This window comes from Eulemur rufifrons, chromosome 7, assembly GCF_041146395.1.
Source record: "Eulemur rufifrons isolate Redbay chromosome 7, OSU_ERuf_1, whole genome shotgun sequence".
In the NCBI taxonomy this organism is placed as follows: Eukaryota; Metazoa; Chordata; class Mammalia; order Primates; family Lemuridae; genus Eulemur; species Eulemur rufifrons.
The window spans coordinates 219655712-219727800 of record NC_090989.1 but is presented as its reverse complement, the minus strand read 5'-3'; the positions used below and the strand labels follow the sequence as shown (position 1 = coordinate 219727800).

At 37.3% G+C, this 72089-nt stretch overlaps 1 protein-coding gene across 3 annotated transcripts; it reads left to right on the top strand.

Moving 5' to 3' along the window:
• Window positions 1-18582: 18582 nt before the first annotated feature.
• On the top strand, window positions 18583-57197 carry LOC138388354 (aldehyde dehydrogenase 1A1-like). 3 transcript variants are annotated; one of them, XM_069476384.1, is made up of 13 exons: window positions 18583-18678; window positions 24207-24311; window positions 29623-29763; window positions 31666-31792; window positions 33489-33550; window positions 36121-36249; window positions 37508-37621; window positions 42068-42170; window positions 43798-43982; window positions 48644-48808; window positions 50972-51129; window positions 52674-52748; window positions 56606-57197. In XM_069476384.1, exons 1-13 carry the CDS (start codon window positions 18613-18615, stop codon window positions 56676-56678), a joined length of 1503 nt encoding a protein of 500 aa, XP_069332485.1. In that variant the 5' UTR covers window positions 18583-18612; the 3' UTR covers window positions 56679-57197. The 3 variants fall into 3 exon arrangements, with proteins under 3 accessions (XP_069332485.1, XP_069332486.1, XP_069332487.1); XM_069476385.1 differs by lacking the exon at window positions 37508-37621; XM_069476386.1 differs by lacking the exons at window positions 31666-31792; window positions 33489-33550; window positions 36121-36249.
• Window positions 57198-72089: the final 14892 nt, after the last annotated feature.

The following is a 72089-nucleotide window of genomic DNA, read 5'->3' as shown; positions in this document are numbered from 1 at the left end:
TAAGAAAAAGAGAACAAAGTAGAAGATCTCATACTTCTTGCTTTCACAAACTATTCCAAAAATTAATAGTAATCAAAACAATATGATATTGGCATAGTACAGACATTTAGAGCAATGGAATAGAACAGAGATTCCAGAAATAAACCCTTGCATATACAGTCAAATGATTTTATACAAGGGTGTCAAGACCATTCAATGGGGAAGGGACAGTCTTTCAACACATAGTGCTGGGAAAACTGGATATCCACATGCAAAAGAATGATGTTGGACCCTTACCTTACACTGTATACAAAAAAAGTAACTCAAAAAGGATCAAAGAAGGTAAATTTAAGAGATAAAACTATAAAATTCTTAGAAGAAAACTTAGGGGGAAAATCTCACGAGACTAGATTTGGCAATGATTTTTAGCATAAGACACCAAAATCTCAGAATACAAAGGAAAACATACATAATTTGGACTATATTAATGTTAACAACTTCTGTGCATCAAAGGAGATCATCAACAGAGTAAAAATGTAACCTAAAAAATGGGAGAAAATATTTGCCAATCATGTATCTGATAAGCAGTTAATATCCAGAATACATAAAGAGCTCCTACAAATTAACAACAAAAACCTAAACAACCCAGTTAAAAAGGGGGCAGAAGACTTGGAATATGCATTTCTCCAAAGAAGATATACAAGTGGCCAATAAGCACATGAAAAAATGCTCAACATCACTAATAATTATGGAAATGCAGATCAAAACCACAATGAGATACCACCTAAAACACTTTCATCTCTCATGCGAACTATGGCTCATTGCCTCATCATTGCTCTGGACGCTGTTCAATGATTTCGCCATATTATAGCCAAAAGCGTCTTTTGCACATCATTGATGGCATTCCATTACTCTTACAATGAAGACAAAATTTCTAATATAGCCTAAAACAGAGGTTAGCACACATAGTCTCTGAAGATGGCCAATATGTTAGGGTATTTGAGCCATATGGTCTCTGCTGGAACTGTTCAATACAGCTATGGTAATAAAAAAGCAGCCATAGGCACGATGTAAACAAATAAGTGACTCTGTTCTAATAAAACTTTATAGACAAATGCCTGTGATGGGCCAGCTTTGACTTATGGGCTGTAGTTCGGTGACCCATATCCTATGATACTCTGCATGTCATAGCCTTGCTTACTTTTCCATAGTCTTCTACAGAATATCCCCACTGCCACTGCCAATGCCATTCCTGACTCCTACTTCATGCTTTTCTAATCATCTTATTCTTTCCCACCATAGGAAGGGGCGTCACAGATGGTCTTCTCTCTGATGCTCTTCATTTGTCTCATTACTCCCTTGTCGTCTTATGGACATTTCCTTCAGAGCATCAGTCACAGTGGCAATTCTTAATTCTGCAGTTATTTGATTAAATTTCATTCCTTCCACCTGCTACCATTAAACTGTAGCACTGTGAAGGAAAGAATAGTATTTTTCTTTTGTTTCTCATTGCCTCCCCAGTACTCAGTGTCCAGCACCTAGCTGGCACTCTAAATTCCTGTTGACACACTGAATACACAAGTGAATACATGGGTAATTATGCCACTCCCACCACCACCAGCCCCCCACATCCCATTAAGGCCTGGGACTGTTAAGTCCTCTCTTTATAAATTGTTTCTGATGATGTTTCTCTCTTCCTTTTTCATATCACTCTTCCTTTGTGTGCTTGGAGGAATTTTTATTACTGGTAGCTAAGTCACCCATTTGTCTTTTGCAAATGTCTGTTTTTTCTGAGGAGTGTTCTTCTTGCTTTCCTTTGGATCCCAAATGCTCGTGGCATAGATTTGTCAAATTTCTCCTGTCAAGATCTCCAGGAACAAGGAACACCCTTGTAGTAGAACATAATTGCTTTTATTGACTTGTTGCAGTGAGGGAGACCATGCGCTATGGGAATCCCTGAGGGCATACTAAGAGAGGAGTGTACAAAAAAGAACTTAGAGGTTGTAGATTTATGTTTGGTAAGTTGGAGTTTCAGCTGATGGGGTCTCTTTACTGCTGGGTTGATCTAAATTTTCATCTCTGAAGGACCTGAATCCTCAGTAGCCTGTCAGTTTCTGGGTGCTGTAGTTTTCTACTACCACTTGTTATTGGACATGGAAGTATTTATACGTGCTTAGAGGACCCAGGCAGTGTGTTCCCAGCCTTTCTCACTATTTCAAAGCTACTCAAGTCACCTTTGATAATCAGCATAAATTGCCCCAGTCCACACAGCAACGTCCTTCAGTGCAATAAGACGCCCTAAGTGGCCAGGCAACTGTTCTAACTTGCAGTTTGATGAAACTTTCGGTTCCCGTGGACACATTCCGTCCTTGGGATAAGCATCCGTAAACCAAGCTCAAGGTTTACTTCCTTAGTCATAAGGAACTCCCTTGGATTGAATGAGAGGAGACAATGAAGATGGTGCAGATGTCAAGGGAGGACACTGAAAGACAAATCAATGCAAGACCCCATCTGTACAAAAAATAGAAAAATTAGCCAGGTGTGGTGGCATGTGCCTGTAGCCCCAGCTACTTGGGAGGCTGGGTCAGGAGGACAGCTTGAGCCCAGGAATTTAAGATTGCACTAAGCTACAATGATGCCACTGCAGTCTAGTTTGGACAACAGAGAGAGGCCCTGAGAATAAAAGAAAGAAAAAGAAGAAAGAGAGAAAGAGAAAGAGAAAGAGAGAAAGAGAAAGAGAAAGAGAGAGAGAGAGAGAGGAAGGAAGGAAGGAAGGGAGGAAGGGAAGGAGAAAGGAAGGGTTGAAGGAAGGAAATATAATAATGCAAAGCCATGTACGTAATTTCAAATTTTCTAGTAGCCATTTAAAAAAATTAAAATATGCAAATTTTTAAAATTTCAATAACATTTAATTAATCCCACATATCCAAAATATTAATCGAAAAAGTAAACAATATAAAATAACTGATACTATTTCCCTTTTTTTCTGTAACTAAAGTTTTATCTTATGTTTATCCAGTGTGTACCTTACACATAAAGCATATCTCAATCCAAAGAGTAAATTTTATGAGAGATACTTCATCTTTATTTATATTTCATAAAATTTACAGTTGAGAAAGTTGTTCCAAGTATATTTAATATTTTTTAAAAGTTAAAATTAAAAAATCAGTTCTTCAGCCACACTTTCCATATTTCACGTATTCAGTAGCTGCTCTAATGGACAGTATGGTTAGATTGTATAGCTACTATAGAAACTTTCAAGGATGTATTTATTAATTATCAGATGTGCTTTTGGATTTTTTAAAGGTATGTCACTCAAAAATGTAACAAACTTTTAAAAATTATATTCAGATAAAGAAGTTATTTATCAAATACAGAAAAGTCATATCTCAGCAAAAATATATTAGTTAATATAAAACATTTTGTAGAGTAATTGATGACTACCTTGTTGAAATATTAATTTCCTGTATTTGCTTATTAGCTGATTCTGCCAACTGTCATTTTTTTGTCATGAAATGACTTTGATATCTATAATAGTCACATTAATAATTTTCTGTTTAAAATATTAATAACTCAAATGTTGTCTCAGTAAAAAAAACATGTGTCTTCACATCTAACTTGATTGAACTTTGTATGTTTTTATTTCAAAGAAAGAAGAGGATACTCAGTTTATTTCTTTGATAGTAAGAGTGGCTTTTTTATGCAGAGGAATTATTTGGAGAAGAAAAGTTTGATCCTTTATATTATTTTTTTAGTTGCAACTTGGGATATAAAATTATGAACACAATTCTAAATATTCACACCACCACTCACTCACCTAACCCTTGGAACAATAGAAGAATCACAAAGATATATCAAGCATTAAAAAAAAAGAAATCAATGTTTATTACAAGTTATATTACACTATTTTCTCTATTTTTATATCCTGCTCTTATGTATCAGGAAGGACTATGTCTACTCGTATGAAAATTTAAAAATATACTGGTTAAAGAACAATAATTCTTCACATTCTATTTGAAAAATGCATGAACCCTTATTCTTCTCTGAACATAAATCGATGAGAATTGTCACTTTGTATGTAAGGAAAGACCTTGATATTTCTACCACCATAATAAATGCAGGTCAACTTTGCCCCTTTACATTTATGTAAAATTTTTGATTTTGAGCTCCAGGATATACTATGGGTAAGGACAGAGCTAGAACATGCCCTTGGAATATTCTAGCACATTCTTCAGTCTTCCCTAGACTACTTGGGTTTTATTTATTTATTTATTTACTTATTGAACTTACATTGTAATTCATTTCCCATCTTTTTTTTTTTTTGCTGCAATAAACTGAGAATATTGATATTTGAGTCCAAATAGGTGTCTCTTCCTCCATCTTTTCCTGATTCCATTCCCATAAAAGCACACTTACTCCCACGTTGTCGTCTAAAGACTATAACACATTCTGTCATCCTATTGGATCCTGTTGTAACCTTTCTGTTTCCCTCATCAGTAAAATGGGCACATTGGGAGATGTATGTATCATCTTGGTTCCTACAATAGGTCTCATAGCAGGAGTATTAACAATACCTGGGACTCATTAAGCAATCCAAATTTTGGGGCCCCCCTCTAATCTACTAAATTAGAAACTCTGAGAACAAGAGGCAGCAATTTATAGTTGAACAAATTCTCCAGGTGATTGTGAGTGTAAGAATCAATAGCATAGTGGAAGGCAATGCAGAATTGCTTAAAGTCATATAGCCAGAGGTAGAACCACCCTGGAACACATGTGCCCAGACTCTCAGCTCAGAGTTAATTGCCTGAGACCATACATTTGTGTGAAGATCAGGCTCCTCTTGCACCTATATACAAGGCTTATTTGGGTAACACTTGAAACAGAACTTCTCCAGGACTTGACTTAACTTGAAGAAATGAATGACAGCATAGATAGTCATATTTTAACAATATAATAAACAAATGAGCCTATAAGGAATAATGACTAATTTTCATTAAATAGTTCTTACCTTTGAAGATCAGATTGGCATTAATGGTTTATATTTAGTAATACTAAGCAGTACTTAGGGAGTTTTTTAAAGAATAACTTTGATGTTATCTATGAACTTTAGCATCAAACTAATTTAACCCCAATGGTTAAACAATGACTTAGCACTTTGGGCATGGCCTTTCTCAATGATATTCTTTCTCAATGATACAAAAAAAAAGTTGTTCACCACTAAGCACTTATTTCTTATTGGGACAATGGATTATGCTTACTAATTTCCATTTCTAGAAACAGGCTTCTACAAACGGAAACATCTAAATGTCTAAAAGTGTTCATCAAAATCTTTGTGAAGTCAGCTTTAACACTTCTATTTGAGAATTGAAAAGTTTCTCATAGGACAATATTGATGTACTAAATTATACTGATGTAATCAGATGCTATTGTTACTTTTCTTCATCTTGGTTCAAAAAGTCTTCTGAAGCACACCAGTGAAATGGTATTCAGTTCTCTTCGCACCTGCATTGTTATGTACTCTGTTTTTTATTAGCCTATAATTTTGTACAAACACAAATGAACTATGGGCACCATCATAATTGTTTTGTTGTTTGGAGCCAATATTTACATTGTATCTTTCTACTGAGAGCATAACTTCTTTCTCAATTTACTTTCTGGTAATTTCCATGTATATTCGTTTGATGCATTTTTTTAAAATTAACATGGTAGCCTCTTTGATCCTTAAAGATATTTAGAGAGCTAACAAATTCCATCATTTTGAAAAAAAAATGAATCATATTTCCTCTAAAAGTCAATGTTTCACAAATGTTCACAGGGATAGCTTGTCATGAATGTGAAGTTTTCAAAGGTGGCTGCCACTGGAAATATTTCATTGCAATAAATAAGTTTTTAAATACCCTATATGAGCATGCAAATCTGAAGTCAAAAGTTGTTGAAAGAAGACAAGTTTTCAAGAGTAATTATGCTTAACAAGCTTGATTTCCCTACACTTCAGGTATCCCCTTCCATCCCCCAGTATCTCCAGGGAGATTTTGTGCTAAATACAATGAAATTATCATCCCTTTGGGGCTTTTCCGGCCAGACATAATCCAGGTAAAACACATTTGTATGAGGCAGCCAAGCATATGACTTTAGTGTACTCATAATGGGACTCCTTTTGGTCTATAAATTGATAGGCACAGCCAGAGGGATTATGTAAATAACCAAGAGAATGAAATGCAATGCAGAGGGTGTAACTCCATCCCCCTGCAGTGCAAAGCAAGAGACAGCAGGTACCTGACACCAAGCTGAACCAAAGTGAGGTGCCTAAAAATGGAAACAGGGTTACTTTAAATAGTTGTGTTCCTTCTGGGGACTTATTCTACATAGTCATATTAAACAATGTCCTCCAATGCTATAGCCAGAGAGTTTTTAAATTATTCTGTGTTTTGCTTCCCAGACCTCCCTTGGAACAAACTTTAGGTTTTGAATTGTGGGGATTAACTATGTAGTATGCTCTGTCTTCATAACAAATGTTTGAAAATCTGTTATGAACCTAGTACACCAAGGGTTTGTTTTCTGTTATCACCCCCTAGGACCAGGATAGGTGTTATTTATATATTTAATAATCATTTATTGAATACACCTACTTTAAGCCACTGCTATGTTAGTATCTGGGGATATGGTGCTAACAAGACACAGTCCCGTCACAGGAAAGTGGATATGGCAAATTCATGAACACCGTATCATCCGAGTGCAATAGGGAGCCACTGAGTAGCCTGTAGCATTAGTAGTGAGGTGACAGCTAGATTTGTGTTATACAAGGATTGGTCTGACTCTGTGGAGAAACGATTAGAAGGGCCAAGATTGGCAGGATACTTAGTGATCTATTCCAGCATGTTCTTGACCTTGTAAGTAATTCTAAAGCACAGTGCCTGGAACATGTAGATGCTCAGTAAATATCTGATGAAATATTACTTAAAATAATTTCCTCTTATACCATACAGTCTAGTATGAATATAAAAAAAACAGTAGAAATCCTTCTAGAAAGAGAAATATTGTTCACTTTTTCTTAAGACTAAAAAGCTTTAGTTAGGTAACTCAATCATATCAATAGTATACTGTCACCAAGCATTAAATTGGGGGGGAGGGAGTTTTTTAATGAATAACTTTTATCTTATCTGTGAACTTAGCATCAAAATGATATAACCCCAAACTTTAAACAATGACTTAGCACTTTGGGCATGGCCTTTCTCAATGATACAAAGCTGAAAGTTTTTCCCCGTTAAGCAGTTATCTCTTATCTTATATTACTACCTTTATGTAATCAGTCCTGCTCCCAACTTCTCCAAAATGCAGTGTCATTAAGGTGATGACTAATTGCAAAGCTATTTCTCTACAGATTTACTACCCACATGTCCAACATGTGAAAATCAAGCAACTGTCTGAATTTTGACTTTGAAATAGATCGCTTCTGAGGAAGCTGGAAGCTACTTTACCCCAACTGTTTTTACCAATGCAGGCTGAGAAGGAATGACTTTATCTGCAACCCAGTGGGGAGATGAGGTTCTATTTATCTATTCATATTATATGTAATAGAGAAAACAGAAGTCAATGATTCCTTAAATACTTGCAGGTAAAATAATTTAATATTTATGGTAGAAAAACCCTGTTAATGTTTAATATGCTCTTGCTAGTTATATAATTTGAGTCAGATCACTATCATCAGGGACAAATCAGTAACATAAGGAGCAGCTTGAGAACATACAGTGCAACTGAATCACGCAGGGCACAGCTTGCCAGGCAGCCCCAGCTAGTCCACAGCATCCTTTCCCCGTTGGGAACACAGAGGACTGGAGGGTCAGGGTGCCTCCCCTTGACTGTGTTCACCTTGCTGACTTTTGTGGGGCTGAAACTGGGACCCTGACTCCTGACTGAACTCAGGTCTCTCTCTGCTTGATCCAATATCTTAATTTTATGTTAGAGTTTTCCAAATTGGAGCTATTACTAGATTATAAAAAATCACTTGTAAGCAATATCTTTACATTTTGTACTGATTTTTATACCTATTGCAGTCACTGATCTCTACGAAGGATATTTTAGTTTAGTCCCACTCTTTGCTTCCCATCGCCAGTATTTAGCTTAAATTTCACAAATGCTTGTGAATTTTACATATAAGTTTGTGTTTCCTAGTAAGTACATGAATTCAAGTGAATTCTTTTGGAACAGTTTTGAGGATAATTCTAAATCATTGACTAATTTTCAAGGAGGCATTATTCGATCAGTCAGTAACTCCTGTGATATATTAATCAAAGTTTTCAATTAAATCATTTTCTAACCCATGAAGATATCTAAATTAGGGATGATTTCTTTTCCTCTCAAAGCCTTTTTATTAATAGACTGACTTGTTCACAAAAGGCTCAGGAAAAAATAGTTTCACAGTGTCCTAAAATACAGAGCAACATGTAGACTTTTTGACATCATAGAGGAATCCGGGGGAAAGATATCTAAAGGCAGATCCTCTACAACACCAAGATGGGGCTTCCCATAGTAGGTGGAGTGAAGAATGGAAAAGGGCTTGTGGTTCTGAAGCTGGGACTATTCCTAAGACAGCCCAATACTGGTAAGAGTTCTCTTCAGTGAGTGCTCTCTCTGTAAGCCTGGCGGCCAAATGGATCGTTATCCAGCCATGGCCACCACAGCCAGATTTGGAAAGACACCCGGGTTGAGTGCCCTGCTGATCACAGAGACCTGTCATTCCTCCTCAGAAGCCTGTTCCTTTGCCTGGGTCATGCTGCCTCCTGGAGTCTGTTTACTGTATGTGCCTCTTCATGAATGGGTCTCCCGCATCTTCCCTTTATACTGGTGTTTATGTGCATATTTGAATAAGCTTCTTATAGGTTACACATTTATACTATTAATAGATAATATATAATTTGATTTAAGAACTAGCATTTATTTTAAGCCCTCGCCTAGCCTGGATGTTCATTTCATTATAAGGGACAAATCACCCCAGATCGATCTTCAAGTTTTGAATAGAGACAATGGAACCCTTTTCTAGCTGCATTTTGGCACAGATATGGCATCATCTCTCTGAAACCACTATCACTTTTACCTCTGGGAACCGGAGATTGAATTACTACTCTGCTTGGTGTTACCTGCAAAGACTGGCTTCAAAGATGAGGGTTTAAGGTTTTATCCCATTCACAGCAGTGGTGGACATGAGGACAATGAGTAATCCTAATCCTTCTTGGGCAGCCAGTGTAGCTGGCACTTCACATCTGATAGTGCTCAGCTTTTAGATGAAGGAACATCAAGTGCTACATTCGATAATTACACCAAGCTTGGAACCAGACTCCTGTGGTACCTGGAAAGAGATGCACACAGAGCCTCTACTTCTTCCCATTGCCTATTCACTAGGTGCATAAAGGTTTCCTTGGACTGAACCCCAAGGAGAACTAAAGAATATCCTGCTTCTCTACTCACTCACGTTAGTTAAGAATGTGGCCCTTTCACTCGTCTAGGTGTTACGGTGGGAAGTATTTTGTAGATGACACCTGTGTCTCTTCAGTCTCCCTCTCCCCCTTCTCACACATCTAAGGAGCCTTGCTTATTCAGGATTCATACATTTCGGACATATCCTCTCTTCTTTAGTGCCATTACCGTCACTCATCCAGATTACCTTCATTCCTCTTAGCACAGCTCTCTGCCTCCATTCTTACCTGACTTTGACTCTCATTATTAGTGAGAATATTTTCAACTATAAATACAGGAACTCAAAATATGTTAACAAAACAAAACTAAACAGAGAGAATTTATTGAATCAAAAAATGGTAGTAAGAACAGAGTTGGCTCTGAGCACAGCTGGATACAGGGGTTCGAATTATGCCATCAGGATTCTGTCTCTATCGCCATCCTCGGCTCTGCTTTCTTCAGCATTGGCCTGGCAATCTTGCTTATAATCTTAAGCATGCTGTTTTGTAATTCTGATTATGTGTCTGACTTTGAGCAACTTGAAGACAGAAATCATTTCTTAATTGTCGTTACCTTCTCCACTACACCCTGCACTGAAGCCCCTAGCTAATGCCTGAATAAACACATGTTGACTGGCTGAATGAATGCATGAAATGAGATCTCAGACTTTTGTGTTGAAAGGTTATCAAAAATATGATGTTTCCAACCAAATGAATCTAGTTTCTCAAGAATTAATTTGTGCTGAGGGACCTCCTCTAATAATAATATGGCTCAACAGGGTGGCAGAAACATGTCGGCACGGTAATTATTTGCAATGCTGAAGACATTCTGTGGTTTGGAAGCATTTCCAAATAGTGGAGCGAAATGTTATATAACAATCCAAAGGATTAGAGGCCTGAATAATGCAGTATATTAAAAATATTTCCTCCTGGGACTTGGAACCTCTGGCTCCCATCCAGTACTCTGTATTTCTACCTACATATATGTGAGCAGTTGCTTTAAGACTTGCACTGGTTAGATAAAGTAGGGTGTATTATATGTTCATGAAATGATAGACTTGAAATAACATTCTAATTTCTTTCATGATATTTCCCTTTATGAATATCCATAGAATGGTTATTAGAGAATATGACCCAACCATTTTAGCAAGACTTTTATCTGTCATGATCAAACACATCCAAATATTTTTACTATATGGCCTCTCTCTCAGAGCAAGGCCCCCACTGACCCCTGAAGACCTTACCTAAGAGATGATTATTTTCACCAAGACTAGGGCGCAAGAGATGCAGAATTCTAGGAGACACTAGTCACATGGAACACAGTGTAATCACATGGAACTTGTCTTTAATTTAAATGTCTTTTGATTTATTTAAACAATGATTGGAAACTATTTAAGTCAGCACAAGATAATACCAAAAAGAGGATAATAGTTTTTTAAAAGATCAAATAAAGCTCTTGAAAAAGAGTCATTGAAATTAAAAACTCAATACATGGTCTACATGGTCTAAACAGCAGACTAAAAGCAGCTGAATAGAGAATAAGTATTACAACCTCTATGAAAGGTAATATGGAGATTCCTCAAAGAACTAAAACTAGACGTACTATTTGATTCAGCAATCCCACCACTGGGTATTTACCCAAAAGAAAAACAGACATTTTATGAAAAGGACACTTGCACTCGAATATTTATAGCAGCACAATTCACAATTGCAAAGTTGTGGAAACAACTCAAGTGCCTATCAATACATGAATGGATCAAGAAAATGTGGTGTATGTATACCATGGAGTACTACTTAGCCATAAAAAGGTGAACTAATAACTTTTGTTAGAACCTGGATAGAACTGGAGACCATCGTCCTAAAAGAAGTATCACAGAATGCAAGAATGAAAACCATGTCTACTCATTACTACATTGAAACTTATAGACCAACACTCATGTGCACATATGGTAGTAAAATTCAATGGAAATCAAGCAGGTGGGGGCAGGAGAACAGGATGGGTACAATGCATACTAACAGCTACAATGCATACTATATGGGTGATGGACATACTTGCAACTTTGACTCAAACTGCACAAAAGCAATTCATGTACCCCTGTAATATTCTAAATTAAACCAAAAAATATCCTGATAGTTTTTTCTCAGTTGCTACTGGTAGACTCCATGAGTACTTCCTGTTTCATTTTAATTTATGACAGCATTCCCCTTTATTACAATTTAATTTAAAATATTTTGAATTAAAAATTTTAAAATATAAAAAAGAGAATAAGTAAACTAGAATATAAATTTGAGGAATTTCTCTAGTATGCAGCAGAGGGATATGAAGATATGGAAATTTTGAAATAGATTCAAGAACACTGAGGTTAGAGTGAGAAGGTCCAGTATGTGTCTCATAAAAATAGAGGCTAAGAAATCTCCAAAATGAATGAAGGCCGTGAAACCTAGATCTATGGATCAAAATGAATTCCCAATAGAATAAAAATAAAGCATACATTTAGACATATCATTGTAAAAATAAGAACACCATAAAAAGGCAAAAGAGACACCTGCTACATTCAATTATCATTTAACCCAAATTTTTAATCAAGAAAATTTCAGTAAAAAAAAAAGGAAAGTTTTCTCAATTTCTGGTTCTATTAAGAGTAATGACAAAACAAATAATTTGGACTGAAGCCTCCATTGAAGAACAACTAGAATATCTGCATAAAATGTGGATATAGACTAATCCCTTAAAGGTATAAAATTTCTAACCAGATAGTGAAGCACTCTTAGGCCAGGGCACTCAGATTGAAAAGGAAAAAGTAAAATATTCTTTGTTTGCAGATGACATGTTCATTCATGTAGAAAATCGGAATCTACCAAAAAAAAAACCCCAAAGATAATAGGACTAATAAGTGAGTTTGGCAATGTTTCAGCATATAAGATCAATATACAAAAATCAGTTGCCTTACACATCCTAGCAACAAATATTAGAAAATTAAAATTGAGTAGTCCATTCACAATAGCATAAAAACTATGAAATACTTAGGTGCAGATCTGACAAAAGATTAGGTACAAGACCTGTACAGTGAAAACTACAAAGTGATACTTAGAATTACCATATGATCCAGCAATCCTACTTCTGAGTATACAGGGGATCCTCCAATTACATGGTTTCATTCAACATGGTTTCATTATATCATTAATGAAAAAAAAAATTGACTCCTGTCCAGGACCACTCTCTGTCTACACTTTGCACATTCCCCATGTGTGCATGGGTTTCCTCCCACATCCCAAAGCCGTGCACCTTAGGTGAATCAGTGTGTTTACAGGGTCCCGGTGTGAGTGAGGGAGGGAGTCTGTGTGATGTGCTCTGCCCTGGGAAGGCTTGTGGTCCAGGGGCGGTTGCTGCCTTTCAGCCTGAGCCTTTGGGATAAGCTCCCACCACTGGCGATCCTGAACTGGAATAAGGGGGTAAAGAATCATCTTACTTGTTTGTATTAATCTTTCTTAAACATATATGAGGCTCACATTTGTTACAATGTTTAATATTAGAAGTGTTTGTTTTGGTCTTTATTTATAAGTCTGGTGATGCTTGTGACCAGGAATATGCTATAGGACCTTAACTCTTATTTCTATCAATTAGCCTATGGTAAAGTTGGTTTCATTATGCATTTTTTTGTTTAAAGTCCCTGTTTCCAAGAACCTATAGATGACATTAATTGAAGACTTACTGTATATCCAAAGGAAATAAAATCAGTATCTTGAAAACATATCAGCACCCCTGTTTATTTGAGCATCATTCATAATAGCCATGTTATGGTAACAATCTAAAGTGTCCATGGATGGATGAGTAGACAAAGACAATGTGCATATATACACAATAGAATATTATGCAGCCTTTATAAAGAAGAAAATCCTTCTATTTGTGACAACATGGATGAATCTGAGTGAAATAAGTCAGACACAAAGAGATAAATACTGCATGATCTCACTTATATGTGGAATCTAAAAGAGTGGAACTCATAAAAGCAGAGAGAAGAACGTTGGTCACCAGGTGCTGGGAAGTGAGGGAAATGGGGACACGTTGGTCAAAGGGTACAAAGATTTAGTTATATGGGATGAATAAGTTCTGGAAACTTAATGCACAGAACGGTAGCTATAGTTAATAAGACTGTATTGCATACTTGAAATTTGCTGATAGAGTTGGTTTTAAGTGTTCTTATCACAAAAAAGAGGTGAAATATATGTGGAGTGAAAAAAAGAATATCCAATAATACCAATATACACTCAAATGTTTAAGTAAATACCCAAGAAAAGTGACATGTATGCTGGGAGAGACGAAAATGTTCTCATGTACTTGGATTTGCTGAGGAAGAAAGTAAGAATACTAATTAATGTTAGACTTTGATAAGTAAAAAAAATTCATGTAATTTCTAGAATAACCATTAAAAGAATAGTACAGACAATATATAATTTTCAAGCTAATGGAACAATGAATTAACATCATAATTATGTGAGATGATACACATTTAATTAGTTTATACTAGGAATTAATCTACAATGTATACACACATCAATATGTAATATTGTACACCTTAAATATACACAATTTTTATTTGTCAAGTATATCTCAATAAGTCTGGAAAAAAGATACAAATCAAGTATATCACTTATATTAAATATAAAAATACAAAAAAATATTATTGAGAAAAATTAGAGAAGAAATAAATGGGATCTGCATATGCCACATTAATGCATATATGCTCATTCTAAATTTGCAAGCACATCAAAAGAGCCTTACTACAGTAAGCCACAAATATTTTGAAGTTGTTTATTGCTAGTCAATAGAAAAATTTAAATTTAATGAAAATAATCCATGAACCAAGGAAGAAATCAGAATGGAAATCAGAAAGTATTTTGAATTGAGTGGAAAAGACAATACTATGTCCCAGCTTCTAGATGCTGCTAAAGACATGCTTAGGAAGAGATTTAGAGCTTTAAATGAGACAAAAAGTTGAAAATCAATGTCTTTAACTTTAGGTTAAAAAAGGGAAAAATATGTAGAAATCTCAAAATAGTCTACATTTTAGATTGCCTCATTGATGTTCTTAGTGTCTTTAATTTCTCTCTCTACTTTAAGGAAACAAACTGAAAGCTGTAGACCAGTAGTCCCCAACTTTTTTGGCACCAGGGACTGGTTTCACAGAAGACAATTTTTCCATGAACTGGGAAATTGGGGAGTGGGGGAGTAGGGGTGATGGTGCAGAGTTCAGGCTGTGATGTGGAGCCAGTTGCCTAACAGGCCACAGAATGGTACAGGGTCATGGACCAGGGGTTGGGGACCACACCTGTAGACAACACACTATGAGCACCATTTATGCAAGATTATTTCACATTCCAAGCAGCAGACCTAGTTCCAACAAATGGCCTTGACCCAGAGCTTTAGCAAACATCTGTTCAAAATAATTATCTTACAGAGGCCTTTAATCTACAGTTTCTTTTAGTGACCTTACCAGTCAGTGTTCCTGATTGTATCAGATAAGAGGGGCATCTACCACATCTCAGAAAAACAAGACAGAGAAAAGCAATATGAGGAGCAGGAGAAATCAGAGGTGAAGAGATTTTGCTAATGGGAGAAGAATGGCAGGTGAACAGAAATTAGCACACAAACACACATGTTCATATACTCAAATTCTGCCTTCCATTTCCATTTTGAACACCAACGTGCCAACCAAGCACAGATTCTCTAAGCATATACAAGATCCACTTTTTCCAAATTATTAAAGTCCACATAGGCATAAGAGTGATGTGGTATCTGCTAACATTGTAGTGATCCAAAGCATAGAGATAGATCCATGGCTGGGTTGACCAACAGGCAGACTCATAAAGCCATGCTGAAGGCAAGAGTGGATGGTCAGGGAGGGCTGTCATGACTGGAGCAGAACAAGTTTAGCTTCAATTAATGGATCTAAGTTTCTGAAATCAGGAAATATAAAAAGAAGTGGCCTTAGTTCATTCAGGCTTCTATTAAAAAATACCATAGACTGGGGGGTACATAAACAACAGGCATTTATTTCTCACAGTTCTAGAGGCTGGGAGTTTGAGATCAGGGTTCCAGGGTGGACAGATTATGGTGAGAGCCCTCTTTGTGGCAAGAGATTGCTGACATTTTTTGTCTCCTCACATGGAGGAACACAGCAAGAGACCTTCCTGGTGTCTCTTTCACAAGGACACTAATTCCATTCATGAGGATTGTACCCTTTTGAGCAAATTACCTCCCCAAACCCCAAGCCCTAACAGCATCACATTGAGAGGCTAGGCTTGGAACATATGCATCTTGAGGGGACATAAACATTCAGCCCATTGTAGCTATTTATTTTATTGCACCACACAATTAACTTTGGTTAATGACTTTGAATTATTTTCATTTTAATTACTTATGTGGGTGGAAGGTTAGGCTGTTTTGATCTTTTCAGTGGCTAGACTTGAATGGAGTTCTGGAGAGGCTCGCTGTAAATTGAGAGAGGAGTTTTTAATAACGGTTGAAGTCATAGTGTGTACGTTTCATGGTATAATGCCAGCTCTCACAAAGGTCTGGAAGAAGTCATATTCAAGAAGTGAATGAACTGTTATATTTCTTATCTCTCTCTCTCTCTCTTTCTCTCTGTGTGTTTGTAATTTAGCTTGTCCCTAAGAAGGAAAAGATTAAACATCCTTCATCTATTTCCCTCAAGGTAAAGTACCTGACTCTCTTCTGTTGCATAACAGAATAAAATTTGTCAATTTTTATTGGAAAACAATAAAAATGCACGACCCTGGGTCCAGTCCTGACGTGCGCCTCCTTGGCCTCCATGTTCTCACCAAGGCCATTTTTCCCTCTGTAAAACAGAGAAGTGGTTTGATAAAACCTTGCACCCGTGTAACCATTGCCAGTAATAGCCTATTCTACAAGATAAGTTCTCCGGGCAGGGAGATATTTACCTCAAAAATGTAGATCTCAGGTCCTGCGGTTTCTGGGCAGGAAAAAATATGGCCTTCAAGTGAGATTAGGTTGGAGAATTACCGATGCATAAATGATACTAAGTAAATATTTGTTGAAATTAAATGGGCAGATGTAGTCACCTATCTCTAAAGCTGCTCCTTTGCCACATTCAGTAATGACTGGTATAAATGGACTATTCTTATATAATTATGAAATAAAGCACAATGAAAGCTGAACCTGTAAGGAGTAAGATGACATGGCAAGTGTGTAACGAAGCCTTGAGCTTTCACTGTTTGGCATCAAATAATCCAGTGTTTGAATCCACAAACAATTGCGAAACTGGGAGCACAAGAAAGCAGCAAAACACAGATACCTGGGCATCACGGAAGCCCCACATCGAAAGTTAGGTAACAGCTGTTGTGTAATTGTGCATTTAACTGAAAACACATTTTTGAAACAGCAAAGAATGATTTTCTAGAAAGGAAGAAATTGAGAAAGAGAAAGATAAATGCTGAAGGAACACAGAGGTTTCTCTCTGGTCCTCAAGTGCAAGGTGAGGGGAGTCAAGGATGTTGGCGATGATATTGCCTTAGCATCTGGGGGGTTGGCCCGTGTTCCAAATCTGGACTGCCTTTTGTTTTTTTGTAAATGAAATTTCACTGGAAAACACCTACACCCATTAATTTAACTGTTTTCTATAGTTTCTTCTAAGTGGAGTCAAGTAAGTTACAATAAAAACCATCTGGCTCAGGAAGCTGAAAAAATTTATTGTCTGTTCCTTTGCAGAAAAAGTTTGCCAACCCCTGTCTTAGGTGAATAGAAAGTTGTGCTTAAGTGCTTGTCAGGATGACCGTGCTTAGAGAAGCAGTTTATCCCTGAACCCATCTGGGAATCCCCTTGTGGAGAACAGGGCAGAGAGACTCAACAGGAATAAGAGCCCAGGTTTTGGAGTCAGACTGGCCTGAAATGAAATTCTGGCCTTGCGCTTATTAGATCTGTGACCATAAGCAAGCCAATCGCCCTCTCTATGTCTATAAAATATATAATTAAAGTAAAGATAGAGAAAGTAAGGCTCCTGCACCTGATTTGGACAAACTATCCAATCATTCTTAGTTTCTCTATCTAAATCCCATCTTCAGGAGAAATGGCAATTTTCACTGGAACAAAATTGTTGTTAGTTCTTAACAATCAGAGCATCCAAAGTATTCTATCTTGTTCCTACTGTAACTTTTGCTAGGGCTACATTACAATGAAGTATTGTACTAAAAATGAGAGTAGTACAATTAAAAATGGTCCAGTTTGAATGTTCCCAGCTTGAAACATTAACTTAAGAATCTGAATTATTTGGGAGTCCTGCTTCTATTTATTCTTTATACAACTGCCTATATTGATAAGTGCAGATAACTTCCAAAACCAAAGGTTATTTTCAGTTTAAATGAGTTTTAACAGAGGATATTTCCCTATTGCTAATCGTGGTGCCCCTGTGTGACACAGTAAATGCTGAGTTCCCTAAAAGTCCTACTGACTTTACTGTTCACATAAAGAAATTAAAAATAATTTAGGTCTTCTGAAAGCACGGTAGGTAGGTCTACTTACCTAGCTCTCAAAATGCACTTGATATGATATTTTAAAGCTAACCTAGGTTACAGTCTAGATAGAGAGCTTTTCTTTCCCAAACAGCACTCTGATTTTTCTGGAAGATGGACTATTTTCCTGACAGCCTTGTCCTGAAGACACCTGGCCAGGGTTCTCTCCTCATCAGCTTCTACGGAGAACATGTGCCATTTTAGACTTTTTCAATCCTCAAATTCTCTAAGTCCATCAGAGAACAAAAAGTTATATAGTGGCATATAAACTATGAAAAGTTAAAAAAATAATAACTGGACTTAGTGGCCAGAGCAGCTGGGCTGCACACTCTCATCACAGCTTTTGGCTTTGTAAGTTAATTCATCTGCACATAGTACAGTGTCTCCAGATGCAACTTCAATGCTGGAGAGCTGGTTTCTTAAGGATTCAAGGTTAAAGTCAAAGGCTTCCTGCTCTAGGTGCTACAAATAAGTAGTGTAGTTTTCTTGTTTTGCTCTGAGTTTGTTCATCCAATCACATCCCAGTATGCAAATAAACTTTAGCCCTTGCAGATAAAAAGGAACAAATAAAGCCAAGTGCTCTATCAGAACCAAATTGCCTGTCACCTGTGTTCCAGGAGCTGAACCAGAAATGTCATCCTCAGGCAAGCCAGACATACCTGCCCCACTCACCAATTTGAAGATTCAGTATACCAAGGTTAGTACAATTTGTATTTGCTGCTTTGACTCGGGTTTGTAAAAACTACATTCATTTAAAGCATCAAAGGTCAATTTAAGTAAACTTGTGAAAGAGCCCTTTGCAAATAGAAAAATAAAAGGCTTGCAGAATGCAGGCCTGGGTTTAGTGTCCTGATCAAACAGTGAACTCTAAATCACATCTTTTCTTAAAAGATTTGCAAATGAAATGAATTCTGTTCTGTGTGAAAGGTTCTTGTTCCAGGAATCAGTGGACTTTACCAAGCAGTTCTATTAACTTCAGTATAACCTGAATGAATCATAAGAGAAGCAGATACTCACTAGAAAAACTTGCTGGAAAGAGCCAAACAAGTGGGAAATAATAGAAAACAAGAAAGGAGAAACAGAGCATACCGCAATAGTATCATTTTTTTTATATGCTTAGTAAAATGAGTGTTTACATATGAGGACTTAAGTCTGATAATTAGAGGAGAAAGCTCCTCTTTCAAAAAACTTCAAGTGGACTTACATTATTTCTCATATCTGGGGGAAGCAAGCATTCTTATTTACGTCTCCAGCCAGGTTTCTTCACATTGGAAAAGGTGTATAATTATTAATTGATAAATAATTAGAGACACAAGAGCAGGAGGCAGGTCCAGACTTCACAATCTGCAGCTAGGGAGAAAGAGGACAAGGATCCTGATTGTGCTATGTCTGAAGTTGGCCTGTTTCACACTACTGCCAAGTCTGAATGCCTGCCTCCCTGTCAGAGCCAAGAACTCCAAAACAACCTAAATAAACAAGCAAAACACAGTCTAACCAATCTAATCACTTAAAATTATCTTTAGGGTGTGATACAGAAAGTAAAGTAAGAAATGAACTATTGCAACTCAGGGGAGAGCCATTTTGCTTTCCGAATTAACCAGTGAAAAGCAGAGAGCCTTATAATTTAATGATACAATAACAGTTCCTGCTCTTTTATATTTATTTCCCTACTTGTGACCATGAATGGTTTAGCAGTCCTAAGGTCTGTTGCATTTTCATTTTCATACACACAACGCATGAGGAAGTTGTTCAGCTCATTGGCTCTTTTCCTTAGGAAAGTGTCAGCAGAGATCAGATTGTGCCTTTAACATGGCTGACCAGCAGCTATGAAGTGTATTAAGGTATAATTTCCAGAAGGCTTTATTAAAGGAAAAAATGCTTTCCATTTAATTTCATTACAAATGGGAACCTCAAAAATGTGGTGAATCCATACCCTCAATCAATTTGCATTTGGCAAAGATAGGCCCAGAAGATCTGGAGACTCTAGTCTCCCTCTCTTTCTTATTCCAGATTTGTCATTCACAGGAAATTTCAATTCAAAGTAGAGACTCACTAGAAAAACTTACTGGAAAGAGTCAAACAAGTGGCAATTATAGAAAACAAAAAGGGAGAAACAGTATACTGAAATAGCATCTCTTTTCCATATGCTTAATACATTTTTATGTCTCCTATTTTGGTTTTGGTCACTCTCTCGTTTTGTTTTCATTCCTTCGACTGCAGTTAAACAATCTTTCTCCCATTTATTATTTTTTCCTTCATTTCCTTTTACATTTTTTGACTCTGAGTCCCAACGTTTTGCTTTGCTGCCTTGGGGTTTGGGTTGAAAATAGTTGTCAGAGATCCAGCCTTGGTTTTTTTAAATTTTTAACACATCACCTGACTTTGGTTCAGTCTCTCTCCGTCATGATTCATCCCCTGTCTTGTCTTTTTCCCTCCATTTTCCACTGCCTTTGGTAATTTTTCAAGGGTCCTCAGGCTGAGTTAAAAGCTCGCACACAGCACAATCACTGCCTGCACATTGACACCACCACCCATCACTCCCAATGCTGTGACCCAGGATCTCAGGTTTGGAAATCCACACAGGTGATAGAAAACAGTCACTCTCCCCACCCTCTCTCTCTCTCCCTTGGAAAGTGCTGAAATCCTTCCTGCGTTGAAAGTGTCATCTGTTAAAATCTCTCTGCCACCTAGGAAGTATTGGCTTCTCTTACTGGATCTAGAGCTGCTGGCCCATTGCTGACTTGGAGAGACAGTATGAGTTTAGGGCACCTGATATCTTTTGGAGGGAGTCAGGGGCTCTCCTCTTTAGCCAACTGGCTTCCAAATCTCATATCAACAGATAAGGCGAATAGATCTTTATGTTGCCCAGTAGTGAAATCCAGCTTAATCCAAACCAGAAATATTTTGATAAAATTGCTTATTCATTTGGAATTGTAGCATTATACCAAATGTATTAAGACATAATAGATTTACTCTGGAAAGGAAATTGTTTTTCAAAATTATGACTTATTCTTGAACACAAAACTGCATCCAGGAAGTAGTCACTTATTTATCACAGGGAATATGATACATCTCTTAAAACTTGACATAGCTAAAATTGAAAGCGTAAAAATCAGTTTTTAAGTTGTCTCAACATTCCCATTGATTGATTTCCCACATAAAATCACTTGCAATCCAAGAGTATGCATAGGCATCTATAATTTCCAATCAGTATTGTGAACCTAAAATTGACATCTCTATATACATATTATTCAAAAGTATCCTTAGCCCAAAATTCATAATAAGAATATAATTAATTTAATGGTTAAATAGCACCCAGAAATATTTTACTTTTATAGTATCATCCCCTTTCCCCTAAACTTGCTAAGGGCAATCAACAAATGGAAAATGACATTGTTGCCATGATAGAATATTTCTACAGGCCTAAATTAGATTTTATAATTATTGTAACAAACATTCTTTAGTCTAGACTTTCTCCACATAACCATTAAATATAACTATAGAAAGGGAGAGTATGCAAAAACATTTGATCACATAGCTACAAGGCAAATGCCAAATGTAAAGCTAATAAAGTTAAGACAGAAAAAAGGTAATTAAGGTAATTCCTACCAATATATTCTCCATAGCTAAGGGAAAGAAAAGTGTGGTACAATACCCGGCCTAACAACACACAGGGGTGGAGAACCTGTGGCCTTGGAGCTACCTGTGGCCGTCTGGATCCTTGAATATGGCCTTTTGACTGAATCCAAATTTTGCAGAACAGGAATTTGTTCTGTGAAGTGTGCATTCGGTCAAGGGGACACACTTGGGGATCTGGAGGGTCACATGTGGCCTTGAGCCCATAGGGTCTGAGTTCTTTTTATATGCTGAAAGCCCTCTGTTTGTAGGAGAATATACTTAATTCATAATTTGCAAACTGTATTATGGCATCACTCTACACTAAAACCTTATGACTCCATGATTGGCTATTAAAGTAGTCTGGGTTAATCTCCTGAACTTTGGTTGCTCTACTTCAAATCAATTTTCAGTACTCTAAAATCAGTATTCATAAAACATCCATTTGATGCAGTCATTCCCTTATGTCTAGAATAAAATACAAACTTCTCACTCTGGGGATCAAGCTCCACCACAAATGCACTTTATTTTCATCATCAGACGTTATCTATAATTTGTTTTTGCTAGACCTCTCTGTTCTGTTAGGAGCTGATCTCTTTACTGTGTTACAGAACTTCCCAAGGTTGGTGCCTCCTTTGCTCGTTGTTTTTCTTTCCACCAATCCAATCCCGTCCTTCAAAGATGCGCTCTTCCAGCCTGCCTCCCTCTATACCATTTATTGACTAAAACACTGCTTTGGCCACTTTTCTCCACAACCTTCAATTCTTGACTGCTGATCTTGGTATAAACACACTCTCCTCCAAGATTATAGAACCCTGGAGAGCAGTGGTCATGGCTAACTCGTCTCACATTTCCCACAGTACCATGCAGAGTGTGTCTCAAGTATTTACTCATTATTTCACAAACACTTTTCTGATGGAACAAAAGTGACTAGCCAGGGTTATGTAAATGTAAGCACAAGTTCAAACAAAAGTTGGGTTTACAGTGTTCTTATATTAAATGTTAAAACTGAATAATACAGAACAGTTGCTGGTGATTTGGGATCTGCTAGAGCTGACCTCTTCTGTTGCCTGCAGGCTGCCAGATAAACTTGCGTTTTGACCTTAGGTTAATGCTCATTTACAAAACATTCACTGACTTTAATCTGAAGGGGGAGTTTTATGTACAGTTTAGATATAAGATTTTGATGATGAAACTAGATGGTACATACATATTGTAATGAGTCTTTCACTAAAAGAGATTATATAGATTGAAATAAGCTCTAATGTATTGAGAGTATATTGAGGACTTGAAACCACAAATTATCACACCCCTAAAGTTAAGAGACTCAGGCAAGAGCTCGAAAGTTTCAGCACAGGCCTAATAGAATGTAAGCAATTCTATATGTTTTTATTTTATTTTTTAGTGAAATCATACTGTAGAAGAGTGGAATTCTGGGTATATCACTGACAGAATGATATTGTGTTCTCTTAATTTAGAGATACAAAGTCTGAGGAGGTAATACAACCTTCAGGGAAGAGAGAAGATAGGACTAGCAAGTGGGAGTAAATCTAATACAAGTTTTGAAAGGCCCATTAAAAAATCTGGGGCAAGTACTGTAATGTATTTAGTTTTTTGTTTAGAGTTTCATGCACTGAGATATAGATATCTAACATTAACACAAAGCAGAACATATAATGGAGTTTAATAGTAGGGTACTAACAGAAATAAAGGGATGAAAAGAGAAGAAATACTAGCTTTTGTCAGAAAGAGAACACAAAAGAAGTATTTCTTAATCTCACTTTGTCAAATATTTTTCTCTACATAAAAGTGAATGAGATATCAAAGCTGGCTGCTTAATGAAATGTAAATTCAATGATGTAAAAGTTGAAACTGAGACTTTTTAAACGACATACACTTTTTAATATTTCTATTCTTCTATACTGCACACAGAACAAAATTCCGTATTTCCTAGAGTTCTGCCTTTCTTTAGATGCATGTCTTAGGTATCACTAAGAAATGTAGCGCCTGATTTCACTTGAGGACAAATAAAGTATTAGGAAATCTTTTGAAAAGGAGAATGAAACTCCTATGCTTTTAAAAAGCCAGTGGAATCATGTCACTAGCTAAATTTTTCTGAGCAAACTTCTTTTAAAATCCTTTATTTTAGCATAATTATTTTACTAGCGTTAAAACAGTCAGATAAAGGATTAGAAAGTAGTCACTTGTGATATCAAATCACCAGTAGCCAAAAATGAGGATGTTGAGAAACTGAAGTGGAAAATAGAAGCATTTTTTTAAAAGATCAAGCCCACTAAACCCTCCACTCTTGCCTCAAATTCATGGCCATTTTAGGTAAAATCTTTCATTTCTAGATTGTCTCCTCCAGTATGTAATTTCTAGGGTTGAAATGAATGTATATCTTTGTGAAACTTAAAATCACTTGGTATTCTATTTTAGAGAGAGTATGTGTGTGTGCATTCATGCACAGAATGTCTTGAACAGCCAATAAATTTTGAAGGATGAAGGGATATGCATCATTTAGGCATTGTGTAATGCTTTAAGTTTATAAAAATTTCCAACCTTTCCTGCATATTTAAATACCTTTGTACCTACTTTCCATCCCTACAGATCTTCATAAACAATGAATGGCATGGTTCAGTGAGTGGCAAGAAATTTCCTGTCCTTAATCCTGCAACTGAGGAGATAATCTGCCATGTAGAAGAAGGAGATAAGGTGAGTTTTTATATACCATTTCCATTTTTATACGAGATTTCTTAGTTTCTTGACATGCTGAGCTCCCAAACTCCATTGCAAATTCAAGAGACATGTCACGAAAATATGGCTTCTGATGCAGGCTGGGGAACTTCTTTCTACTAAAGACACTCAGTAGTCATGTCATGACGATGATGAGTCTGTGCTTCTGGGTGTCTTGGTGAGGTTTTCATACTATTTTTTCTTGCTTGATTTTAAACTGAAATAGTGTCTAGATTTATTATATAGGCTGCCTAAGAAGAGATTAATCATAGGTTTGAAAAGGAGAGAAATCCTTTATTCACATAACATTGTTCATTCTAGGTTGCTAGATAAAACTAAGAAGTTAACACAGAACTTAAAGAACAATAAATTACCAAGCTATTTCATTAAAAATCATTGAGTTAATATTAATATTTTTGATGTTTTAGTTCTGGAGCCTTGAACATTTAGCTTTGCCACTGGAATTAGTTTTATCAGTAAAACAAGTCTCTGCTCCTGAATTTCCAGTTGAAACCTTGTCAGGTAGTCTGAGGACTTTTCTTGGCAGAGTTTGCAGGATTTACCTTCTTCCTAATGTGCAGTAAGGGAAAGCTGATGCTCATACTAGTAGCCTTAGAAATCTTTGCCACTGACGTGCTCGGTGCTCATTGAGAGTTAGCACTGCTCAGACAAGCAATCAAGGATGCTCAGTAACATCTAGCAAAGCTTCACACCAGGTCACGATGCTGACTGAGGTATCTGGACATTTGATCACTGAAACTCAATTGTTCATGATACAAACTGTTCGTGGTGAGCTGCTGTTTGCTTACCAACCAGCACTCGCCTATTCTTTTTGGAATTATTCAAAACATTTGTTTCCATATAAGTATTGATGTTTTTGCAACTTTGCTGGCAAATGTATAGTAAACTCTGATAACATTGCTTAATGAAAGGTACAAATCAAGCAAATTACAGTCACAATAAACCCGATATTCTGGAACTGACTCTTTAGATAATGAGCCAAGAGGTTTTAGGGATTTAGTTTAGAAGTAGAATGGCGCTCACAATGGGCTATGTACCTCTTTTCAGTGGCATTATAAAGACAGGAGGAGGGGCCAGAACAAATGGAGGTTGCAAAGCAAAGCACAGATGTGGGTGGGAACTGTTTTCTTTTCACTTCAGTGGCTCTTTTAGGCTCTATTAACTAATCCTGAAAACTGCTTTTAATACTAAAGCATGACCCAGCAAATAATTGGTGGGGATAAAAGTGAATGTCCATTAAAGTAAGTGCCTGTGACAGGTGTAAAAGTAGAACTGGTCTGATGACTATTTTCTGCATCTCTGAGTGAATCTGGTGTGGAGATGGACCACGTGGGAGTGATTGAAGAGTTCAATTCTCCCTTAACTGTGCTCAGCAGCCATTTGATATCTCAGCAACATTTGAACTGTCTTCGTACATTCAGCCTGTGGCCCTTTCCTCTAGAAAGGAACATTCTAAATGCCATCAGCAAAAGTGTTATTAATGGTGGCAAATCTGAGTTTATGTGCCAAATTGTTTTCTGGTTAATTCAAAAATTATATCTCTGATAATGTCAGTCCTGGAATAAAAATCCAAGAAATGCTAGTTTTGGAATTATAAAAGAAAATAACCCTGATGCCTAAGTAATTAAAAAAAAAAAAAAAACAACAACAACCCTGATGCCTAAGTATTTTGAATAATGTAAAAATTTTTGTTATATAATGAAACCTATTGAAATATTTATTATATAAATATCATAGAAGATGCATCCTTATATAAAATCGGTGTAACTTGGAAACTTTTTAAGATAGGTAACAAATTATTGAATATTTATTGACTGCCTATTGTAGGCCCTGAATAGTAAGACATATCATAGCTTATAATACAGATAGTAGTAAATATTCAAAGGATTTCATTATTAAGGCAGTCTTACAGAGCTATAAGAACTAGACTTTAGAGTCAGATATAGATTAAATTTTGGTTCTACTACCTGCTGGATTTCATGTGTGAGCCATAGTCTACTCACCTGAAAACCAAAGTCAGTGATGCTTAACTATAGCAGTACTGGTGAGACTGTAAAGGACTTACCTTGTGCCTGGAGCTTAGTAGGCTCTTGATTAGTAGCTATCAACAAGCTGGATTAGTCTGGTGAGGGTTTAGGTAGATTGATATTTGAGCTGGGTGTTAAAGAATACATAAGATTTTTAAAGTAAAGTGGTGTACTGGTAGAACATTTTAGATAAGGAGAGTTACAGGAGCAAAGGTGAGAAGGAGTTGGGTCAGATAGAGTAGAAAAAATGTGAACACTAAGTTTGAGTGGGTGAGGTGAAGCCCAACAGTGTTGGACCCTGAGAACCAGGTGGAGGAGTTTGGCCTTCAGACTATAGATAAAATGGAACAGTTGTAAATGTTTGAAAGAGAAAGTGATGAGATAAAAGTACTTGAAGGTTAGCCTGGTAGCAACAGGCAAGACAATTCAGGGAGAAAAGAGAATGAACTTGGGAAGGCTATTGACAATATGAAGTGAGAAGGGCCTAAATAGTGCAGGACAGTGAAAACGGAAAGGAAGATTAGAATATACTAGAACTACCAAGAGTTATTGTTAAAGGTTGTTTTGACTGCTAGGACTACAGTAACAATTGCCACAACTTAATCAACACTTAGCATGTCTGTCACACAGAAAATGTGTTTCAAGTGTTACTTTATTTAATCTTCAATACAACCCTGTGAGGTAACCATGTCCCTATTTTAAAGATAAGAAAACTGAGCCTTAGAGAAGTCCTGCCACAACATATTTCCCCAGAATATTTTTCACAGTTTATAATAATGTATTGGGGTGATGATTTGGTTGTATGTCTCTCCCATTTGATTGAATATTTCAAAAGGGCCATTTCCTTACTTCATTTTTCTATCATTAGCAGCCTGATGCTAAGAATACTACAGAGTGGAATGTTTATCAATGAAATCTTTAGATGGATGGATGTGTAGTCAAATAGCTCAAAGCTTACATAGCTAATAAGGAGAAATCAGAATTCAAATCTGGATTGTTTTGTTCCAAAACTATATATTAACTACCATTATTCTATTTCTGCTCCTGTAAGATAAATATAAGATATAAGAAAAGGAAGGGCATGATCCAAAAGACATAAGAACAAGAATATCTTTATTTATAGCAGCATTCTCTAGGGATGTGTTTTCCATACAGCAGAGTCACTTGTCTTGAAGCCAGTTTCTCCATATTTCTTTGGGAGGCCAGGATGCCTATAATGCCCCATATTTGGCTAAAGCTGATGGCAGGACACTGAGGAGAAGATCCAAACGAAAGCTGTGTCACACAGATCTGTTTAAAAACAGAGCAGCATATATTTTGTAGGCCATGGAATCCACAGATCATACTGGCAATCTCAGATTCTTATGACATGCTTTTCTTTATTTTTTTTTAACATTCGTCTCTGAATTTAACTTGGAAAAATTTAGAACCTATGGCATGAGACAGGGTCCAAATATAAGCAATCAATGTGATTAACTGAATGCCACAAATATGCACTGTGCGTGTGTGTGTGTGTTCATGTGTGTGTGTGTGTGTGTGTGTGTATAATTTCTCAGGAAAAGCAAGCAATTAATGCATGTATTTTATTGTATATACTCATCATTCTCTCAAAGTTAGACAGTGAGTTATACCAGCTTATGATATATTATAGTGAAAGAATCTTTGCTTGTAGTCAGTAAGTATCATCACTTGATCATACCAGATTGTACTTCTAAAACATCCCTCTTGCCCCAGATCATCTTAGTTTGGTGATAAATACTATAAAAATTATATTTAATTTGTAAAGTTGTAAGTTTGGGATTTCTTGACTGAATACAGCCTAAGCCTAAGGAGGGGGATATTATTTTGAGGTCCATGATTCTCTAAGGGGGAGGTGTCATGCTTGGATGGGATTTAGCTTAATTTTGTACAACTCAAAACAGTTAGGGTAATTACCCACCACCCCTGCTTAGCTCTCAAAGGGAATTATGTCTCCTGCAAAAATTTACAAAGGGCTACTGCCCTTTGATGTGTCATGATTTATGGAGCACACATAGTTTCATGCGGTGGCCAATCCTATGTACGAAGTAATATTGAGATAATTATGCCTTTAAGGTGCTTGCAACTGACTTGATGGAGAAAAAAAGGATATATGAGGTAGTAATGAAAGAGGGAGGTGGTGATTCCTGTAGTAGGTATATTCTGTGGAGTGCAGAAGAGGTCTGAACAAAGATCTGCAGGGGACTGGAGTGGCCAGGGTGACATTTGTAACTGAGGTAGATTAGGAAAGAACCAGAGGAGATACCTAGTATAGAAAAATGCAGAATAGTAGAAAGAGCTTGCATGAAGGCAATAGGAGAGTGGAGTCAAAGAGGCTAGACCGAGTGTGGAATCACTTTACTATTTGTCTTTTGCTGGAATGAATGTCGTTTGAAGTAGTGCATTATTAATAATAAGAAAATGACTTCTTTACCTATTTAGTGTTTAAAAAGATCTCTTTGTACCCAGATGGGAAACAGGGGGGCTGCCTCCTACAGACCCTTCGAAATACCAGGTCCACTTCCTCTATGCCTTTTCCCTCTGCACAAAAGGAATGAGCACATGTTTATAACATTTACTCTTCAACAGCAAAGAAAAGTTCTTATTCAGCCTCTAATAGGCCCTTCATGAGAATGGACAGGCTGTAGAGAGTCAGTGGAGATCAAAGAAGATATTCACTACTTTGGATCTTGAGCTTAGCCCGGAACTCCTATAACCCAGTCACCAAGGGCGTGTAATGTGTGGTGAGAGCAAGCAAAGGCTCTACAGTGAGACGAGCTCTGTTTAAAACTCAGTTCTGCCCCTCTTAGTTATTGACCTTGGGTAAAGCTCCTCTCTCTTTGCTTGAATTTCTTCATCTGTAAAATGGGGAACATGTCTGTCCCATTAAATGACTGAGAATTAAATGAGTTAATATGTGTAAAGTGATTAGAACATTGCTTGAGATATGGCAAGCATGCAAATGACAGCAACTATCACTACAATATTTATATTCTAGGAAATCAAGCATCTGCAAGATGTGTGGAGCTCGTCATTTTAAGATCATTCAGCAAGTGTACCTGCAATATGGTGTAGTTGAGTGTGCACAGTGAGCTAGACTTTAGGCTATTGGAGACACAGTGCCTGCTTGTCAGGAGCTTCAGTCTATTTTGTTGTGTTATTGCCATTGGACTTGCTGATCCAGTGTGTTCAGCCTACTGAATTAAATTCCCTTTGAATCACAGGAGGATGTTGACAAAGCAGTGAAGGTCGCAAGACAAGCTTTTCAGATCGGTTCTCCATGGCGTACTATGGATGCTTCAGCAAGGGGACGACTATTATTCAAGCTGGCTGATTTAATCGAAAGAGATCGTCTCTTGCTGGCAGTGAGTATTAACCAAACTGGATAGGTAGATAGAGCTCTCAAAAGCATTCATTGTTTGCATTGGCAAGTTCTTTTGGTTTTAGTGATGACTACATGCTCTCTACAAGCAAAATGAAAAGACTTTATCTCCCAGCTCTTGTGTAGGACTCTGACCATTGAGTGTATTCTCAAATACTAATCTGTACTCCAGTTCTGGGTGATGTTAATTTCTGCTCCCATAATAGATTCTACAGTCTAAACATTGTCAAACCCCAAGTTAAACCAAATTAAAGAAATTTCTTTCCCTTACAACTTCTTCTCAAATTCTTTAACAAGTTCAGATGAAGTTTGAATCTCATGGAATGAGGTACTGAGTTTCTTAAATACTTGACTAGTGAACACTTTTAGGTGAAAACATATCATTTGTTAAAGGTGCCCAAAATATTTCTCTAAAATAAATCTCATTTCTTTTTAGAGAAATGTATATCCAATAGCCCACCAAGATATTTAATAAATGGCTAATTTTTCTCTCCCTGAAATATCTGTTCACAATTGTCATAATTAAATGATGTTCTTTTTACAGGTGAAAAAGGCAAAGATTAAAGAAAAAAAATCCAATCATTGATGTGTTAATAAAAATTGTTTTTAATTTGTTTTTTTAATTTATATTTTAGCAATTAGATAAGTCAGTGGGTGATATCATTGTGGAGGGGATTTCCTTGTTTTTGTCTTCTCAGTTGGGCATTATAATGAAGCCAGTTTAACGCAAACCAATACCAAGATCAGGTTCCATAGTACATTTTTATTACCTTTAGAATAGTAAAGTGGCAGTTACAGAGAAGCTTGCTTTAAAACAAAACAAAACAAAACAAAACATTAGCAATTATAGTTAATGAAAGAACCATTTATTACTCAATTGGTGATTCAGCATAATTCAAAATATGCAAAAACATGAAGCCAGAAGCTATGTACAATAAAACTATATAAACCAAAATATCCTGTAGGAAGAAAGCAGAATTTGCTTAAACTTGGCTTCTCTCATTCATCCGATCTGTTGACTGCCTGTCAGCATAAGGTCCTATGGGGGAAAAGGTACAGCAATACAAAAATTGTGTTTGGTTAAATTTTGAGATGGTAGACAGTGTAACACAGAGACAGGACACCTTTAACAGTTTATCACCTGGATATTCCTGCCAGATAATCACCCCAGCAGAACATTATATCCCAGAGAGCTCTTTAAAGTTCTGCTTAAGAAGAGAAGGAAAAGAGGAGATAGGTCATCCTATAATGGTTAGGGCACTAGACTAGAAAATGTTGAACTTTATAGACCATTCAAATGGTAAATATGGTAATAATGGCAAAACTGGGAGTTTCATAATTAAAAATTCTGCTGAGGAAAATTATGAATGAAAAATCCAGATATTACTTAAGTTTGTGTGAATAGAGAGCCTATATCCAAATGGAATGCAAAAATTAAAAATGATTATTGAGGCATCATTAATAGTCACTGACACTAAATTGTCACATAGAGTTGGATTACACAGTAAGTGAAATCTGGTTGAAACTCTGATCTGACTGAAACTGGATACCATTCTCACCTGCTGTGTATACATCAAATTGTGACTGATTCCTAGAAAGTTTGATAGCTGGAGGACATTCCAAATGAGATTAAAACCTCTGGTCTTTAGAAAACGGAATCTCACAACCCTTTATACCCAGATCTTGCTATGTGACCTCAAGCAAGTCATTTTAACTCTCTTTTTTTTGGTCTCCTTTTTCAAAAGAGGAGGTTAGACAAAATGACTTAAGATTTCTTCTATTTTCAAAATTTTCTAGCACATGATTATTCAAAATATTGACTATATGTATTTTTAATATAAAACTTTTATGGAATTTTAGATTTGGAATTTGATCTGTTTTTCAGACAATGGAGGCAATGAATGCTGGAAAAATATTTTCCAATGCATATCAGGATGTATCAGGCTGCATAAGAGCATTACGGTACTGTGCAGGCTGGGCTGACAAGATCCAGGGCCGTACGATACCAGCTGGTGAGTAGCTTTGGGAAACCCCTAGGGATGGGAGTAGCAGTGAGGAGATTACTATAGAGCTGAATAATTTTAAACTCTCCCTTTTAAAGATGTCAACCACATAAAGAAAAATTGTTTCCTCCTAGACTTTGAGACAACACAGCTTTGAACCTGGAAGTTCTGTTAAGATTCATCAAATGGCTTTTTTATTTTTTTTCTTTGCTGCCAAGAAGACTCAGATCCAAGAAACCTTGGATATGAGCTCTAACAAATGGCTTTTAAAGTTGTTTCAGTGTAATCATGCAGAAGATAACACTATGCATATTTTAGAAAATATTAAAATAAGAACATTCTTATGGCCACAATTACTGAATTGAGACAATTGTCTCTCTAAGGGCTCAACCAAACTTTTTGAAGCTGGCCTCAGAAGTTATTTCTTTGGGTTTTATTCCAATAGGGACATTTTTACCCTTTCTATAATGTAATTATTTATGCCTCTTTGCATGTCCAGGATGAGTCAGTTATGATCATCTGTGCCTGGTCTAACTCAATATAGTTAGACCAGACTAATTAAACAAACTAATTCACATTGATTTGTTTCAAATAGCTTCAAAGCAAGAAGGAACTGTCTTTATAGCCCAAGTTAAGTATTCGTGTGCATGAAGATGTATGTATGTAGTGGAGTATGTACAAAATTGGGTAGAAATATGAAAAACACTTTGTATAAAATATGAAAAAGCATCACTGTGTGAAACACTATTGGCAGAATTTAATTCATGTAAATGTATTGACTTGAGGAATACAACACCCCAGAAATGGCCCTGATGTGCATTTCTAATCTACTTGGAACATCCGATAGGTCAGAAGTGGTAACCAGGAAGGGAAAAGAGGAGAGTGAAACCATGGTGATGTGAAGAAATGTGACTATCTTAATGACTGTCTCACTTTATTCTGGGACAAAATGGTAAAAACCATTTAAAGCACAAATAGATCTCAATATAGAGGGTTCTTGCTGAAGTCAGGAGGTTTCTGTGGGAACGAAAACAGAACTGAGCACAAAACACAATGAAATTCTTGGAATGACATCATCAAACTTTGAAGCACATGAATCAGTCAAATCTAGATTGAAAAGCAATGTCTTTTATTTCAGGCATTTGTTTTCATGAATTAAGAGAATTTCCTTTTATTGTTTGGTAGGCAAATAGAAAACAACATTTTAGAACAGGTGAGTAGGAAAGGATTATCAATCATAGAGAGGTTTTAAAAAATTATCTGTTTTTTAATTTTACTATTTTTTAAAGTGTTATATTTTTGAAAACAAGTTACTATTAGTGATAGAAGTTTGAGCTGACAGAAACACATGTGAATGTGGTTCTTCTCTTAGCTGGAGAACTCTTCCTTTCTGGTCAGTTTTTTTAACTAAACTTTGAGAAGAAGGATGATTTGGAAATCCGCTGACTTAGATGTTGAGAGATAGAATTAATTATCTTTCATATTGTTTCCAATTTTGTGTTTTGCTTTCACCTAACTCAACTTTATGGTTCCTGTCATTCCAAATTATGATTTCAGGACTCCATTTTCATTTTCTGAACAGTTGAAGATGTGCTTTATATTTTAATTATTGTCTACACTATTCTCTCATATCAGCCCCAAATCACCATTCTGTGAATGAAAAATACATTTGTCTATATATAATTGTGTGTATTTCACTTTCTAGATGGAAACGTTTTTACTTATACAAGGCATGAACCTATTGGTGTATGTGGCCAAATCATTCCTGTAAGTTGTTCTTCTATATAATTCTAAATTTTTTTTAAAAAAAATTTTAATTTTATTAGATTTAGTAATGAAACTTCGTACAACACAAATAGATTCCTATATATTTGTTTTTATTTATTTAATTTTTAATTTCAGAATATTACGAAGGTACAAATGCTTTGGTAACATAAATTGCCTTTGCACTATCCGAGTCAGATCTATACAAGCTTGCCCATCCCCCAGACCACCCGTACCACACCTGTTAGGTGTGAATTTAGCCCTCCCCCCTCCCCACCCACCTGCCTGATCCCCAGTGAATGTTACTTTGTATGTGCACATAAATGTTGATTGATTAGTACCAATTTAATGGTGAGTACATGTGGGGTTTGTTTTTTCCATTCTTGTGATCCTTCACTTAGAAGAATAGTCTCTAGTTATAATCAGGTTAATACAGAGGTATTAGTTCACCATTTTTTATGGCTGAGTAGTACTCCATAGTATGCATATACCATATTTTATTAATCCATTCATGTATTGATGGACACTTGAGTTGTTTCCACATCTTTGCAATTGTGAATTGTGCTGCTATAAATATTCAAGTGCAGATGTCTTTTTTATAGAATGTCTTTTTTTTCCTTTGGGTAAATACCCAGTAGTGGGAATCCTACAATCAAATGGTAGTTCTACTTTTAACTCTTTGAGGTGTCTCCATATTACGTTTCATAAAGGTTGTATTAGTTTGCAGTCCCACCAGCAGTGTATGAGTGTTCCTCTCTCTCTATATTCACACCAACATTTGTTTTGGGACTTTTTGATAAAAGCCATTCTCACTGGAGTTAAGCGATATCTCACTGTGGTTTTGATTTGTCTTTCCCTGACAATGAGAGATGTTGAGCATTTTTCATGGGTTTGTTGGCCATTAGTCTCCTTATATATTTGTTAAATATAGAATAAATATAGGATTTGATGAACTTGGTCTCGCTGTGACTAAACATCTTAGATATGAATTAGGTAGTCCAAAAACCTATCTATATCCTGGCATGTCTCTTGAGAGTATTTCAGTACTATAGTATGAACAGATCTTAACCTTATACTCTATGGGTTGTTTTTTAAAATCATATTTTGTCCTGTCTTTAAGAGCCATGTTTTATAGCCTTTTAGTGAAATGTAGTAGGCTCTGTTAGTTTCCAACATTCTTCATCTCCTCACTGAGGCTTCTCATTACAGAGAATAGTACCAACCAGAGTGTTCTAATCCTGTAGAGTTGGAACCCATTCTACTAAGTGAAGTATCCCAAGAATGGAAAAATAAGCACCACATGTACTCACCATCAAATTGGTTTCACTGATCATCAGCTAAGAGCACATTTAGGAATAACATTGATCGGGTGTCGGGCAGATGTGGGTGGGGGAGGGGCGGGTGTATACATACATAATGAGTGCAATGCACACTGTCTAGGGGATGGACACATTTGAAGCTCTGACTGGGGGGGCGGCCCAAGGGCAATATACGTAACCTAAACTTTTGTACCCCCACAATATGCTGAAATAAGAATAAAAAGAAATGAAAGAAACAATACCAGAGGCATTTAGAGCACTGTATGGAATATATTGTGTCTTAAGATGAGAGGTTCTGATATTCCAAGTTCTTCTTACAGAAGATAGTATTTTTAAGTGGAATTGTGAATCTTTCCTTTTAAGCTTAACAAACAGGAGACTAACTGATGTCTTTTTAGCTGACATACTTTCAAAGGCCAAATAAAAAATAGTGAAGTATCTCAAAGTTCTTAGATGAATAAGTGGCTAATGTCTTTCGCTCCAAGTAGATTGAAATGTATCCGTATCAACATTTTTAATGAAATTCCTCATTAATTCAAACATTACAATAATAGCTATAAAAATTACATAACTTCAAATACTAATAACAGCTAATATATACTGTGTCCCTATGATGAACCAGCCACTGTGCCAAGCTCTTGGCCCACTTTCCTGATTAATCCTCAGGAGACCTTCTGAGGTGGAGAGGACCATTATCATCACTTAAAGATGATGCAGTTGTACACACAGAGCAAGTGACTTGTGTGACTTCACATGGCTGGTAGTGACTGAGCTGAGATTTGAACCCAAGCACTTGGTTTCCAGACCCAGGATATCTTTGTCTATAACAAGATATTTGTCCTAGAAATAAATGCTACTAATGATATGATTAGATAAATAATTACAATAAATCACTTGTGGGTTGGGAGGAATACTCTAACTTTTTAAACACTTGCAGATAACTTATAATATACTTAATGGTAGGCCAACCATGCAGTGATTTTTATCTTCTTGGTAGAAGAAGAACTCAAATTGACAGCACTTGATTGAATTTTTGAGACCTCTCCTACTCCCTTCCTGTATCTAGTTTATTTAGAGCATTTTAGCATTTACTAGTTGCTTTTAGCAATGAAGTTAATTAGAATATACCAGATGATTACACAAAAATACTACAATTACTTTTTAATATCTGCTGGGGATATATCATGTGAACTTAGATTAGCAAATGTGTTTTTCAGCAATACAAAGAATCTCTTGTTATATATTGCTTTCTAGTGGAATTTCCCATTGGTCACACTTATTTGGAAGATAGCACCTGCCCTGAGCTGTGGAAACACAGTAGTTGTCAAACCAGCAGAGCAAACTCCTCTCACTGCACTTCATGTGGCATCCTTAATAAAAGAGGTAAGTCTCCTAAATCAAACTATGCACAAGAACTCCCCTTCATTTGGTGCTACTGCCAACTACATTATTTACAAAAGTCTCCTGTCCAGTGTGGGGATGCATTTAGCATGGCTGCTGGCTAGGATTCCTCACAGTTAACCCAAAGGAGTCTCTGCCCAAATACAGACAGGAAGTCCAATGCAAGGTCTTGGTGTCAGTCACCTTGTGATCACTTTTTTGTTTCTTTTGTCCAACTCTCGTGAACATAAATTCATATTGAAATTGATATTGTATTCTTTCAAATTTTGAAATGTTAAGTTGGTTTGTCACTGTCACTAATGGCCTGGTGGTTTCTGCAAATTTGTTCACACTATTATAGGATATGCGAAGATCGGAGGCCTCTGTGCAAATATGCTTGTTTGTACTCTTGGGCCACATTGTTTTTAAACACATCTACCCATAAGTGGATATGTTTGTTTTCACTTTTCTATTATGGTTTCCTCTGCATTTGTCTTCCCTTTCAAAGGTGGTAAAAGAGCACATGAAAGTTATTTTTATCAACTACCTATATTCTGTTAATATTTTTTTTCTTGCAAACAATTCATTGTCCTTTTGTCTTCATATCTTACCAAAACTTAAAAAACAAGCGTTAATCACTAGAAAATTCAATTTAGGAAATCTGAACTCGTATCTTAAAGATATTCTTTATTTCAAATTCAAAACAGGCAAAAGAGATGTTAAAATGAAATATTTTAAGATTTTGATGCAATTAACAGGAAATTTTAATGTGCCCTACTCAGTTCCCACACTTTCTACCTGAATTCTTTAACTGGGGTTGAAATCAATCATGAAGTACAATCATAAAGGGGATGACCATGCTTATTTAACATTTTGCTGATTAAATAATGCCAGTGGGGACTCGCACCTCAGCTGTTATGCCCTGAGCAATTGACAACAGCTAGAAACTAATAATGTGAGATCCCTTTAGCTTCTTAGTTTTGCTGGTGGGGATAATAAACACATTGCTTTGCTTCTATGTAAGTAATTTACCAAACACTTATACTTTCTTTGTGAGTTACTATGATGAAATTTCAGACAGTCATCAGTGGAGCAATAATCCGTAGTCTTACCCTGAGGAAAAATGGGCCTTCAATAATGCAAGGCTTGAGGGTGGTCTGATAATAACTGTAACATATTGTTAATAATATATAATAACTGTAATAACAATATTAATAAAGAATAAAACCACTTAGATGAATTTTCCTTTTTTACCTCTCAGGCAGGATTTCCTCCTGGAGTAGTGAATATCGTCCCTGGCTACGGGCCTACTGCAGGAGCAGCCATTTCTTCTCACATGGATGTAGACAAAGTGGCCTTCACAGGATCAACAGAGGTAATATCACTAACTCAGCCCAGAAGTTAAGAATGTCTGCATCTCTAGCTACCAGAAGCATGTTTTATGTAACTATTTTAGAGTAACACTTCCTTAAAACAAAAGTTATTTTTAATGATTGGTTCCTTATTTCAGCACTCACATATATGTATACAACATGAGCAGATGTAGTTTGGATGAAATGAAATACTTATCACAAACTCAGAAGGACTAGAGTGAACTATTTTTAACATGTTCTCATCATTTCTAATGAGAAATATGGCTGGTGAGACCTTGTCCTATGATTAGTAAGGTTTACTCTAGAAAATAGAAATTAGGCCACAGTGATTTGTATGAATGAATGTAATGTTACCCTGTAGATTATGAAAATTAAATAGTAGAGCCTCACCCATAGCTCCTTATTTGGGGCTCTCTCCTCCTTAGACATTCAGACAGCTTCCTTCAATGACACTCTTGGCCTAGCCTAACTTTTCTGACTGTCTGGCTCAAACTTGGCCATCCAAAGGTTAAAGAACAGGACCCCAACCATGTGCACTGCAAGGAGAAACAGGAGGGAGAGAGGGAAAGACAGCATCCTGGAAGGTAGACTTCGGGAAAATGGATTCCCATTTACTGAGGCGATTTTCTATCCTAAGCAAAAGAAAGTGGTGAGCTCATACTGTGCCAAGAAAAATAAATCCTTGAGTCATTTTGTTAGATAATGTGACATTGTTAGATGCTCAATGCAGTGACTACTGTATGCCTTTCATTGGTATAAAGTATAGAGGGTGAAGAGTGAGCATCGCCCCGTCTTAGAAAGCTGCCGAGGCAGGTACGAAACAAGGCAGGATGTGATAAGTACTAAAATATTTGCAAAGTGCTGTAAGGGGGATCACAGGAAGGAATAATGATGTCCAAATGGGTGCTAGAACTTGCGGTGTGTTTTGAGGATTTGTTTCTTTTATTTAACTCCTTTTAGATTGAGAAGCAAAAACAATGTTCCAGATAGGGAGATGGGGCTAGCATGATTGTTTTATAATCCTAATTTGAGCCACTCCAATATAAAGAAATATTTACATAAAGGACAGAAATGGCAGAAAATCAAATTTTATTTCTCTTGATCTTTTTAAAATCAGGTGAATACATACATATCTTTTCTTTGTTTTTCATAGACCTAGAATAAAAAAAGTTTGCATTCTATAAATCCCTAACTGAGGCAGGGGAAAGCCAGCCCCACATTTAGGATTTACTGTGAACAAAACAAATGGGAATGTTCAAGACGTGGCAATAAATTTTAAAATGGTAAAATCATAGGTTGAAATCATAGCAGAGAAGGTAAGAGAAGAAAGGAACAAATTCCTCAGCCTGGACTTCTAGACCTTCCCCAGTAGGGAATCCATGTAGCTTTTGAGGCCTAGATCCCACACCTGCTCATTTCTCCAGGTCATCTGGACCAGGGGATGCTGTTCCCTGATGCCAACTCCAGCGTCACTGCCTGTTTGTCTTGGCTCAACCCCAAGCCTCTATTGTATCTGTGAGGGGTGGAAACGTTACCTACCAAGAACACCTCAAAACCCTGAGATTAAAAATCTAGAAAACATCTGTGTTTACATTCTGCCTCTATCCCTCCTAGCAGTGTGTCTTGCTAATTTAGTTTCTTCATTTATAAAATTGATGCAACAATATCAACCTTACCGAGTTGCACAGAATAAAACTAAGAGAGCTAATGAGTGGTGAAACACGTGGCACCCTACCCAGCATTCAGTAAATGCCATGGTTATTATATGTGTCTGGACTCATTTCCTTCTTCTCTTTCCTCTCCCGCTCTTCATTTTCTCACAATAATTTAGAAGGTGTGAGGGAAGAGCTTCCTCTCCCTATAAATTTTCGCCATCTCTGCCACCTGCCCCATCACTTCCTTATTATTCCATGCACCTTTTCATTCTCACGTGCTTTCTGTTCACACGTGGTCATAACCTGTTCCAACCTGGCTCCCCCCACATATCCCCTGGCTGGCTTTCTCCTCACCGCTGCAGTCGCAGGAGCACTCTGAATTTAACAACACCCGTCTGTGTTCCCATTGGCCGTGATGTATGACTGTAAGAACACATGCCCGTGGTCTTTTTATGAGTCTTTCTCTCCCTTGTGGAATATCCATAAAGACTCTTGTTCATTATTATCTCCTGAAACCAGTTCAGTGATTAATTCTAAATAAGTATAAAGAATTAAGTGTGAATAATATGATTGTAGAAGCCACACAGAAAAACCCATCTTAGTTCCAATGCATGGAACTTAGGTCCGTGCTCCCTGGAACCTCTTTCTGGGTTCTCTTTTAGCTTCAGGTTTGTTGCTGGGCAGATATCAGGGAACTTGGCAAATACCATGAAAAAGGCAAACAACAGATTACACATTTGGTGTCATTGTAGCAAAGATTCTCATTCTAACAACACTTTTAGTGAGGTAAGAATTTTAATGTCCCATTAGATTCGTGTAAAATAGTACCCTACACATATTTTGCAAGACATACTAAGTTATATCCTTTTCATGAACATTTGCTACTTCTGCCCCAGGTGGAAACACCACAATATCATAGCATAGACTATTTACCTGTAGTGCTTATAGTTCTTATCTTTTCTTCATTGCAAACCGCTGAGAAAAATGATGAATCTTTACTTATTTCCAAGTAAAGGAAAGAAATCACGAGACAAAAAATGGATGTTTCCTTGCTTGGGCTTAGACTTTTGGGAAAATTCAAGCAAGCCTTTTATTGGCCAGTTAAACTTGCACTAAGCAAAAGTATAACCTTTCTTCCTCATCCACACTTCTGACCATTCTTCACACTAGTCTTTTGATATCTGTAGCTTTCAGAAAAATAATTCTGATTTTACTCCCTTTCCCAAGATAAAAGTTATCTACTTTAATAGAGTTTCTCCAGTAAACCTAAGTTTAAAAACAGAAAAATAAAAAACAAAAACATGCAGAATGAAATTGGGGAACTCAAAGAGGGAAAGGCAAAGAGTGTTATCTAGAATAAAGAAAATTCTTAATCAAATGAAAATTCAACTTTTGAAAATAGTCCTTAGGAGTATGTTGTGGAAGGAAAATGAGACACAAGAAACATTTCAGCCTGGGTTCCCCAGTGAAAGTCTACTTTTAGTTCATTTTTATTAAACCACCCTTAGAGGTTTGATTTAGAACCATAAAATCTTTAAGATGAAAGTATTAGTTAACGCTTTATTCTATAATGCACAGTAGCAGTTAGTTCAGTAACTGCATAAATTTTGTACATACACTTAGCAAGCATCTACTTTTGTTCAGTTGGAATATAAATTTTTTATTAAAATCTGTCATGTGTATTAGGAAAAAATAAACCCAGAGAATAAAAGAAACAAAATGAAGTGAATTATATTTAAAACACAAAAGCAAAGATCATTTTAGTGGATTAAGTCTCCAGTAAAAATGATAAAAAATAAATAATTATGAAACAAGCCAAGTTTTAGAGATAGAAAAACAAGAACAATGATAGAAAATAATCTTGAAGGGAAATGATCCACAAAGGAAAAAAATTGAAGACAATAGAGGCAACTAGCATTAGAGAAGAAACCAGAATAGTAGGATTCCAGCTAACTGAAGTAGCAGCAGAGCACAGATCCAATTTCTTTCTTCTACTTCACTGTTCAGAGTGTGTGGGTTACGGGGGAGGAAAGAGGGAGAAGTCTATCAGTCAATCAACAGTTAAGTGAGCCCACTGTGGAGAGATGCTACTGAGGAGAGGTCTGCAGTGTTGGGGTATCGTCACTGCTACCAAGGAGGTAACAATCTGTTTGGGGAATTTATATGTATACAAATAATACAATCAGAGGCAGACTCTAAAAGAATCTTCATGAAGTTCTTTGGGAGGCCAGGAGAAAAGTGTCGTTTCTATCTAGAGTCATCAGGATTCAGAGAGAGAAGGTAAGATGTGAGCTGGATCCCAAAGAAGGGTAGAACGTGGAGGCAGCCGAGGTTGAGTGGGCATATGATGAGAAGAGAGATGAGATTCAGGAGGTGGTGAATACGCCAGTTGGGCTGGTAGAGTTCTCTGGGTGTAAGTAGAGGGATGAAAAGTCATAATAGATAAATTTTGACTGGGTCATGATACGTCTGATCAATCCATAGAGAGATGAAGTTCTGATTAAAATGAAAAATAACCTCCTATGTAGACAATCAGAATCAGCTCTCATGTTCTGTATCTCTGCTCTCTTACTTATGAGCATTTTTCTGATTCCTTGGTGTCTGCATGCTTGGAGAAGGGAGCCTTTTATATCTAAAGGTGCCAAATCTTGAAAACTGTTAGGGGTTCTTCCAAATTTAATTTAACTGTGAAGTTTAACTATCACACAAATATCATATAAACTTAAAACACTAAATAAACCTGTCTTCCGGAGAGAAGATTAAGCCTTCTCCCTTTGTAATGCTCCATTTCAGGTTGGCAAACTGATCAAAGAGGCTGCGGGGAAAAGCAATCTGAAGAGGGTGACCCTGGAGCTTGGCGGGAAGAGCCCTTGCATTGTGTTTGCTGATGCGGACTGTGAGTATGAGCCGCTTTAACTCTTCACCCTGAGTCCTTTGTGGTGTCTGATCATGCCATTCAATGAACTTAAATTTTACAAAAGGGTTTGTTTCTAACTTCAAAGTGTAGGGAATTAATCAGAGTCCAGAATTACTCTTGAATGTCTTTTAAATCATCCTAAACTTATAAAACATAGATAAGTTTAATACAAACACAATTTTTTTCTAGTTTGGAATAGATTTCAATTTCCTCACATAAATTCTGAATAACATAAACATTTGGCATTTAGGAACAATGGTACGGATAAAATTCCATACCTTTAATTATTAATGTCATATTAAGCGTAATGAGATACCCTGGAGACATGTTAGACTGAGACCAAATGGGGAGACAGCAGTTTTCCATTTGCCGTCTCCCTTCTCTCTGTGTCATAAGCTCATTAAATGAAATGTCCAGAAGAAGATCACACCTACTATTTAAATAAATTCTTTTTTTTCCCCTTAGCAATTATAGTTGAGTTTAAATACAAAATCTACAATTATGAGACTCTATAATATTCTGGGTTCATTCTGATTATATTACCAAGTAGCATCCCAAAATTACTTGGTAAATATTAGTTAATTAGCAGAAGTAGATGTTGAACTCTTTCTTTCACAGCTCCATTATTTATTTGAGGCCATAAACACAGATGCTGCATGGAATTGGCCCATGTTGCTATTGTGATCTTAGTTGAAGTTTTTTGGAACATACTACCTTATTAAACATTCTATAAACATGACAAGATTCCCAATTTTTCTAAGGTTTTCTGTAAACCACTCCCACTACAACTTAAGCAGATATGATGACTTTACAAAATGAATAAAAACAACACCCAGTTGCTATAATGTTGAGTTGAATCTTCAGTATGCAGAAAATTAAAATGCAAAGAAAACCTTATTCTTATTTAGGATCTGCTAATGAAGCAACCTAATTCTTCCTTTTAAGGTACATTCTACTATCTAAAATAAATTGATAAGAATTTATAGGCACAATATGTGAAATAATATGATACAATTTATATAGATTTTGAAAATGTCTTTGCTAGAATGAGGTCATCAGGTGGGTGAGTGATTCTGAGTATTAGTGGGTTTTTCCTGTTGTTTTTTTTAGTTGTTTTGGTTTATTTTGTTTTTTGTTTTTTTTCCCCACAAAGATCACTTTTCCTTTTGAGCAGAGTATTTAAGATCTTTTGAGATTTTTTAATGCAATAGTCATTTCAGATTTCTTTGTTATCTGGTTAAAACATGAGGCCTGAAAGAAATATTCATAGTCATCTAATTAAAAATGGAGATATTTATAAAAATCATTTGAAATGAGATTTAATCTATGATAAAATCCACATTCTTGATAATATCTATATTAAGGTTATAATAATAACAACTATTTTTGTCAGATTATACTATTTTTTGCTATTATTTCCACAGTCAATAAAGGATCAGAAATATTAATTTGTCACCAAGCTGTTAAGAGGTAGATTGTATTGAGCCCATGTCTGACTATACAACACATAACTTTTCATTATCACCATATTGCCTCTAAGAAATATACATACAATATATAATCTTTAGAAAATATCTCTTCTTCAATGTGAATGTCTTCCTTGCAGTGAACAGTGCTGTGGAATACGCACACCACGGGGTATTCTACCACCAGGGCCAGTGTTGTGTAGCCGCATCCCGGCTTTTTGTGGAAGAACCAATTTATGATGAGTTTGTTCGGAGGAGTGTAGAGCGGGCTAAGAAGTACGTTCTTGGAAATCCTCTGACTGGAGGAGTAAATCAAGGCCCTCAGGTAAGTATACAATAGAAGGGATAGCATTTTAAGAGGACAAGAACAAAGTATCTTCTTTAGGCCTAGATTTTATTGAATAAGATTACTTCCCATCTATGTGTCTTCTTAGGTAAAAATACTGTGCCAGTTTGGTGATTAAAAAAAAATCAATTCCCAATGATAAAGAAATCATTCTGTTTTTGTGTTGCCCAGTTTTCTTGCCTAGAAACCATGTAAGAACCATGCTGGAAATTAAAGACATGAGGGAAGTTAACAAACGCTATAAAACTCTTGCTCTCCTCAATCTGCACACCTCTTGATTCCTGTCTACCATTCTCTATCCACTTCAAAGTTCTTCTACTTTCCTATCATTTCTTCCTCTGAATCAATCCTCCATCTCAGCTGCCATCCCATAGAGATGCACACCCATAAATCCTCTGCCAAGTTCAGTAACTCTGACCCTCTAATGGTAGCATGAATGTCCTAAAAGGTCCTAAGTTTCTGAGTTTGTGGCAAACTTCTCATTTTAGTTATTAAAGCTCAATTATTCCCCTAGGGCTTCTAGTTTTCTTTGAACCATTATCAATAAAAGTGTCTCTCTTAGCAAAGGTCACCTTTTCCTCTTCCTTGCACAGTTCTCTGTTCATTGTCTGTTATTCAAGCTCCTACACTTTGGTTCTGAATTTCCTCCTGCCCTTTAAAGTCTTTCTCTAAAGCAGTGATTCTCAACTAGGAGCAATTTTGCTTGCCTCCCCCAGGGGATAACTGTCAATGTCTGGAGACATTTCAAGTTATCACAACTTCAGTGAGGAGGGGTAGTTCTACTGGCATCTAGTGAGTAGAGGCCAGAAATGCTGCTAAACATCTTACAATGTACAAGAGAGCCCCCAAACAAAATTGTCTGGCCCAAATGTCAATAGGACTGCTGCTGAGAAATCGTGCTTTAGAGAATAGACATTAAGCTTTGGAAGATTTATTCTTTCATGCTAAACTTATACACTGTTCTATGCTGTTGATTTGAAACCAAACACTATTCTTGACTTATTCTAAGCCAAAAATAAATTCAGTGAACTAAAATTTAGTGAACACTGCTGTCAGCCAAGCCCTGAGATAGGTAGCTGGCAATGCCAAAAGGAACAAGGAGGACATGATCCCTGACCCCATGGAGCGGACATTCTAAGTAAGTTAGAAGAGTATCTTGGACTTTTCTTTCCATCTAAGACATCCAAATAGAAGAATCTTAGGACTTAGGCAATGCCAAATATTAAAACCTAAAAGCCCTGGAATACCTTCATCAGGAAATGAAGTAATTTGTTTTATATTGATCCCATTATTTTTTGCATTTGTTTTGGAGTTTAATGAGTACATAAAAGTAGTTGCCAAATTTTTATCGATAACTTTTCAAATGGATGCCAAGAAATATATTTAATTCAATATGACTTGGTCACCCATTCCATAAAAGAATAGAATTCTAAGTTTTCTCTTGTGATTATTTCACTCTCTAAAATCTATGTGTCTATTTGTCTAAAAGTAAAGCCCTTTGCGATTTGATTGACAGATAGCTGTTAGATGATGGATGGATAGATTTGAAAAGAAGACAGAAGAGAATATATAAGATACTTAATACTGAACATTGGTCAGGCAAGACTTTCTTCCATTAGGGTTCTGCACAATTCAACCAGAGTCTCAAAAACTGGGCTGGAATAGCTCTTTATTTTTAAGAGAAAGGAGTTCAAATAGACTGCTAAAAATTCTTCTTCATAGGATTCTAAAGTAAATAATCCAGTGATCTGATTAATGTGAGACTTTAATCACTATAAATGAATAGATTTTTATCACAGGTTGCACTAAGTAGGATAAGTAGGTATGTTGGAACTTTGAGAAACAAGACGGAAAAGCCCCCAAGCTTCTTTACATTTAAAAGTATCCATCTGTTGTTATGAGCAAGAGCTTATGGAAAAGGCACCCTCATTCACTGAGTTTCAGTCTGTTGCCTCATCCACTGGTGGCTGAGTGAACTGAGGCTTTTTTAAATATAACTATAGAATCTTTATCATGAAATGTAAAAACAAAGCAGTTACAGAGAAAATAATCACCATAGAGGTTTGTTTTGGAAAAAAAAAAGTAAGAGTTTTTTTTCATTTTGAAGATTACAAACAAAATATTTGGGAATTAAAACATGCAATATATATACATATATGTATATTTTATATATTTGTATTATATGTGTATTCATATATATATATTTTTCATCATTTGTAAACCGATTTTCCTATTTGACTTCATAGACAGAAGTGTGCATTTCTTAAAAACTTGGAAAAATCAGTATTTTAATTTGAAAAAGAAGGGATGATATCCACGTAAACTGTGTCAACATTGTCAGCAGAGTAGCATCTTGTTACAATGTGGAAAGGTGGGCCTTTGAGTTACAGGCTGAATTTAAAATCCAACTTTTCTGAGACTCTATTTTCTCATCTGTAAAACAGGGATAGCAGGACCAAGCTTGTGGGATCATTCTGCAGGGAAATGAGATAATCCATATAATTCTTCTATCTGAGGGTTGAGCTTATATGCTAAAGTCTCTGTTAAGTAAAAATTATATGTTTCTATTTTCATAGTGTGGTGATAATTATTATACAGATCAATGACTTTTTCACTGTCATTGCTCTTGTTGATCTGTGGTTTCTAAATAATTTCAGTTATGTGTCAGTGTCTTTTCTCAATTTGTCTTTTTCTTCAACCCATCAAGCCTAAGGAATCAAAGAATTGCACATTCAAACACATGAAAACGTGTGCTCTGAGACTGTTAGAACAATATTATTGATACCAATCATTTCCTCACACAGTAGAGATCCCGGCTACTCCTAGCATGGAGCAGTGCCTGAGGTCCAGAAAGAAGGCTAAGATCACATAAGGTCAATCTGACAACTCCTGAAGAAAGTTTATATTTACACTCAATGAAAGTTACCCAAACCAAACTGCTGTGTCCCTTAGTATAGCTGAAATTTTCTGTCACTAACCCGAAGCTCCAGCACAGTGTTCCTCAATCTTTCTTGTGTCTCTGAATCCCTCAAGGATTCAGCAGGTCTGGGGTGGGGTCCGAGAAGCACATTTTGCTACCAAGTGATGCAGAGCTGCTGGCTGTAGGACCCCATCAGTAGCAAGGCACTGAGATATGAGGTCCTGTAGTTTTAGAACTTAGTGACCAGCTACGTTTTCCAACAAACAAATCCTTTCAGCCTCTGTCTCTAGTACACATGCAGGGATTGGATCGTCACCGGGTATCCATTCTGCTCACAGACAGGGAAACATATCTTGAAATAAAAACCAAAAATCACGTGGAGGGCATAGTCAGATTAATATCTTCGAATAGGACATGGATCCTTGAGTATTTACTGAAACACTAGAATATCTTAACCAAGCAGAGTCTCTCTAACACTACCCCCTTAGTCTGATTGTGTTCAATTTAAATATCTCTTCTTAAACGCACACTACAACTTTCTTCATTTGTGAGAAATGAAGAAAGGTTTTCTTTTTGAAATATTCTTTTAAGTATGGTTCACTAAAGGGCATTGAACAACATTGTGTCAAATATTGTGCCAAATTTTAGAAGATAGTTTCTGGTTTCAAATAGCACTCAATCTATGAATAGTTAAATATGAGAGCTGGGGCCTGGAAGATTTGCAGAGCCAAAGAAGAGGATAAAGAACACTTTCTAAGTAATGAGAAGAGACAAGTTAAATTGGAAAGAGACACTATAGTCGTTTAACTCCTGGATCTCATGTTTTGCCTTTAATCCTTAATCCCCTCCACACCTGAGACAGGCAGTTTTACCAATGATTTGGAGACCAAGAGTTACCCAATCACTCAACCTCCCAAAGCAGTATGAAACAATACGTAACCAATGCCAGTGCACGGGGAAGAGGAATGTGTTTCTGGTGTTCACAACCAGAACTCTGGACTCATCTTTTTCTTATAAAAATATATTTAAAAGACCATTTAAGTTTTGTAATACTTGTCTTATATTTAAATGTGGTTCATTTAATGAAGCAGGATGGTCACAATCAGGACAGGCCAGACATTGGAATGAAACATATTGACTGTCCCGATGTGACCTGAACCCGGAGGATGCCTGAACTACAGTCAGAATGGGATATCCAAGGGGATGGACCAGCCCAGAGGGGATGGTTCAGGAATGGGGAGATTCAAACATAGGCACAGGAGTCTTCTGAGACAAATCCAAAAGCGTGTGCTTTCCAACTGCCGTATCTACTTAAACCCAGCATCAAAGTTCTCTTTGTCTCCATTCACTCCTTTTATTAATATTTCAATTGGGACTACAGTTTCTATGTAAATGTATTAGATTGTTAACAGGGATTTCTTCTACAGTGAATAAATGACAACTGTGTGAGAGGTTTGCAGTACTGACATGCTTTTCTTCTATAACTGTGAAACAAATGCTAAATACAATTATCCATCTATAAGGGTTCTTCTCTAAAAAGTCATGAGAAGAAAACATACCCAAAGAATGAATTTGAGCCTCTGCTAGCTGTTTTGATTCAATGTTTGACTTAATAACAATATCTTAGCATTTTGAAACCCTCATTAACAGGCCCAGCAATGTGTTATCTTTATAGTGTCTTTTTTTTTTTTTGCCTTTTCATGTGATATTTTTCAAACAGATTGACAAGGAACAACATGATAAAATACTTGATCTCATTGAGAGTGGGAAGAAAGAAGGGGCCAAACTGGAATGTGGGGGAGGCCCCTGGGGGAACAAAGGCTACTTTGTCCAGCCCACAGTTTTCTCTAATGTTAGAGATGACATGCGCATCGCCAAAGAGGAGGTAAATGGTTTCATTCTGTCCTGTTGTTGCCTTGCTTTGTCTCCATGTGTGTATAGATTCTCACCTCTTTGAACATCTTTCAAAATAAACATTACTCTTTATTTCTCATAAAGGTTTATTTGTGATCAAGACTGAAAGTAGTAAGGAATCCATTGGGCCAGCCCAAAATTTTCAGCCAAACAGATCAGGATGCTGAGCAATTTCTAGGTGCTTCCTTCACAGCTTTAAAGTAATGGGGAAAAAATTCTGTCATTTGTGACAACATAAATGAACCTGGAGGACACTGTGCTAAGAGACACATGCCAGGCACAGAAAGACAAATACAGCATGATCTCACTTATATGTGGGATCTAAAAAAGCAAAATTCGTGGAAGCAGAGAGTGGAATGGTGGTCACCAGGGGCTTGCGGAGTGGAGTGTGAGAGTGGGAGATGTTGGTCAAGTGTACAAAAGTTCATTTAGAAGGAATAAATGCAAGAGATCTACTGTAAGGATCGTGACTATAATCAGTAACATATTACATACTTCACAATCGCTAAGAGAGTAGATTTTAAGGGTTCTTAACACACACACAAACATAAGTACTTCTACCTGCTGGTTCCATATTTGCCCTAGGAACTTTTTCTACACAACAGCCATCTATGTATTTGAAAACAGCATTCATCCCAATGTCACACCCCACCATCCATGTGCTCTTGGCCCTGTGTTTTTCAGCTGTTAGTCCCCTAATTTTGTATATTGTATTTAAATATTTGCTAAGTTTATGTATATATATAATACGTAAGTTATATATATATATATATATATATACACATATATACATGTATATATATGCTCACCAAATATTTAACTAAGATATACTACATTAGTTAGAAAGATTAGTACTGTTTACTTGTATATCTTGATTGATACCATATAGGAAAGATTAGGGAAAAGATCTTCAGTCAAAGAAACATTCATTATGTTCACACATTATTCACAGTAGAATAGCTAGCTTGCTACTTCAAAGTGGAAGCCTGGAGCCATGTGCTAAGTTCAATTAAAATTATGAAAAATGTGAACACATTTAATGCAGCAGCTGTATGTCTGGTTCCTGGGTTACAATGTTGTGATTAGATTTACAACCTTAGGATATGCACTCAGCTTCTATGACTCGTACCCCCTAACCCTCTAACACTTAAAGCAGTGATGAAAACCAGAAAACAATTTGTCATTTCTGATTTTTATCTCCTCTCATTCATGTTTCCCAAAAATTCTGGTAACACTCAGGGGAACCCCCTCTTTTATTTAATTTTAGTAAATGTCCTATTGACTATAATGTAAGTGCTTAATTTTTAAGAGAAAATCCAGTTATCTTTCTTCTGCCTGTGGCTGAGATACAGAATAACTTGTTTGGGCTGCACTAGCTGGAGAGTCTAGCAAAAGTGAGAGCACTTTAGGCTAAAATAAGCAAATTGTGATTTTTAGTTATTTACTGCAACTACAGCCATTGTCAATGAACTCAAGCTTTGATTGGTACAGGGTGTTTCAGGATTTAAGCTCTTGCAGTAATGAACCATTCTGTTTAGTATGTGTAAGGTGCATAAGATTTGGCTACAAAATAGAATCTGAACAAAAATTCATGTTGTTTTACCTACCTTGAGTAATTATGAAAATATCTAAGTACAGTAAAATAGTTAATATTTCAACCAATGGTATACTGGTATTTAAAAGACAATTAATATTATCAATCATTCCTATTCATTTCTCCAGAAGAGCAAGCATTGCTTTCTGGAGCTCACTCTTTATATGTAGTAACTTGGAAGATGAGGAACACTAGGGAGAGAATTTTAAATGGCCCTAAATGAAAAAGAAATTCTGAAGTTAATGATTTGATGCACAATTATAAGTTCTTGGAAGCTTCATTCCAACATCTAGAAAATGAACATTGCCTTAATTATTTGTGCCCTATCTTGTTCCAAAGGGAACTTAACACATGACCATTACCTAGTCTCACCTACCATTTCTGCAGCTATCTGTTTGGATTCTTACACATAGGTTTGAGAATAGAAGCAAAATCTTAATCAATTGAGGATAGTTTGTAAAAAAGAAATTGCAGTATCATGTGAAATATTTAGTTTTAACCTATCATTTTGATTTCTTTAATCCATTTCTTGTGGTATAGATATTTGGACCAGTGCAGCAAATCATGAAGTTTAAATCTTTAGATGACGTGATCAAGAGAGCAAACAATACTCACTATGGGTTAGCAGCAGGAATCTTTACCAAAGACCTTGATAAAGCCATAACCGTGTCCTCTGCTCTGCAGGCTGGGACAGTGTGGTAAGTCAACCCTAAGCAATGCAGCGTTTTCAATGTTAAGCACATTAACAGGTTACCTTAAACCCTTTGAGACTTGGATTTTTCATTTGGAAATACATGGCTTGCTAGAAAAGCAGTTGGTGCCTTAAAAAAAAAACAAAAATCAAAACCAACAAACAAAAGAAAAAGACAAATTTGAGGTTTTTGATTTTGGAAAAACAGAATGTTACATGTCTAATTGATGAAGCTTGCTCTAACATTTCACTGGGTGTCTTAGGAATTCCCAGTCAGGAATATCTGTACAATTAAGACAGAGGGGAACATATTTTTATTGCTATATATCCTAGAGCATAATAATATTGTGGCATTGTACCATCCTATCAGCTGCTTGGTGTTTTTAAAACAACGATTGAATTTCAGAGTTGCTGGGATTTTACTCACATTTTCAAAGTAGGTGTGTGATTTTACAATGTAAATGAGTATTAAACAAAGCTAAGACAAGCTGCCTTTTAAAAGTGTAAATATATTAAAATAACTATTACTCCAGGATGGGAGATGTGGGTAATTACTGTGTGGTCCAGTGAAAATGTAAAATGCTGAGAATTAAGATAGTAAGTGTTGTAACTGAGAAAACATTTGAATGTTATTTCAGGATCAGAATAATGATTAAAATCTTCCAAATATAATACAATTTTTCTGAAACTCACAATGTTTGTCCCCCTATCATACTAGCATAAATGGAGGGAAAATTATTTAAAAAGAACATTGTTTTCTACTTTAAAAAATATTTTTTTCTTTTGTGTGTAATGAGAATCATGTAGGTAATAAGATTTTGCTCTTAACTTGGCCACCAGGAAATTTAATGCCAAACAAATTATTCATGCCCTGCATAACTGCATTCTTATTTGCCCCATCTTGATCTTTTATTGTAATTATTTCTTGACTTCCAACTATTAATATTTTTGTAATTACATTTGTTCTTATAAGCATCTTTAAACACTTTATGAGACATGATAGGGAATAAATAGAATGATAATTAAGTCCAACCTGTACCAAGACCTCTGTTTAAGTAATTTATTTAACCAATTAGTCAGGAAAATATGAACTGAGTAATATGATACATATTGCAGTTGCAAAAGAAAATCTAAGCTATTAAATACACAAATCTCAAGAGAACTGCAAAGCTTATTGAATGTAGGCAGTAAGGAATAAAGGAACACCCACCCAACAAATTCCTGTCTTCTGTAAGCCATGTCCTTTCTCCTATGACATATTAGCTATTCTAGAATTCTAACTTGTATAATTCTAACTATGATTCTCAGGGACATGATATACTGCCAAAAAGGCTCTACACATATACATACACACATACATATATCATTTTCTTTGTTTCTAGGTGGCATATATCCATATGCTTCTGCATTCTAATTTACAGTGCTGCTTTTTGCTACAATGAGTATGTCATATTGAAATTAATGGAGCTCTTGAGCTTTCTAAATTTCTAAAATTGCCAAATAAAAGTTATTTCATATGTTAACTATCGTCTATAATGTACTTCTATTCAGGGTGAACTGCTATCTCGCGGGATCTTCCCAGTCCCCCTTTGGTGGCTTCAAGATGTCTGGAAATGGACGAGAAATGTAAGAATAACTTTGTATTGATATTTCAGAAAAACGGCTTTTACTCCTAGGAAATTAAATCACAGTTACCACCTTAAATAAAACCTGCTTCTGTTCTTTCCTGGACCCAATAGCTTATTAAATGTTGGCTGTACCCCCGTAAGTGCGGAAAGGTGCTGGCAGAAGGGAAATATAATTTATTAAGCTCCTACTATTCATAAGGGTCTGTATTAAGCACTTTATAGTGTGATCGAAATATTGCTTACTTTTAGAATTGTTTGCTGCATATATGAATGAAATCCATGTGGGAAACATCTCCAGAAAGGAGGTGAAAAGCATAAAGTGGTGATTGTGATAAATGTGCAAATATAAGAACACTCCAGTTATTTGAATATGCCCCTAACTAAGTGAATTAGGTGCCTTATCTCGGAAATCATCAGGGTAAGGGGAATGATTCTCATTTGTTGAAATATTATTGATGTAGACTCTAAAATTTTAAGTTACCTGAATAAGTTATTTTTGGAACTAAAATATAAACCTGAAGGGAAATTTGACTAAGGGAAACATGTTTTATAGTAGTGAATAGATTGAGGATATTTATACATACATGTATTTGTGAGCCTTCAGTTGCTTTTGAAGCTGGGAGATACAGACTTTTTGTAAAAGTGTTCTCACACATATGTGAGAAAATAGTGGCAAGATGTTCGGTTAAGTTTATTCAAGTAATTTAGCCATTTTGTTTCTTTAAATTCTCTTACGTTTACCAATATATTTAAAATTCTTGAAGAAAAAAGATAAATCATATGCAATCCTTGTGGAATCAAACATAGTAAAGCTGACAATTTGGTAAATAGCAAGTAAAAGTAAGTCTTTCTCAGCTTCTAAGGGTCATGCATCAAATAGCCATGCACTTTGTCATTTGTCTTAATAAATCAGCAAAATTACAATTAAACAATATTTTTAGGAAGCCAGTAAAATGGAGGAATGACAGAATGATCTGTCAACTTTCTCAACTTGCTACGGATAAGGTCCTAGGGACATGACACTGTGTTCCATCCTCTACATAACTGTGGTGGCAGGAGGAATGTGTAAAAGAACCTGCACACACTAGATCAAGACTTCTTACCTCACCGGGGAAGAGAAGCAGTTTAAATGCAGAGCAAAGTATTGAAGGACAGGAAATCTGGATAGCACCAGACTTTAGCATTTAGGGTGGCATGTCTCTGTCAGTATTTTCATCTGTCACACAGGGTCAAGGATTGTGGGTGAAGATAGGAGTGGGCAGAAGAAATAGAAGGTCTTTTAAGCTCCTTTCCATGGTTGTATGGTTCTAAGTCCAGCGGAAATTCAGTGGAAAAAAAATGTAATGGTAGTTGCTAGAGAAGACCTCACAGAAGAGATGGGACTTCATCTGGGGCATTCTTGAATGGAACATTATGTGTGGTGTGCTGAAGGGCTAGTGAATTTGGTTGTTTGGTTGGTGTGGATTTATGGGGGTGAGAGAAGTATGATTCACAGTTAAATATGATATAGATTAAAAAGTCCTGAAGCCAAGAAAATTGTCTCAGATTTTACTTGTAGAGTAGTGAAGAGTCCTTGGGTATGTTTAGAATGTTTTGAGGAGATAGCAGCAAAAGATCAACCCATGAAAAGGACAAGGCATATCTGAGAAGACATCATTTGCATCTGACCAACCTGCATTTAAATCCTGACTCCACCACTTGCTGGCCATGCTGCCCGCTTCAAGTTGTCTAACTTCTGAGCCTCCATTGCTCATATTTCAAATGGAGATGCTAACTTTCCTCTAAAGATGGTTATGACATAATGAATGTCCAATCCCTAGCCTTGTAACTGTCACAAAGTGGAAAGTCAACAAATGGTTTCTTCCTCCCCTAGTTTCTTCTCTTTCTAATATCTATTACTGGAGAATCCCTTGGCAGAACTAATTTCTTTATACAAAAAGCTGGAACAAAAGATAGATTACTCTGAAGGTCGGTTAGTTCATTGTTGGCCCAGCTATTTAACACATTTTTCTGGGAACAGTGAAGATAAAATAATCAAAATGGATAAAACAACTTCAGTAGACCAAACTTGTAAATTCTGTTGAATACAGACTTTAAGGTTAAGACATAAGTGAATCAAATAAAAATAAAGGGTTGAAAACAGGAGTCAACCATCAATAATTTCCTAAGTGTCAGGAACATAGGTATATATAATGTCCCAGCCTGAACAGGACAGTAATCACATTTATTACTCTCTGGAGAGCTTCAGGTGCCATGTGACCCAAAATACAATGGAAAGCCTATGGGTTAAAATTATGGGTTAATTTATCTAACTCTATGAGATAAAATACTATCCTTTTAATGGGTTTCAGACAACCGAGGCTAAACGCTTTAATTGCTTGGAAGAACATGCTCATTGAAGCTTTTAAAAGGTATTTTAGAAGCTTAATTGCCAAAGAAAATAATAAGTGTAAGAATATTAGGTTACCAACGAAAAAAATAATGTCTTCTACATGTCTGTCTATATCACAAGAACAGAAGGGTAGATATGGATCAAAATCTTATTTTTCTGTAAGCTTACATGTGCGTGAGTGTTGTCATTTTAAGAATATTTTTATTTATTTATTTATTTTTTTATTTTTATTTATTTTTTTTTTAAGAATATTTTTATATACATGTCATTTGATCCTCAGGTCAGAACAATGCAGAGTATAACTGAGCCCCAGTCCCTTTAGTTGTCTCTTCAACAAAGGGTAAATCACAGTCAGTTTCTAAGACTGGAAGGAGGTCCCCATAAACCTGATAACAACATAGGAGGATCCAAATGGTCTGACTTGTATTAATTCCTGATCATTTCGGTTGGACTTGAGTTATATAAGCAAATGATAGTGGATAGAGGAGGTCATATAAAGGGAAAAAACCAACAACTGCTAAACCCCAAGAGCCTGAGTGTAGGCCAATCTACCCTTGTCTTCTTCCTTAAAAAGAAAATAATCAAAAAAAAAAAAAAGAAAAAGATCAGAAAACTTTAATAAAGGTCAGATTTTTTTTTTCAGAGAATCAAAAGATATTGCTAAAACTACAGCTACAAAACATTTTGTTTCAAGCCATATTAAAGCCCCTTAGAATGAAAGTTTCAATCCTTCATCATTTTTGTGCCAATTCTGTACACTTGGTAAATTCAAGCTCTGCTTTAGTTTACAGTTTTGTTGTACTACTATTGAATGATTATATATCATTACCTGTCTGCTTATACTATATTTGTCTTAAAGTGAATTTAGGCTAGAAATGACAAAATTCTTATTGGGCTGAATTGTCTTTTGAGTAGATAGAGCTTTTTAAAATCAAGTAGGATAATGTAAAAAAATGGACAATTTCTACAAAATCAACTGAGAGTACATGATTTTTTTTTTTTTTTTTTTGGCAGAGTCTTGGTCTGTCATCCTGGCTAGAATGCAGTGACATTAAAGCTCACTGCAACCTCAAACTGCTGGGCTCAAGCAATTCTCTGGGCCCAGCTAACTTTTTCTATTTTTAGTAGACACAGGGTCTTGTCGTAGACAAGGGTCTTTAGTAGACAGGGTCTTTAGTAGACACAGAAGAGTGCTAGGATTACAGGGTGAGCATTGAGCCCAGCCTACATCATTATTTAAAAAGAAAGGGATCTTAAAAACATATTTCCCACAAATAGATTTATGTAAGTCCAGACAGTTTTGGTTGGCTAGCTACTATATAAAATGCTCTGTACACAGAAAATATTTTCCATTGTACCTAGCCAGATAAGCAAGAACAAACTTGTACCAATCATGGACTACAGTACATTTGCACTCTATGCTAAATGGTGTTTGTGGGTATTTTTTTTTTCCCTCTCTCTAGGGGAGAATATGGTCTCCATGAATATACAGAAGTCAAGACAGTCACAGTGAAAATCTCTCAGAAGAACTCATAAAAAAAACTACAAGAGTGGAGAGAAATTCTTCAAAATCTTCTCCTATAGTCACTTTACAGAGTGGGTTTTCAATACAAAATTGTTCTTTTCATGATTTTCTTAAAACATAAGCTAATCATGGTGTTAATACTATCCACAGAAAACTTGACAGATAGCTTATTCTGAATTATTTGCTTTCTGATATGTGACCCCAAGTCCTACCTGAAATAAAAAGGGTGGATTTGAATGCCAAATCTCTGAAGCTCTGTCATACTCATGTGCTTTCATTTGTAGCTACTTGTCCAGGATAATCATTTCATAGAAGAGGACCAGCTGTCATTTAGCTTCTTTCCCTTAAGGACTCCTTGAAGTACTTAATATACATGTTAACCTGCAGAGTGAGCTGCTCTGTTCCCAGTAGTTATGAAGTCCTTGGAGTGTCTTGAAATGTTTCCTAGATCCATGTCTGCTTGTCAAATGAAATGTGAAATACTCAGCTGTACGCTGAATATGAAGCTTAATAAAAACAACTTTGCATGACCCTTGTTAAGTTTGAATTTTTTTTAAGTAGAAGTTTTGGTTTTGGTGATTTACTCTGCTTGCCACTCAAAAACAGCATTAAATTGAGCATAAAGATACATGTAAAATAAAAGTCTAATCCACTCATTCTCAAATGGGTAAAGAAACATTTTACAGAGGAATTCTTGATACCAATGGCACATATTTGAGTTAGATGGCATCAGTCCTTCAGGAAGCATTATTGAGTTCCTACAAAGTTGTGGGCTGGGCACTAGTTAGGTGTTGTAGAAAATAGGTGAATAGTGAATGGTCCCTCATCTCAAGCTGCTTTAATTTAATGAAGAAGAAAGATAATCCCTACCCCAAATAAAGGACGGGGCATAAAATAGAAGTGAGGATTCTGGAAACCACAAGAGTGCAGTAACGTGACAAATGCATAGTGATGAAGTCTCAGAGAATTGAGAATGGCTTCCTGAAGAAAATTTGACTGGATGTGAACCTTAATGATGAGCAGATTTGCAGTGACTAAGAGGGAAAGAGGTTCTACAACATAATCTCTCAGGGCATGTTTCACTGAAAAACAATTTGAAGAAATTCTATGGAATATATTTTCCTCTCTTGAAGTTTCAAATTGCACATTGGCTGCATATTCTAAGATCAGGTTCTGAGAAGTCCTGCAACCTATTTAGTATTGTTTTAATACAGTTTTTTTTTTCCAAATTTATTTTAGCAGAGACCTTGCCTTCCCCCTACCCTCCTTTAACACCAATTATCATTGAGAAATCCATGTTGGAAGATCGTGTTTCCTGCAATGAGGGAGCACTTAGGGTTCTAAGGAGAGATCTGGGATCAAAAGGGAGCAGCTGGAAAAATGCTCTCTGTGTAAAACTGACTACACCATGATGACACACTGCTGCTCTCCGAGCAAAGAGTGGCTGTTTGTGTTGTCATCCTTCTGTTGTGCTCCCATGCAGTGACTGCCTTGGGCCCAAGTCAAATCAAGTGACTATTTGCATACTACTCTATGTATTCTAAACTGTTTTTAGTTCAGCAACTTAGAGAAACATTTTTTTCAGATTCAGATTTTATATAAATGTTTATCATTTTACATTAACAGATATTGCAGCAACACTGTTGTTTAGACGTGATACTAGCTACCACAGTCAAGTTTAACGATGTAAGAATAAATGAAACTCATTAGCTTCTTAGACTTCTGATAATTTCAACTTTAATTTTGAGAGTTTCTCAAAGTTGTGTGGGCATATAAGATTTGCAATTTGGACTCCTTTGTAAAATGTGGGACATAATTATTGTTTGAAAACTGTAGGAACCAAAGTCTTGGGGAGAACCGAAAGGTTTCTAGACATTGAAATGGGAAAATATCCAAATAGAGAGGAGGGTTGTGTTTTCCTAAAACAAGATAGTACCATTTTTAAAAGACATTTTTTAAAGATGTGTTTAAAACCATGTGCAAATAATAGCTATATAAGTTAATACTGTAATGGCATCCCACCAGAACATTTTTTAAATGTATAACAAAGAGGGCTGAGCACAGAACCAGACAAAAGCCAGAAGCAAGTTTAAATATTTGAAAATTAAATCTTCATTGTATAAATAAGACATTACAGGATTAAACAGAAAATATCTGTTTTATATTGGCTCCTTCTGAGCCTCTAGACATTATTTGTATTCCATTATTTGTATAAAGACCATGTTGACAATAATTCTTAAAACCTTGAAAAGTTAAAGGGTATCTCATTAGCCCTTGTGCTACAGGAAATACAGGTCAGAAATTTTATCATGAAGAATTCAGTTTTGCAGTTATAAATATCTAAAGTCCTCATTTCCACATGGCAAGAAGTATTTTGAGCTCCAGGAAAACCAAACTATGTGACAGAAGTTGGAATTCATTGTTCAGACAGAGATGTCAGATTTCAGATAGGCATTCTCTAAATGTCTACTGAGTTTTTTCCTTTTCTTTTCTGTTTCCTTCCTCCTTTTTTAGTTCCTTATTAGGATACATACTTCTGGCTGTAGAGTGTTTTCTTAAATTCTTGCAACCAACTCAAAATAGAGGCAACTCAAGGTAGAGAATTTTAGCCATTTCTTCACATAATTTGGGAGGGAGCCATGAACTAAAAGGCCTTTTCCCTTAGTGATGCATGTAACTTTTTGAGTATGTAATTTCACTTGGACGTTAAGAAGTGCCATTGCACATGTGTAACGTCAACCAGACACTTATATTCCGGTGGCTTTCTCAGAGTATGCTAAATAACCAGGTTACATTTTTACATAAAACACAAATTCCCCATTAGAGTTTCATTTGCTGGTTTACCCTGGGATTTTTTTTTTTTTTTTATGTTCCCTGAAGATGTGTTTGAGCCTTTATATTCTGTTGGTGAAAGGATATATAGGAAAGAGAATTGGATGCTATCAAGCAATGTATTAAGTGCTTATTATATGCCAGAAGCTATGCAAAACACTTTGATCTTGCATGAATGATTTCATTTGTTCTTACCACAACTTTCTGAAGTACATACTATTTTTATTCCTACTTTACGGATAGATGAGAAAACAGTGGTGTTATGTGAAGTCCTAGTCTGTGGCAGACCCTGGACTCAAATTTGGGTCAATCACTTAAGGTTGACGTTACATTGCCTTTCTTTTTGCACCCTCTTTTCTTCTCCTGTGGGCTTTGTTTCATGAGCATGTTCCTAATCTCCCTGGAGGCCTTTCTGTCTTTGTCAGAGCCCTGGAAGAGAGCCCAGCCAGGTTACTAAGGATGGCACAGTGTACTGCTGTGTCCTTGTGTGCTTCCACCCCACAACTAGTTCATTCACTTACTCATTCATGAGTTGGTTTATTTGTTCACTTACTAAGTCAACTTTTCTTCGCTTTTATTGTTTGCCCTACTTCTGATGCTTTTCTCTTTGCACACTCCTTAGTCAAACCTCCACGCCCAGGACTACATTGAAAAGAATATCCATGTCCATTCCTGAGTCCAGAGGACTCCAGACCCACACTACACACCCAGATTCCCAGTGTCTGTGACCACTACTAGTTTTATGAAGGGACAGTGAGGAAAAACCAACTGGCAATAAAACACTTGAAAAAAAAATCTCATCAAGAGATTAATTTTATTTCAGTTGAAACGTTGCAGATGGGGAAGTAGGCTTGAAAGCCTGAAGGCTCTAAAGCCAGGCAGCCTTGAGTCCAAATCCTGGTTCCACTAGTTCTCATTGTGGGATCTTGATCAAGTTGTCACTTGTAATGTGGGGATAAGGATGGTGCCCAAACCATAGGATGGAAAGGTCAGATAGGATCATGTAAAACTCTTAAAAGACTTGGCAAGGCACATGCCAGTCATGGTTCTAGGTGCTGGGGACACAGCCAAGATGAAAACTGAGAAAGTCCACGCTCTTAATGATCATAGGCTCTAATAGTGGGTGGGGGTGGAGACAATACAGACAAATAACTATATAATATTCAGAGAGGTGATAAGTGCTAAGAAGAAAGATAAAGCAGGATAGTATCTAAAAGTAGCTATGGAGCAATTGGGTTACTCTTGAGAGAATGTAGGGGAGGAAATATCAACCAGAACAGTTCCTTCTTTACCTGTTTACATACTGTGCTTCAACAACAGGTTTGAGTACTTCTGTGTTGCACTGACTCCCTCATCTAACAGGCCTAAAAGTTTCAGAGTGTCAGACCTCAGCGCTCTGCAGGAGCCTTTGCACACCAGCTCTGAGCCCAAATTGGAGCCCAGGAATTTGGCTTCTTCATTCAACAGAGGATTATTAAGAAAATTCTCTGTGGAGGTGAATCTAAGCATGAAAGGACACCACAGACTTTCTCCAAAGAAGACAAGGTAACATAGATCTGCCCTCTTTTGTGTGAATGTCTTAATCCTGTTTTCCAGAGAACAGATTTAGGACCCCAGGATCCCTTAAAAAATATCTCCTAGGAGGATTTATAGGGCTGGTGTCTGCTGGGCATCCCAGAGGTCCCTGAGGCATGCTGTACAGGACAGACTGGGAAAAACTCTCAGGGTTACTAAAACCAACTTGGGGATGTCATTTAGCAAATTTAACATTTAACAGGACTTTCTCACACTCACCAATAGATTATGATGTTTTTAAATTTCCCATTTCTCTTAAAAAAGGATAGGCCTCATGTAAGAGATAATAAGCCCAGTCTCAGACCTCATCAAAATTAGAAATGGAGGAAGAGACAGAGAGAGTTGGCAGGCACCCAAGTGAGCTCGCTTAGCTGCAGCCAAAGAGAGCTAAGGAAACACCAAAAGGCGCATGTCCTCCTCCTGATTTCTGCCCATTCCCTCAACACAGGTGAGTGCCAATGATGTTAAGGAGCCTTCAGTGCACCACTGGGGGTCTCCTCTACTCTCAGATCAACACAGTGAAAGCAGTGGCTGTCGGTCATCCCAACGAGGACAACTGGCAATGTCTGGAGGCACTTTTGGTTGGCACAACTGGGTGGTGAATGCTATTGGCATCTAGTGAGTCAAGGCCAAGGATGTTGCCAAACATCCTCTAATGCACAGGACAATCCCAGCAACAAAAAATTATCTGCCCCCAAATTTCAACAGTACAAAGTTGAGAAGCATTGCTTGAAGAAGTTGGGAAAGGTGGTTTCATAGACATGTGCCACCCATTTTTACTTTAATTGCCACGTTTTTCACCCTCTGCGTAAGTTTGGCCTTCTTCATGGAGCCTTTCCTAATGAATCTCAGCCAGAACAATTCATCGCTTCTTTCATCAGACTTCATAGAGGTTTTAATATTAATAACATTGCTATTATAATCATCATTTTCTCCACTGAATGCTAAATATTTTGCATACTCATTTATTCTAAAACCTTTGAATAAGTACCTACCATGTGTAAGGAAAACTACTCAGAGACAGGAACACAAAGATCCGAAAGAGAAGTATCCTGTTCTCAAACAGCCTACAGGTTAGGGGTAGATGGTGCGTTGGTTTGCTAGGGCTACATGAACAAAGGGCCACAAACTGGGTGGTTCAAATGACAGAAATGTACTGTTTCACAGTTCTGGAGGCTGGAAGTCCAAGATCAAGGTGTGGGCAGGGTTGATGCCTTCTGAGGGCTGTGAGGGCAAGAAAACCTGTTCCAGGCCCCTCTCCTCGTGTCTGGTGGTTTCCTGGCCATCTTTTGGGCTCCTTGGCTTGTAGAAGCATCACTCCAATGTCTGCCTTCATCTTAGAACAAAGTCATATTGAATGAGGGCCCACCCCAATGCCTCATCTAAACTGAACTATTAATAATTATATCTGCAAATGGGCCTATTTCCAAATAAAGTCACAGTGTGAGGTACTGGGGTTAGGACTTCAACGTATGAATTTTGGAGGGGGCACACAATTCAAACCACAACAGATGGCAAAGTGATTATTACAGTTCTGTAATTACAGTATGAAGCAGTAAGTCCTGTGAAGGAGGGCAGTGCAGACCACGGAGGAGGACTCCCTGACTCAGACTTAACTTCAGGGAAGACAGCATAGCAAAGATGACAGTACAGGTGAGCCAAATAGGATGCTTAAATTAGAACTCTCACCCATACCACTCCCCTAAACTCCAGACTGCTTCCTGCAGATCTCTGCAGGTTTAATCAATATCGCCGACAGACACCCGAAACTTAATATATCCAAACTGAATTCCTGATTTCCACCCTCACTCCCAAACATAGTCTGTCTACAATATTAAACTCCTCCATTCTCTTATGTGTGATATTTCTATCAGAAAGCCTGATTTGATCTATTTCCAAATTACATTATTTTCAGAATACAACCACTTGTTAGAATCTTCTTTGATACTATTTTGATCTAAATTACTGTCATCTCTGGCAGGTGTAATTGCAGTCACCTCCTACAGGAATCCCTACTCCACCCTCCTCCCTGCCCCAGGCTAGTCTCCATTCAGCAACCAAAGTGAGTGGTTAAAATGTCAGTTTGAATATCTTGCTCTTTTCCTCAAAGCCCTCTGAGATTTCTCATCTCACTCAGTAAAAGCCAAGGGTCTTTCTGAACTGCTTTTCCTACAGCTTTTGTATGCTCACTCTGCTCCAGCTAAAACAGCCTCCTCGCTGCTCCTCAAATCAGCAAGGTACAAACTCACCCCAGGGCCTTAGCACCAGCCCTTTTCTTTTCCTGGTTCACTCATCCCTAAGTCTTCACGGCTGACTTTCTTCATCTCTTTCTAATCTTTGCTCTATAAAGTCTATTTGACAACCCACATAAAATTCTAACATTACCCCCAGGTCCTTCTGAGATCCCTGCTCAGGTTTTTCTTCTTTTATTTAGAATTAACAACTTTTACAATATTCTATACTTATCTTTTAATATTTATTTGCTTTTATGCTTCATGTTTAGTCTGTGTAAGCTCCAGAAGAGCAAGCATTGTTTTTAGAGACAGGATCTCACTGTGTTGCACAGCCTGGCTTCAAATTCCTGGGCTCAAGCGGTCTTCCTGCCTCAACCTCCTGAGTAGCTGGGACTATGAATACACACCACCGCACCAGGCTGGAGCAAGGATTTTTGTCAGTTTTGTTCAATATTGTATTTCTTATATCTAAAGCAGTACCTGTAGATGCTTAATAATATTTGTTAATGTATAAAAGTACAAAGGAAGGAAGCAGGGAGAGAAAAGGATGGAAGGAAGAAAGGAAAAAAGGAAGAAAAGAAAGGTGATCTGGGAGATCAAAATAGATGGCTCTTTATCAACTAAAATGAACCCAAAAGTGACCTAGGAGTGGAGGGTTTAGGGCATAGCTGGCTTGGCACATTTCTAAATTCCTATGGCTACAAGAAAAACCACACTTGTGTTAAGCTCTCTAATATTAGGAGCTATCAGGCAAATTATCCTAACTCTGATTTACAACCCAGGCCACTAAAACTCTGAATGGGCAGAGGACTGGCCTTACAAACATTCTCTTCTGATAAGCAACTGAAGACTTTAAGCCAGTTTCAGCCAGCTTACAGAGGCTCTGCACAAATTGCCTTTGTGTCCTGCAGTTCACCTTTGACTTAAGGAGCGAATTGTACCTTATTTTAATGCTAAAATCCTGCCCCAAGGTGAACTTAGGATATTGTTATGTATATGTTATTCATTGTGTGTGTGCTTGGCTCCCCCATAAATGTGGACAGCTTTTCCACACACCTGATGAATATGTATGACTCTGTTGTTCCCTAAGGACCCTGCAAAGCATAAAAACCCAACCAAGCCCTTCTCTCCTCCAACACAGAGCACTTTCCATCCATGCCAGGGACTCTCTCTTCCAAGTTTGCAAACCAATGTTGCCAATACAGAGCTCTTTTCTACTATTCAGCCATCATGGTGATCTTTTGGATGACAGAAGGAGAGACAGAGAGAAACAGAGGAGCAGGGAGAAAGAGAGAGAGAGAGAGAGAGAGAGAGGAGATAGAAAAAGAAAGAAAAATTAAGGAGGATATGATTTGAGGAATCTCTTCCCGTGGGGTCTGTAATTATAGTTCTCTAACCCTCTGGACACAGTAGTGAACTCCAGTTTCCTGCTGGGAGAAAAATAATCTTCCATCCTTCTTCCTGAATGTTTTCCTCAGATTTGGACTCTGAACTCAACCCAGCCCAGAGTCCATCCTAAGGCATGGTTCAGTGAGCCAATAAAGTTTCCTTTTAAGTCATATCCCTGACTCTTACAATAAAAAAAAAATCCTGATTAATTCCCCACTCACACATGCGTGCACACACACCACACGCACACTGAGGCAGGAAATAGTCCCATATTATGTATGGAAGTATAGGCTCTGAGATTTGCATATTATTATACTTCCTCTCCCTGCACTGCCATGTGTTTGATATACAGTGCACCACTTTTCAATGTTTTGGCAGCTTCATCTGTGAATAAAAGAAAGGGATGGGGCAGGAGGCAACAGTAATCATCACAATTTATTTTTTCTTGTCACATGAAAAGAAGAAATCTTCTTGGATAATTCAATACTTTGAAGAATGGCCCAGAAACACAAGTAAAAGCTCTCAATGCCTCTTCCAGCCAAGGAGGCCTCAAGAACAAGGGTGTCCAACTTTTCTTTTGAAGAAAGCTGTAAATTCATCTCACTATTTTGGAATATGAGGAAAATATTTTTAAATGCCTCACTTTGCCTCCCTTGTTTTGTTCTGTTTCCCTCCTGCTGCTCTCAGGGAGTATGAATGAAGGAGAAGCCATAAATGGAAAGGACAAGACAGAGAACTGTTTTCTTTTCTTGAGTGTTTTATCACTAAAATGAAAAGATTATAATAGTAATATTCACTATTTATTAAATTCTGCTAGGCACATCATGGTGTCATTTAATCCTTTTAGTAACATATAAGTAAGTTACAATATTAATCTTTTTCTCCACTTTACAGAGAAGCCTGGGGCTGGGGAGGTGGGCTGGGAACTTGCCCAGAGTCACAGCCCGTCTTAGCTGCTGGAACCATTCTCTAAACTGGGCACTTCACAGGGACCATCTTGTGCCGTCTCCGCAGTATCGGTAGAGTAGATGCAGTATTACTGACATCTTTATAACTTGTGAGAATGCTAAGTCGTAAACTCAGGGCAGAATTCAAACCAAGGTCTTTCCAAAACATGTGCTCTGTCCCACGAACTGAGTCACACTTTGTCAGGAGAAATGTTCTGAGTATTAGCTCAGAGTACATGGTCACCACGCATGGTGCACAATGACAGATTTAGCCTTTTACTATGGAGTTTCTACAAAGCTGTTCTAAAACATCCTTGGACAAGCATTTGCTGAGGCCTCCTCTGGGCCAGGCCTTGGGCTGGACACTGCAGGCCTGGCCACAACAGACATGACCCAGAACTTGCCCCCAAGGAGCTCACAGTCTAGGCGAGATGGGGGAGGGGCGGAGTGCAAATTAGAGAGCATGACACAAAGTCACACAGTTACACACCACACACTCAGTAGTAAAGAGGCCCACTAAGCCCTAGAGCAGGGCTTCTCAAACTCAGCACTGTCAGCATTTGGGGCTGCATAAGTCTTTGCTGTGGGGGCTGCCTGTGCATTGTGGGATATTTAGCAGCATCTCTGAATTCTACTCACTAGATGCCAGTAGCCCCCCTCCTCCACTTGTGACAACCCAAAGTGTCTCCAGACATTGCCAAATGTCCCCTGGAGGTGAGGGGCAACATGGCCCCCAGTTAGGAACTGGTGCCACAGAGGTACAACGTGGCAGAGATAAGCAATGAAGCAAAATCACAGGCTGTTAATAACGCTACATGATTTTTTAGTAAGGGTTTATTTACACACCAAGTCCTTTAGAAACCTGATCTCATTCCACTCATAGTGACTTTATGGTGTTTTCAAACTGAAATGATGCCTGTTTTATAGGTTAGAAAACTGAGGCACAAAGAGCCTCATCTTTTTCAGTGATGAAAAAAAAATAAAAAGAAGCATAGATTGGGTGTAATTCTGATGGAAAAGTGCCAGAACCTACCAGAGATTCCACGGGAAGAAGTCATAAAGCAGAACAAGGGGCAAGATATCAGCGGAGCTCAACCCTGGAGAGGCTCAAAGTCTGGTGGAAAGAGTAGATGGGGGTTTGGTTTCTTCTACCCTCACACCTCTGGAAGTGAGCAGGCTCCAAGCTGCTGGAGAGCTCTTCTGCCCTCACAAGCCCAAAAGCTGCTGCCACCAGTGAACTGGGAGCTCCTTGAGGACAGAGAACCAGACTGTCAGCCTCCCTCAGGGTTGCTTCCAATCACCACAGACCTGAGCTGAGACAGCAGGCGCCATATTGCTTCTCCACCCTTTGTGTGCCTTTGTCCTTCTCAGGGAGCTTCAGCCCCTCAGTTTTCATCTCACTCATTCCTACACAAATATTTCCTAACTCTGACACAGACTGCAATAGCCACAGTGGCCAGTGGGTCCCAGGGGATCCCTGGGCTTGGACATTTCAGGGAGGCTGCCTTGCGGGCAGAGAGACAGAGATGACCAGAGTGTCAACTCTCTGCCATTCAGACTCTTCTCCCCAACCCCACCCTCCCATTCTCACTGCACAGGCACAGGTGCCCTGAGGATTGGGACGATTGAGCTGAGACTCTCAGAAGCGGCTCTTTCCCTTCTGTTGGCTTGTACACTACATCTAGGCTCCCACAGAGAGTGGGGCTCACGCCTTTCCCTTAAACACCTGCAGCAGACCAAGGCATGTTTGAACTGTAAGTAGGGCCTTGTGAGCTCCCTGCCCACTGGCCCTGCCCGGTGCTGCTACCCACCTGCTCCATCACAGCAGGGCACACCCCAAAGTGAAGGGACATCAAACAGGCATGCTTCCCTGGCATAGTCAGGGATTGATTGACCTTGGGGGACCTGGGTACAAGCCTGCAGGCCAGACTCCATGCCCCCAGGACTCTGTTGTGTTGCTCAGGGGCGTGGAGGGTAGATTTGTGAATTAATTTCGGGAAGGGGCAGAACTGAAAGGAGAGTGCAGTGTGGGTCTGAGCCATAGCGCACTCACAGAGCACCGCTCTCCCCACAGGAAAGCCGCCCTCTCAGCCAGGGCAGGATCCTGGATAGGGAAGCTCCCAGCCCACAGTGCCATTGCTGGGGAGCTCAGCTAGTTTGGGCTCCTGCCTGTGGCCAGACATGGGAAAGAGACCTAGGAGTAGGGAAGGAGGGAGAAGAGTAAAACCCACTCCTGACAGCTAGGCTGTGATTTCACAAGGCTCTGCCCCCACAAGCTGATTTTCTGGCTTGGTGGGGCCACTTCAGCCCCTCCCTGGTGGCTGGGGAAAGCCACCTGAAGTGGACTCTCCACCATCTCTTTTGCCTGCCTTTGTGGAGCCTGATGACAGGCTCATCCAAGGCCACCCCACCCAGCCTCACTCCTCCATTCACCTCTTGAAATTGTTTTTCAGTATCTGAAACCTTCAAATGTAATCACTTTTCATGAACAGAAGTTTTTCAGAAGAGGGTAGACAAATAGTCTACAAACATCACTAATCATCAGAGAAGTACAAATTAAAACTAATACAATGAGATACCAACTTACCCCTCTCAAAATGGCCATTATTAAAAAGTCAAAAAACAATAGATGCTGGCGTGGATGCAGCGAGAAAGGGGCGCATATACACTACACTGTTAGTGGGACAGTAACTTAGTACAACCTCTATGGAACACAGTATGGAGATTCTTCAAAGAAATAAACGTAGACTTACCATCCGATCCAGCAATCCCACTACTGGGTATCTACCCAAAGGAAAAGAAGTAATTTTATCAAAAAGACGCATGCACTTGAATGTTTATTGCCGCATAATTCACAATTGCGAAGATGTGGAATCAGCCTAAGTGCCCAACGATTTATGAATGAATAAAGACAATGCAGTATATGTATACCAAGGAGAACTACTCGTCCATACAAAGGAATGAAATAATGTCATCTGCAGTAACTTGGATGGAGCTAGAGACCATTATCCTAAGTGAAGTTTCTCAGGAATGGAAAAGCAAACACCATATATTCTCACTAATAAGTGAGAGCTGAACAATGGGTACACAAGGCATAAAGAGATAGTTAGGGCTTTGGAAACAAAGAAGGGGAGAGGGTGGGAGGACAGTGAGGGATAAAAACTTATCTATTGGGCACAATGAACACTATTCTAGTGACAGGCACACCAAAAGCCCTAACTTAAGCATCATACGAGGCATCCATGTAACAAAACCTTTGTACCCCCTTACTATTTTGGAAAAAATAAATAAATAAATGTTTATAATAAGTAAATAAATAAATATAATCAGTTTTCTCAATATTTATTTTTTGATCTTGTTTATTCCTTAAAAAATATTTCCTTGCTCATTATCATGAAGGTCTTCTCCTTTATTCATTTATTTTTTAACTGTCTTTCTCATTTAAGTTTTTATTCCATCTGGAATGATGTGAAGTAGAGAACCCAAATGGAGACTTTTCTTTCTGCTTTGTGAAGCATTTATTGTCATAGACCGATGTCTTTTATATGCTAGGTTGTTTTTAGGCTCTTGGTGTTTTTTCACTGGAATATTTTGATCATTAGTAGAAAGCCCATGTGGTCAATGAAATCCCACACTATAAGAAAACTGGGGTAGAGCAACATATTTAGCCAATTTGGAAACATCAATGCCAATGTGTGACCCTAAAAAACAAATTATCCTTTCAAACCTTTCACCAAAAGCGACCCAGCAATAACAACAACTGTTTTCCCACCACCTCCATGGATATGTATCCAGCAGGAAATTTTTGGTCTTAATACTACTGTGGACTGAAGGGGGGCAGGGTGCCCTGGAAGGTAGTTCTTTCTAAGCCATATGGAAGGAAGGCAAAAGTTTATATGGATCTGGATTGCCCTATTTTTGTCAAAAATGTACTCCTTACAATGAATTTGAATTTTTTTTAAGTTCTTCTCACAATTTCTAAACCTAAAACAAAGTTTTGTCTCCTCTACTCTGCTTCATCTGTTTTGTTCTAGAAGATGATATCTCTGATGGGCCTACTAGTAATAATAAAACACTTATTGTCAAAGGAAATTCTATATATTTACATCCTTGGGCCATTTGGTTGGTTCTTTTCTTGAAATATAGACAATTCTCTTCCTGTGTATATAATACATGTTTGCGAAATATGTCACACTGTTGAGTGTTTACATTGTAAGGAAAGTCTTACTCTCAAAAAGATAAAATACTATAAAAATCTTCAGTATAACATTAATATTTTGGCCTATGACACATTTGTGGTATATTGATACAAAGACACCTACAATTCCTCCCTGCTCCTTTGCAGTATATCTTCCCCATTCTCCACATTAAGAAGTGGGGTCCAACCTCCCCTTCCCCTTGAATTTGGTTTGGCTTTGTGACGTGCTTTGATGAGTTTCAGGCCTGGGTTTTAACATGCCACTCAGTTTCTACTTTTGTTCTTTTGTAACCCTGAGATCACTATGCTGTGAAGAAGTCCAGCCTCAGTTACAGGAGGATGGGAGATCACATGGAGAAGAACCAGGCACCCCAGCCAACAACCAGCTCCCACTGCCAAACAGAGACTGACTCCATCTCCGACCATCCAGCCCAGCTCCCAGCTGGATACAGCTGCCCGAGGAAACGTAGGCAAGTGCAGCAGAACTACTCAATCCACAGAATCTTTTGAATTAATAAGTCATTATAATTTTAAGCCACTACATTTCAGGGTGATTATTTTACACAGCAATAGGCAACACAAATAACAACATATACATAGATACGAACCATAACAATTTTTAAAAACTACTCTCCCCTTGAGTTAAAATATTCTCAGTTTACTTCAAAGGACAACGTATATTTTGTAAGTAAATGAGCAGGAGAGGTTTACATCAGTTTTGATGGAGGCCTCTAAGATTTTTCACAAAATGAGTCAGAAGAATGTGGAACATTGGAATTTTCCTTCTTTAGGTAATGAAACATATTGTGAACTGTTTCCCTACCAGCAGACCTGTGAGCTTCTCTCTGCTTTTGGATCACTGAAGTACCTTTGTTCATGATTAATTTTATATTGTTTTGTTTCCCTGAATACTAAACTTCAATCCACAAAAATCCTTCTCCATTTTTTTCTACTGCTAAACTTTAACTTTTAGACATTGTTAGTCAGAGTTCTCATTTGCAGGCAAAAATATACAACTCCTACTCTTTTGAGAAAAACAGAAAATTATTGCAAGAAAACTGATGAGAAGCTAGAGGATGAGGCCTAAGGAACCGAGAACTGAACACCTGTGACGAGCTCTGCAGAAGAAACCAGGGCAAAGATGATGCAGCAGGGTCTGGTCCATGAGAACCGTCCTCCTGCAATGAATCCTGTGTCTTTGAGGGTCACCCACTTGAGAGTCCAAGTTCCTAGAGAGAGTTTCTGATTGGGTGAGTGCAGCTCCTATGCCCATCCCCTGGCTGTGTCAGGGTAGAGATGGAGAGGATGTGGCCCCTTGGTTTGCCATAAGGGAGAAACTGCTTCCTGTTGAATCCACAAACAGAAGCAAATCTCCCCAGTGGTGCTAAAGTCAAGGAGACTTGACTGCCAGACAGCCACAAAGCAGCAATGTCCATAACAATGAATTTTTCCATCATTTTGACCATGATCTTAAATTTCTTCTTTTCTGTCTCAATCATACACCTCATTGAGGAAGGGCTTTAAGTAGATTAGGATCCCTTTAAGTACCACTAAAAAATTCCATTTTTATCTCAATTGTGTTAAGACTTTTTTCAGTTTTCCAGTTTATACTTTTTTTCAATAAAATAACATTTTAAATGATATAGTTTTTATTGTTTGATCCTCATGGTACAAGTATTGTCTGTAAAATTAACATTCTGGGTTGCAGACGGCACTACAAATTGATGGCTTGCAATGCTCATTTGTTAAGTAGATGAAATTCCACTATGAATATAACTAAAAGTCAAGGACTTCTGGCGCCCCACGCCCTTTCTCATGAGGGAGTTCATTCATTCCTCCTTCCTCTGCTGTAAACCAAGTCTAATGGAAACTGCTATTGCGGGTGAGGCGGGGGACACGGAGGGAGATTTTTCTTTCTCACTAATTCAGTTCTTTTACCTGTAAAGCCTTCATTACATAAATAAAAACAGAATAGCAAAGAAGTGAGTATCATAAAGAGTATTAGAACTGAAGCCTAAGCTGAATATTCTAACAAGTGCTTGTTAATTGGAGGTGACCAGGGTCACAGGAAGCCAGGTGTGAGCAGTTACCAGATTTGAAGCAAGATTTTCTCATTATATGAGAAAGTTGTGTCTAGTCGTCAGCCCATCATTTCAATATCACAGTAAAATGAAATATAGCATTTAATCATAAGTATATTAAAACAATTATTGCAGTGAGAATGGTTCATTTTTATACAGATTTAAA

Excerpts from the sequence above, each read along its gene's own strand:
- LOC138388354 (XM_069476384.1), top strand. The coding sequence starts at position 18,613 with ATGTCATCCTCAGGCAAGCCAGACATACCTGCCCCACTCACCAATTTG. Across the intron at positions 18,679-24,206 it reads TGAAGATTCAGTATACCAAG|ATCTTCATAAACAATGAATG; the intron begins GTTAGTACAATT and ends CCATCCCTACAG. Across the intron at positions 36,250-37,507 it reads TGGCATCCTTAATAAAAGAG|GCAGGATTTCCTCCTGGAGT; the intron begins GTAAGTCTCCTA and ends TTTACCTCTCAG.